Below are 72,089 nucleotides of genomic sequence, written 5' to 3'. Positions count from 1 at the left end.
GTTAAAAATCACACAACACCAGGTTATAGTCCAACAGGTTTAATTGGAAGCACACTAGCTTTTGGAGCGTCGCTCCTTCATCAGGTGATAGTGTCGCTCCGAAAGCTCGTGTGCTTCCAATTAAACCTGTTGGACTATAACCTGGTGTTGTGTGATTTTTAACTTTGTACACCCCAGTCCAACACCGGCATCTCTAAATCATGACAAAGGTATGTAGGAAGAGATGTCTAAAATGAGTGGAAAAAAGAATAAGGAGAGGTCATTGGCTGAACAGTGGCAGATATTTAAGCAGATATTTCATAACACTCAACAGAAATTTATTTTTAGTCAAACGAAGGATTCAATGAGAAGGATGAATCATCCACGGTTAATAAAGGCTGTCAAGGAGAGTAACTAATCAAAAGCTAAGACATAGTAAGTTGTGCTAAACTAATTTAGGCCAGAGGATTGGGAGTGTTTTATGAACCAACAGCAAATGACTAAAATGCTAATAAAGAGAAAAAATTAATTATGAAAATAAATTAGCAAGAAATATAAAGGCAAATAACAAATGCATCCACAGCCATGTGCAAAGAGAGTCAAACTAAGTGGGGGACCGGTGGAGAATGCAACTGGGGAGCTGGGAATATGGAAATGGAAGATAATTTAAACCAATATTTTGCATCAGTCTTCACAGTGGAAGACATAGTAAACATCTAAAAGGTGATAAACAAGGTGATGATGGAGGAAAGGTTGTGTAACAGTTTCTATGTTGTGGGACAAACTGTTTGACAAATTAGCAGAACTAAAGGTAGACAGGTTGCCAGGACTTGACAAAAGGCATCAAAAGGTTTTAGAGAAAGTGAGTGCAAAGATAGTGGAGACATTAATCAAATATTGCAAACTCACTGGATTCAGGGAGAGTTCCGGTGGGTTGGAAAACTGCTACTGTGATACTCCTCTATTAATAAGACAGCAGTATCAGGATATTGAGAAAAGCTTAGTGCAATAAAATAATGTCAGTATAGTTTTGTGAAAGGGAAATCATTTTTGACAAAATTGCTACAATTCTTTGAGTAAAAGTTGATAAAGAAGAACTGATAAATGTGGTGTATTTGAATTTCCAGGAAGCATCCAATAAGGCGCCACAAAAATGATTACTGCACAAGGTAAGAGCTCATGGTATAGGGGATAATGTATTAGCATAGTTGAGAATTTATTAGCACAAAAAATAATTAATGGGTCTTTTTCAGATTGGAAAGATAAAGCTAGTGGGGTACCATGAGGACCAGTCCTAAGTGCCTCAATTATTTAATACCTATGTTAATGATGTGGAGGATAGGGCAAGTGTGGGTAGGGCAAATTTGCTAAAAGTACAAAAATAGTTGGGAGAGCATGTTGTGATGAGGTTATAAGGAATTTACAAAGGATATGGGTAGCTTGTGTGAGTGTGCAAAACATGGCAGATGGAATTTAACATACAAAAATGTGAGGTTGTATACTTTGGTAGGATGAACCAAAAGACAGATTATTACTTAAATAAAGAGAGACTCCAAAAATGTGCAGCACATTGGGTTCTGGGTGTTCCTGTACATGAAACACTATGTAGTTAGCATACAGATGCAACAACCAATTAAGAAGTCAAATTGACATTTCACCTTCATTGCTAGGGACCACCCCTTTGCTCTTCACCCTGGGTTCTTATTACAGAGGGTAGTGAGTTTTTAAATTCTTCTAAGAGAATGATCTCTCTCAGGACTTCATGTGTGGTTTCAACTTCTAATGCTCATGTGCACCAGTCAAAATAACTTGTCTTAATCCTTCCAAACTCAATGAAAGCTTGCCCAGGATGTTTCCTTAAATCCTGAAATCTTTGCCTACATCCTCAAGTACTAACCTTGCACCAAATATAGGTCTTGTTAAAGTGTCCTAATTCCCTAGAAACCTCCTCTGACAGTGAAACCTAAATTTTATGTGCTTTACCTGTCAACTTGCTTTGCATTGGCAATATCCAGAGTTCTTTTGGTTAATTCATTTCTTTCAAAGAACGTGAAAGCTGCAACCACATCCATTTCCTCAGATGTTTGTGGGTTCTATATAAAAATTCCTTACTGGACATTCAGTAATGGATTAATATTCTACTCATTGGAGGCATTGTCAGCATTCAATGTCTTTTTTTAATTGCAGTATTTTAAGATTACATTCATGTTCATTCTCATTCAATTCTCTTTCCCTTTGTAATTCTAATTCTAGTTTCCTAAACTCTTTTACTCCCTCTTCCCTTTGGAATTCCACTTACAGTTTTTTTAAAAACTGAGTTGCTTTAATTTTCCCTCATACTAAAACTGTTTCAAATGCAATTCCATATTACCTAACTACCCAGAGTACGTAGCTTGTCACCTATTTGTACTAAACTCAAATACTGTGCTTGTCCTTTGTTTATGTCTGCCTTCTTAGCTTTAACAGGCAACAAATATCTGATTGGCTCCTGAGTAGCTGATGGAAATGTGTTGCTGGAAAAGCGCAGCAGGTCAGGCAGCATCTAGGGAACAGGAGAATCGACGTTTCGGGCATTAGCCCTTCTTCAGGAATGAAGAAGGGCTAATGCCCGAAACGTCGATTCTCCTGTTCCCTAGATGCTGCCTGACCTGCTGCGCTTTTCCAGCAACACATTTCCATCTCTGATCTTCAGCATCTGCAGACCTCACTTTCTCCTGAGTAGCTGAACAGTTTGTGGGTGTGAGCAGTACTGCCAGAAGTTTTGGACTGCTGAAAGGGGCAGATATTATGTCTTTCTCTCGAGTAAAATACCTGAAGAAAGCCAGTTTATTCACTCACCAGCTGCTGTAAACTCTTGTTTGAACCAATGAAAAAAACCACTTGCCTCCTGCGAAGAACTGAAAAGAAGCTGAAGAACGAAGAACAGCAAGTCCTGGCAAGCAAAAAGATCACCTCAGTCAACCTTGTGGACTGGGGCCATTGAATTGCTTCCCCATGTTTTTTCTCTTCATAACACTAGCATTCTTTTGTGTGCCTGCATGTGTATCTTGGGGATTGAAGTGGTTTGGAAGGGCTTTGAATTTTAACTAGTTGAGTTATATATTGCTGGTTCCAAATTGTCTACTTGTGGTTTAAATTTGTAGTTCTTGTTAAGTGCAGAAACCTGGTCTTTGTTTTCTGTCGTCTGTACTTATCTGACAGGGAAATTGGGGGCATTTCTCATTTCTGTGACAACTCCAGAAATATCTGAGTTTGATTTCCAGCACTGCATCAGTGAGGTATAATAGCTGTTACCATTCCACTACACTTAGGACCAATCTCAATGGAACATTACCTGCACTTCAGATATCAATTTGAGATGCTGAGAGGTAGTCATTCTGATTTTTAAACTCTCAGTTACAAGGAAATAGCACTGTCTCCAGATACATTAACATCATGCATGATGCATCCCCTCCTATTGAGCTATGCATCTTCCATAAGTACATTGGATATGTATTTTGCATGTTTTCCCAATCCAAAACAAGTCAATATCCCACAGCAGAATAAAAATGGAAATGAAGCTGATACCATTGGTTTGGACACTTAATAGGCATCCTGACAGCCATCTGAATATGGACATTATATTCAAATTTTAGGGCTGTTTTATGAAATTAATGACCATGTGTGCCATAAATACCATGTCCTAAACCTGCCCAGCAATTAGTGCTGGGACAGACTTCACAAGCAGTATCTAGTCAGATCTTCAAGTCTATTAAAGTAAGTTTCTATTTAATCATGTTTGTTTCCAAGGTACCTCTTAGTCAAATTTCTGGCAGCTTTGGCAAGTATTTCTCTGAGATATTTTAATGGAGTGAATTTATGGAAAACAAGAACTTCTTTATTCCATTTGTTTGTTCTCAAGTGCTGAACATTGAGATGTTCACAGCTTAGTGATGAGCCCCCACCAAGTCAGAAAGAGTAGCAGCAAGGAAGACATCAAAGATGCTTGCTGCTGGAGAAGGGTGCAGGAAGTACCATACAGTGGTTTGGAAGTCAACATCATACTTGAAGAATCAATATCAACATTAACTCAGTTACTTTTTCCGTAGTTACTGTCAGACCAAGTGAGTTTTCTCCAGGACTTCCTGTTTTATTTCAGATCTGAAATATCTTGCATTTATCATACCTGAACTTCTTATAGCAGGAATTGCAGCCCAATATCAGGTTATGTACTGCATGTGTTATTATGACCCTTCACCTCTTTAAACTACTCGTAGCGTCAATAGCTGATTGTCAACCTCCAAGGCGATGGTAATCAAGAAGAGCACAAGAATGTGCCTACCCTGCTGAGTTCATGCGTTTGCTATATCAGCCATATAAGTTAGTGCTATTCTTGCCTGAGTCACAAGGTTTTGGATTTAATCCCCGCTCCAAGTTCATAAACACAAAGCTGACACCCTAGTCCTATTCTAAATGAGTGCTGCCCTCTCAGAGTGATGTGGATGAGATATTAAAAGAGATCTCTTCTGCCCATTCATGTGGGTGTATAACATTTCATGGCACTATTTAGAAAATAGAGCCAGCGAGTTACCTCAGTTGGAATCAGTCAGCTGGATAATGTTTATTCCTCAATGAATATTTCAAAAGCAGATTTATCATCACTTTAGTATTTGAACGCTTGCTATGTGCAAGTTGCCTACCATGTGTCCTACATTTTAACAGTAATACAATTCAAAAAGTATTTCATTGCCTGAAAAGTGCCTTGATATCTAGTGTTTGTGAAAGGTGCTGTTTAAATGCATGTCCTTTCACTCACCATCAGCAACCAGAACTATTTTTAAACAAGAAGAGCTTTGATTCACTAACAAATTCATTAGTGACATACATGTGTGCTTTGTCCAGATTCCCATCCATAATTATGAATACTTCCATGTTGTCCAAGTGTTTAGTACACTTAGCATTCCAATCAGATCACTGGGGGAACAAAGCGTGTCCCCTCCCAACTGCGTTGTGACTTCTTCCAGGAATCTAGGAAATGCTGAGCTCACATATAAAAAAAATGCAGCTGTAGCTATTCTGACTAATGTCACAGTCAAAATTTATGTGCCTTATTATTTTACAAAAATAGTATTTTGCAAGAAAGGTATGTGTGCTTTCTTAAGATCAGGATGGATGCCTCAGATTATCCTGTTCCTCAGGATAAGATGTTTTCTAATCAACCTGTTCAGAGATACTACTGTACACCGCTGGAGCAAATAGGGCATGAATCCAAGCCTCCTGGTCCAGAATATGGACACTACCCCTGCACCTGCAGGGCACTGACAGCAGACATGACTTGAACGTGGACCCTCTAACCTAATGCTCTAACGAGCCATCCATGCTCCCAATTCCATAGGGTCAATATTCTCTTCAGTCTGTTCAAGGATTCCTCACCTTTGGAACAGATAGGACTTGAACCAGGCTTCCATTGTGCTATGAGGGTCTTAGGTCCAAACATCTTCAGCTGCTTCATCATTAATATTCTTTAATCATAAGGTCAGCATTAGGGATGTTCACTGATGATTGCACAACGTTCAGTACCTCTTACATCTCATTGCTGCTCAGATACTGAAACAGTCTGTGTTCAAATGCAGAGTCGAGAGTGTGTGCTGGAAAAGCACAGCAGATCAGGCAGCATCCGAAGAGTAGGAAAATTGACATTACGGGAATAAGCCCTTCATCAGGAATGAGGCTTATGGGCTAGGGGACTCAGAGATAAACGGGAGGGGGTGGGGTTGGGGGGAAGGTAGCTGAGAATGCATTAGGTAGATGAAGGTGGAGAGAAGGCGATTGGTTGGAGAGGAGGGTGGAGTAGATGGATGGGAAAGGTGATGGATAGGTCAGGAGGTCAGTGCTGAGTTGGAGGCTTGGGACTGGAATAATGTGCAAGGAGAAGAAATGAGGAAACTGGTGAAAGCCACATTTATCCCGTGTAGTTGCAGGGTCCGAAGGCGGAATATGAGGAGTTCTTCCTCCAGGCATCCAGCGGTAACGGTTCGACGGTGGAGGAGGCCCAGGATTTGGATGTCCTTGTCAGATTGGGAGGGGGTGTTGAAGTGTTCAGCTACAGGGCGGTGGATCGGTTGGTGCAGGTGTCCCAGAATGTCCTCTGAAACAATCCTCAAGTTGGCGTACTGTCTCCTCGATGCAGAGGAGACCACATCGGGTGCAATGGATATAGTAGATGACCTTGATGGAGGTACAGGTAAATTTCTGTTGGATGTGAAAGGATCCTTGGGGCCTTGGACGGAGATGGGGGGGGAGGGGGGTAGGGGTGGTGTGTGCACAGGTTTTGCACTTCCTGAGGTGCAAGGGAAGGTGCCGGGAGTCGGGTGGGGGCCATGAATCTGACAAGGGAGTCACGGAGGGAATGATCTCTCTGGAGCGCTAATGGGGTGGGGAGGGAAAACTATATCTGGTGGTGGGAACCGTTTGCAGGTGGCAGAAATGGCGGAGGGTAGTGCGATGTATGTGGAGATTGGTAGGGTGGAAGGTGAGGACCAGTTGTTGTGTTGGGAGGGGTGGAGTTCAAGGGCAGAGGTGCAGGAAGTGGAGGAGATGCTCTGTAGGGCATTATCGACCACGTGGGAAGGGAAATTATGATCTTGGAAAAAGGAGGTCATCTGGGATTTTCTAAGGTGGAATTGGTCACCCTAAGAGCAGATGCAGCAGAGGTGGAAGAATTGAGAATAAGGGATGGCATTTTTACAGGAGGTAGGGTGGGAAGAGGTGTAGTCTCGGTAGCAATGGTGGGTTTGTAGTAGATGTCCGTGGTTAGTCAGTCACTGGATATGGAGTTGGAGAGGTCCAGGAAGGGGAGGGAGGTGTCTGAGATGGTCCAGGTGAACTTGAGGCTGGGGTGAAAGGTGTTAATGAATTTGATGAACTGTTCACCCTCCCCGAGGGAGCACGAGGTAGCGCCGATACAGTCATCAATGTCACAGAGGAACAGGTGGGAGGTGGTGCCAGTGTAGCTGTGGAAGATGGACTGTTCCACATATCTGACAAACAGGCAGGCATAGTTGGGTCCCATGCGGGTGCCCATTGCAACCCCTTTGGTTTGGAGGAAGTGGGAGAATTGGAAGGAGAAGTTGTTAAGGGTGAGGACCAGTTCAGCCAGGTGGATGAGTGTGTCAGTGAAAGGATATTGGTTGGGATGGTGTTAGAGGAAGAAACGGAGGGCTTGGAGGCCTTTGTCATGGCGGATGGATGTGTACAGGGACTGGATGTCCATGGTGAAGATGAGGCACTGGGGGCTGGGGAAATTAAATTCTTGGTGGAGGTGAAGGGTGTGGGTGGTGTCCCAAATGTAGGTGGAGAGTTCCTGGACTAAGGGGGAACATGATGGTGTCAAGATATATAGCGATAAGTTCAGTCGGACAGGAGCAGGCTGAGACAATTGGTTGACCAGGGAAGTCAAGTTTGTGAATTTTGGGTAGGAGATAGAATCGGGCAGTGCAGAGTTAACAGACAATGAGGTTGGAGGCTGTGATTGGGAGATTCCCAGAGGTGATGAGGTTGTGAATGACCTGGGAGATGATGGGAAGTGAGGTCGTGGTCGAAGGGGGCAGTAGAAGGAGGTGTCTGCGAGTTGGCACCTGGCTTCAGCGGTGTAGAGTTCAGTGTGCCAAACTACCACAGCGTTCCCCCTCCCCCCAGTCTGCAGGTTTGATAGTGAGGTTGGGATTGCAACGGAAGGCGTGGAAGGCTGTGCGATGAGGGTGGGAGGTTGGAAAGGATGGGAGGGGTGGACAGGTTGAGGCAAACTATGCCACAACAGCTGTTAGGAATGAAGAGATTGAGGGCAGGTAACAGGCCAGTACGGGGTGTCCAGGTGGATGGGGTGTGTTGGAGGTGAGAGAAAGGGTCCTCGTATAGGTGGGCGGAGTCTTGATTGAAAAAGTTGCTCTGGAGACAGAGGCAGCGGAAGAATATTCAAGGTTGCAACGCGTGTCGAACACATTAATCTGGCAAAATAGAGGGATGAAGATGAGGCCTTTGCTGAGGACTGAACATTCATCCTCAGTGAGGAGGTAAGTCTGGGGGAATAGTCACGGCACAGCAGGGCTGGGATCTATGTCCCGGGGTGTTCAAATACAATAATATGTAGGCAACACTCAGGCTTGGGCTGATAACTGGTAAGTAGCATTGTGCCATGCAAGTGCCAAACAATAACTATCTACAAAAAGAGAAAATCTCAAAATCTCCTCATGACATTCAATGGCATCAGTACCACTGAATCGTTTACTATCAACATTTGAGGTTATTGCTGTGAGCAGTGAAAGGGGATTAAGAAGGCAGCTGTAAAGGGGTCAGATAAATAATCTGAGCAGGGGTGAGCCCATCCACCCTTCCCCATCACTGCTGTTTTTTTTATCCCCAAATCCTTCTTTCCCCTCCCACTTACCCTCACTTCCTCAGAACTGCAATGCTCATTTCCTCACCCATTGCTCCCACTCCCTCCCAACTATTCTCACTCCATCCCCTACCCTCACTCACCCCATTCCTTGCCCTTCTTTCCTACACCCCAATCCATCACTTGCTTACACCCCTCCTTCCCATCTCTCAGACCTCACTCCCACTCCCTACTCTCAATTCTCCACTGATTCCCTCCTTCACTTCCTGCCTTCACTTCCTCCTCATTCCCTCACTTACTCCCTGCCCTCAGTGCCAATTTGGATAAAAAAAGTAGAACTGACTGACATGTGGGCACATAAACCTTTTAATGCAAAAGGCTTTTTGATGTTTTTAAGTTGCATTTTCTTCTAATAACAGTTTTGAGCATGTTTTAGTACCACTTAACTGGTAGACAGTTGATGTTTTGTTTTAAAGAGAGGAAAAGGTAGGTAACTGTGCTTCAGCACAGATTTATAGCCTTTAATGTTGCTATTACATAATGTAAAAGTTGTGTTGCATTACATTACATGCAATTTCAACATTTTTCATTTTTAGATAAGGCACTCCTAGAAATGTATGCATCTTGAAAGAACTTATACTATATTCAAAAATAAATTAGTTCTGACTTCCTAAATGTTAATGCCCTATCTATTGATCTGTATGGCTGAAAGTGTCCCTTTGTCAGAAATCAAGTTGGTCTTCAATTAGATTTCTAAATATCTACCTAAAACTTTTGGAATCTTCTTTTATAGATGGCCACTGCTGTTACTATGTCAAAAAGTGTGGTGCTGGAAAAGCACAGCCAGTCAGGCAGCATCCGAAGAGCAGGAGAATCAATGTTTCAGGCATAAGGCTAGTCCTCACTTTCTCCCATTGCTATTACTATGGCATGTTTGATTCCAGACACCTGTTTTATGAGATATAGCAATGTTTATATTATCCTTCATAACATAAGAAACTGGTTGCGTATATCATTGAATTGAAAAATCCAACAGACATTTCTTATGGTTCAGCCTACATTCAGTACAACCTACATTCTTCAAATACTTAAGTGCCTGGGCTAACGTTAAACTAGTAGACTACAAAGAACAGCATGCTTCCAGTAGTGTCATGCAAATGATCTGAGGCACAGTGGAGAATGAGATCTGTATGTCCTTTGGTGACAGCGATGATATTGGAGGATGTCTCGTAAAGATTTACTAACATACTGGCTGTAAGACGTAACAGCCTGATTTAACTGTTTATGCTAACTGGACTGCATTGCAAGTCAAATGTATTTTTTTTAAAATTTCTAAATTACATTATGCTTTGGTGGATAACCCTTAGATTGCCTGAGAAATTTAATAATTTGATGTTATAACAATCTGGATGAACTAGGATAATTATGTGCAACATCTCAAAAAAAAAATGGACGGTAACTTTTAGAAATAAACTAGTGGCGGCCTCAGCCACATAAACCCTGAACACGGAAGGGATTTGAAATTATAGTGGTCACAGGAAAGCACATATTCCAACAAAGTGGATGATCCGTTCTTTTTAAAATAATGCTGTGTTGATTGACGGTCATTGATTTAGAGAAAATCTGTGCAATGCATCACAACATAATGTGAAAACAACACAGGAATATTTTGGATCTATTCATTTGAAAGTAACAAAGATTATTTAATAAACAGAACATATCAGAATAACTATAATTTTGATAAATAACGCGTTTCTTAACAGCTTGTTTCTACAGCAATTTCATTGGTAGCATAAACCTACAAAATACTATATAATTCATGGAGCTCGGATGTTTTAGCTCATTAACTAGGTGTAAATTGAAAAATATATTTTTGTGTCAATGCTCACCATTGGATGTAATTAAAACATACTGTGGTTGCTTTCATTCCATGCTTGAAGGAGCATTTTAATTTTCTTTTTATATTGAGTTCTGAAAACAATACCTCAGCATATTCTAAAACTCAATGCTGTAACCTGCTCCTGTTTCAACCGCAATTCTTCACTCACTTGCCCATGACCATTAACAGATAGATCACTGAAATCTATCACAACGTTGCTCAAACTTTGAGTTTTAAGTTGATGAAAATCACATCAATTATTTTTTTCCAAATAATTGGTAATTAAATATCAATGAACCTCCCAGGATTTTAAACAGGATGTGCAAGTTTAACATTGTATTAAAGCTCACCAGCATTCATTTTGGAAAGTTAATTAGACAGTTTACTGCTTACGATTGAAATGATGTTTTTGCAACGAAAGAAACTTTGCAGCACTATATTAGAGAACATTCACACCAACAAAAACTACTTTAGTATATCAGAATGAATGCATGAATAAATAAGGACTGCAAATTGCACATTTCACTTGTGAGGAAGACTTTTCTCTTGTATTTTAGTAGTGCAGTATAGAGCTTGTAACAGTTCCTCCAAGAGTAATGCACGTAGTTCCACCAACCTGCTCTTTCAGTATATCCATGAAATTCCTTTTAGGTGTGGCTTTAGTTTCCTCTTGTAAGCATTTATTATATTTGTCACTAAAAGTTGGAACAGTTAAGATTTTCTAACACTTGTTAGTCTAAGTTCGAAAATACATCTCAAAAATGAATCAATTAGTTTCAACAATCAAAACCTAGGTTTTTCTTTTAAAATGTTATTGGGAAATTGGTCTAAATGTTTTTTTTTCTAAAGAATGGGGTGAATTTTATTTATAACTTTGTGTATTGTCTCAATTGCTGTGAAGGAATTTGTCACAGCCATTAAAATATGAACAGCATTTTTAGAGCAGATTATGCACATGGGTTAGCTCGAAGTCATCTCTGTGAAAGGAAAGCTCTTAACATACTTTTTCAGCATTATAAGTACAGAACATCAACCAGGCTGGGAAAAAACCTCAAGGAGGCTTTAATACAGCATAATCACTTGAACTCAACACGACAGCATGCCCTACCGAATGTTCTCTTGTTAAATGTGTTTCTACTGACTTAACAGGAATTGCAATTTATTATTGCGTGTAAAAAAGATTTTAACAAGCTATTTTGCTTATCATGTTAAATTTGCCCTCTGGTTTCAGCCTTCAAACTAATTTTGTTATCCTGCTTAAATGCTTCACAATGATAAAGGCTCTTATTAAATCTCCTTGTAGCCTTCCTTGCTCTAAAGGAAACAAACAACTTCTCCAATCTATTCAAATATCTTTTATCTCAGAAACTATTTTAGTAAATTTTCTTCTATACCCTCTCCAAAACCTTTACGTCCTTTCTAGTTTGTAGTGCCCCAAATTAGATATAATGTTTCTTCACTTATTTCTTTCATGCACGTGAGAACCTTGTACAAGCCCCCATCAAGTGGTGCTGGATGCCTTAAACGCATGAAGATAGATAAGTCCCCGGGAACTGATTAAGTGTATCCTAGAACTCCATGGGGAACTAGGTAAGTGATTAATGGGCCCCTTGTTGAGCTATTGTATCAGTGATAGCCATGAATTAGGTGCCAAAAGACTGGAGTATGGCTAATGTGGTGCCGTTATTTAAGGAAGGTGGTAAGAGAACTATAGACTCGTGAGCCTGGCCTCAGTAGTGGGCAGGTTGTTGGACGAAATCCTGAGGGACAGGATTTACATGTATTTGGAGAGGCTAGGACAGATTAGGGATACTTGGCTTTGCAAAAGTTGTGTTTCACCAACTTGAAGTAATGAAGATGATTGATTAGGGCAGAGTGGTGGATATGATGTATATCGACTTCAGTTAAGGCATTCAACAAGGTTCCTCATCTGTAGTTGGGAAAATGCTGGAGGTTATCATTAAAGAAGAAATAGTGAAACATCTGGAAGGAAAGGGTTTCATCAGGCAGACACAGCATGGATTCAGGAAGGGAAGGTCGTATTTGACAAACTTACTGGAGTTCTTGAGGATGCAACAAGCGTTCTGGATGAAGCTGAAGAGATGGATGTTGTATACTTGGATTTCCAGAAGGTCTTTGATAAGATGCCACATAAAAGACTCATCCACAAATTAAGAATGCGTGAAGTTGTGGGGTATATACTAGCATGGATAGAGGACTGATTAAACAATAGAAAACAGAGTTGAAATAAATGGGTGTTTCTCTGGTTGGAGATCAGTGATGAGCGGTGTGCCGCAGGGGTCATTGTACAGCCCGCAACTGTTCATGATATATATAAATGATTTGGAAGAGGAGACCAAGTGTAATATATCCAAGTTTGCTGATGACAGTAACTTGAGTGGAAAGGCAAACTGTGCAGAGGATGTGATGGGTCTGCAGAGAGATTTAGGTAGGTTAAGTTAGTGGGCAAGGGTCTGGAAGAGAGTACAAGGTTGGAAATTGTGAGGTTATCCACTTTGGAAGTAAAAATTATTTAAGGTCAGAGAATTATTTAAGTAGTATAAGATTGCAGCATGCTGTTTTGCAGAGGGACTGAGGAGTGCTTGTAACATGAATCACTAAAAGGTGATTTGCAGGTGCAACAGGTAATCAGGAAGGCAAGCAGAATATTGGTTTTCATTGCTAGAGAGATTCCATTTAAGAGCAGGGAGGTTCTATTGCAAAGTACAAGGTGTCGGTGAGGCCACACCTGGAGTATTGTGTGCAGTTCTGGTCTCCTTACTTGAGGAAGGATATACTGCCTGAGGCAGTCCCGAGGAGGTTCATCAGAGGAGGTTGATTCTGGACAGGAGGGGGTTACCCTATGAGAAGGGGTTGAGCCGCCTGGAACTGTACTTGCTAGAATTTAGAAGAATGAGAGGGGATCTTATAGAAACATATAAAATTATGAAAGGGATAGATAAGATAGGAGGAGGCAAATTCTTTCTGCTGGTAGGTGAGACAATGACTAGGGGACATTGCCTCAAAATGAGGGGAGTAGATTTAGGTCAGAGATGAGGAGGAACTGCTTTTCCCAGGCACTAGTAAATCTATGGAATTCTCTGCCCAAGAAAGCAGTAGAGGCAGCTTCATTAAATATATTCAAGGCACAGTTGGATGGGTTTTTGCATGTAGGGGAATTAGGTATTATGGGAATAATACAGGTATAATCCATGTCAGATGCCATATCACTTGCCCTTCACTCCTTCCTAGAACATCTTGACACCAAGAACAGCTACATAAGAATCCTACTCATTGACTGCAGTTCAGCCTTTAACACTATTATCCCCTCGAGACTGATTACTAAATTTAGTGATCTCGGACTAAGCCCCAATCTCTGCAACTGGATTCTCAGTTTCCTGACCAACAGGCCACAATCAGTGAAGATTGGGGACAATATTTCATCCTCACTAACATTCAACACTGGAGCCCCTGTGTACTCAGCCCCCTATTGTACCTACTGTATACCCATGGCTGCATCGACAAATACTAGACTAACAAGTTCGCTGATGACACCACCATAGTCAGTCGAATCTCAGATGGCGACAAAACAGACTATAGTTGGGAGGTGGAAGACCTGGAAAAATGGTGCACTGAGAACAATCTAGCTCTCAATGCTGTCAAAACCAAGGAATACATTATTGACTTTTGGTGGGATGTTACTCATACCCCCCTACACATTAACAGCACAGAGGTGGAATGAGTGCAGAATGTCAAGCTTCGGTGAGTGGTCATCCACAACAAGCTTTCTTGGACTCTTCACGTGGATGCACTGGTTATATAGGCCCAACGTCTCTTCTTCCTCAGGCAGCTGAGGGAATTTGGCATGATGGCGAATACCCTTGCCAACTTTTATAGGTACGCCATCAAGAGCATTCTGTCTGGATGTATCACTACTTGGTATGGAATATCATTAAGGATCGGAGACGGTTACAGAGAGTGGTGAACTTGGCCCGGTCAATCACAAAGGCCAACCTCCCATCTATAGAATCCATCTACAGATGGTACGGATAGGGTGAATAGCCAAGGTCTTTTCCCAGGGTGTGGGAGTCCAAAAGTAGATGGCATAAATTTCTTGCAAGAGGGGAAGGATTCAAAAGGAACCAAAGTGACATTTTAATGCAGAAGGTGGTGCATGTATGGAATGAGCTGATACAGGAAGTACTGGAGGCTGGTACAATTACAATATTTAAAATGTATCTGTATGGGTATATGAATAAGAAGGGTTTACAGGGATATGGGCCAAATGCTGGCAAGTGGGACTGGCTAAACTTAGGATATCTGGTCAGCATGGAAGCTGGACTGAAAGTTTCCTTGCTGTACAGTTCTATGATTTTAAGTATGCCCTCAGTAAACTTGCATGTTTTACTCAGCTCAAGGAAATTCTGTACACATTTCATATGCCACCTTTGAATATAGTACTAATAGCAGTACAAGATCTTGAATCAATAAACTACCAAATTCTTATAACTAAGTACACCAATTTTTGTGAGAAGTCCATAGTCCTGCTTCTAGGGCGACACAGTGGTTAGCACTGCTGCCTCACAGCGCCAAGGTTCCAGGTTCGATTCCAGTCTTGGGTGACTGTCTGTGTGGAGTTTGCACATTCTCCCTGTGTCTGCGTGGGCTTCCTCCCACAGTCCAAAGATGTGCAGGTCAGGTGAATTAGCCATGCTGAATTGCCCATAGTGTTAGGTACATTAGTCAGAGGGAAATGCATCTGGGCAGGTTACTCTGCGGAGGGTCAGTGGACTTGTTGTGCCGAAGGGCCTGTTTCCACACTGTAGGGAATCTAATCTAATCTTCTACATCGCCAGGAAGCCTTGACAAGATTTAAGAGCCATTAGATTCCCACTTTGTCCCCCCACTGTCTTACCACTGAACACTATTGGCCAATCAAATAACTGGCTGCTCTTCAGCACCAATGAAAGTAATGATCTGTGCTGTAACATTAGTAGCCCTCCTTTAGGACACCAAAGGAAGTGGGCAGCTTTGCTAATGCCAATCATGCAAGCCCTGGAAATGATGGTGTGAGGCTGTGACCTGTTGTCTAGAGTGAAGTGGGAATAAGCAGGGATGGGATAGCAATGTTCAAAGCTTTGGTTGGATACAGAATGACTGATCAGGACCCTCCACCCTTTCAAGAAACTTACAAAGAACAATACAGCACATTCACAGGCCCTTCAGCCCTCCAAGCCTGCGCAACCACATTTTGCCTTTTCAGATGAAAACGATCTTCATTCCCACAATCTATATCCCTCTATTCCCTTCCTATTTATGTATTTATCCAGACGCTTCTTGAATGCTGCTATTGTGTCTCTTTCCACCACTTCCTCTGGCAACACCAGGAACTCACCACCCTCGCCTTGCAATCTCTTTTAAACATCCCCCTCACACCTTGAGCCTATGTCTCCTACTAATTGACCTTTCCACACTGCGGAAAACACCTCATAGTTTCCACTCTATCCATGTCATTCACAATCTTCTAAACTTCTGTTAGGTCACCCCTCAACTCTTGTTTTGCAGTGAAAACAAACTCAGCCTATCCAATCTTTTTTTGCAGATAAAATCCCATAGCAGGCAACATCTGTTTCACCTTTTCTCCAAAACATCCACATCCTTCTGGTAGTGTGGTGACCAGACTATATGCCATAGTCCAAGTGTGGCCTAACTAAAGTTCTATAATGCTGCAGCATAACTTGTCTATCCTTATACTCAATGCCCCTTTCAATGAAGGCAAGCACGCTATAAGCCTTTTTTTTAATCTTATCTATCTGCGCTGCTATCTTCAGTGATCTATGGACCTACACATACAGATCCCTCTGCATATCCAATACTCCAAAGGGTTCTGGCATTCGCTGTATAATTTTCACTTGTACTTGACCTTCCAAATGCATTACCTCACATTTGTCCGGCTTTCCACGGTCTATCTGACGGCTTCACCAGGTGACACGGGCACCCTCTGCCACAGTCAGTGCAATGGCCAATATAATAACCACACAAGTTTCATCAGCAATTCACTGTGCAAACATGTGGTCTGTTACTCAAGTCTTTGGTTAGGGATCATTGTACTTGTAAAACAACCTACTGTTAGAACTTCGGATCTTCTCTAAGTACATTCAGCTTTAATTTCTATGTGTTGGTGTTCATTAATGAAGATTGTTTCAGAAATAATTGAGGACAAAACGCATTTCTTTATGTCCGAAACTATGCAGATGAATAAGTTTTAAACACTACTGTGGAATAAGAACACCAGTTCTAAAGGATAAACACTCCATTCCATATCTTGTGTTTTTGATACCTTGTGACCATTAACACTCCATATCAAAAAATAATGCCTATCATATATTTTAGAATCTTTACTTTTCCAATGAAATGTTTAATACTCTCTGATTTATATAGTGAAAAGGTATATTCTTTAAAAAATAAACAGTCCTGGCCTAGAGATCAGCCTCTGACATTCCTTAATATTTCTCACTTTTGGCCAGTGAATACTTTGAAAAACATCAATAATTGTATATAGTACATTTTGGGTAGATAAAGCACACCTTTTTCAATGTTCAAGTATAAACACTAGCAAAGACTACTTCGGCAAAACTGCCTATTACAATGTAAATTTTATGCCAACGGGCATCTGCATATGTGCTGATTTATGTAACTCCCAGCCACATGACGTCACAGACAGTTATGAATTAAGAAATTCTTGGTCAACTGTTAAAAATTAACAGTGCCAAATATGTTAACAAGCAGATTTTATAAGCAAAGGCAAGATCTATATTTTTTCTAACATGAAGCAATACAGGATAACTGAAAACAAGCCTAATTATTTAAAGAATAGTTACATGGAACCAGAACTATAGTCATTTAATAATGTTGCAGTAAGAGGAGAGGAAACAAAAAATACACACCAATCATATTTGTATAAAATCATATCTGTGTCCTTATAAGAGGGACCATTTTATTATCTGGCAATATAGTTTTCAAAGAAACCTTCCAGTACAACTTGTTTATTGCCACTACTGAATTGCCAAATTGTTGACCAGCATACACGATGGCATCCAGTTGCAAATTCAGTAATTTTGTTGCTCACATGTTCAAGTTACGTCAGGAATTCCCATGGAACTATACTTCCCTATTAAAAGGCAACAACAGAAAATATTTCACTTGTAATGCTGTGTTCTTTCTTCAGACATAGTTAACACAAGTTTGATACAGTAATGCACAATGCGCTCACAAACAAGAGTAAACTGTAAATCATTGGAGAAAAAAGGTAAAAGACTTAATAAGTTTAATCACAGTGAAATGCGATAAAGATTCATCGTAACATTAGGAGAAATGCTTTTGTTTTGCACGATATATTTAGCTTCCATATAAATAGAATAAAGTTAAATAAAGCTGTAAGGTTATCAGGTTTATTTACGTTACACAAAAATTGAACAAACATTCTTAATTACAATCAGTAGGTGATGGTCAAATACCATCAATGGTAGAAGATGAAAAAAATGCCACAAACAAAATCATTCAACTACTTTTAAATACAAAAGAAAAAATATAGCCATTAAAATGTATTAATCAGCGCCTTTGCAATCTGGAAATAATCTATATAAAGTGCAATATTAGACCTAATTATGTAAAATGGTCGTAATATTTAACACCATGTCACGCTTGCTATATTTTTATGCATAATTAAATTAACATTAAATTTTATTTTGTGCAATATTGGATTACAGATTAATTCTGCTAAAAACCGTTTTCATTGAAAGATAGGTTAAACAGCAGCCAGTACCATCTCTATTATAGATAAGAGCAGGAGTCAACATACACTATTATTCATAAACATGGCATTTAATAAGATTATTGTGGAAGGACACTTGTCTTTGGAGTTGATGTAAAGATCATGTGAATTACCACTGTTCAAAGGCTTAGCTCATCCGTCAAGTTTCACCGCTCTTACAGTCATGATGTAAAGCTTGTTGCTTCTCCAGAAGCTGAAGAACAAGAAAGAAAGTTACTAAATTGTATGAACTAATTATACATAACTTCTTTAGAAAAAGGTTAATCAAAATTCATTTTACCTGTGCGATTACGGTACCTAGTTCTGGCTTCAGCTCTCTCCTCTGCATCAAAGTACCATACCGTGATCGCATATCTGGAACACAAAAATATTAGCTTTGCTGAAAGAGGTACATTTTTTCAAAGCTTTTCATCTTGCACTCATTAGGACAATTTTCAAGAAATGCCAAAGCAAAAACAACATTTATACAATATGAGAGGAAATTGTTATTTGGTTGGCAAATGAACGCTGACTGGCAGGGGCATTGCCAAGGAGAATGCAAAGTTAATTCCAGTTGTATTTGGCAAATGTAGGTCAATTGTAGTTTCACATCTACTTCTGGACACTGCATTTTGAATTTTGCAAGCATATGCTGGTTAGATACAGTTGCTAACTTGCTTGTTGTGAACAGCTTTACTTGATATGAATTGCCAGTCTTTGGGATGTAGAGCCTACACATATTGCATCACATGGACAATGAAATTCATATATTGTGTTACCCATTTATGAAAGTGCTTTTGGCTCGATGGCGAATAACACTAACGTTGCCTCTACATAGTAGCAGTGTGAAACAGCTAGCCTCACCTGCTCAAAGCTTAATTTACTCTCCAAAGGTAACCTATCTCAAATGTAGATTAGGTCAATTTCAGGACCAAACGTGACAGCTTTCAGCAGGAACCAAAATCACAAATTTCTCTTCAAATATCTTGGGTACTTTCATTCGATTCTTTTTATGCCCACAATAATTTATAAAATTATTTTGAAGTCTAAAAGTCCAACTTGATATAAGTAATGAATCAACAGGTAATTTGCTACTTAATACCTGCTGGGCTTTCTGTCTTGCCAGTCTTTTAATTAAAAACCAAGTTTGCAATTACCCAATGCTATTGTTTACCAATTGTTAAGTAGTGAAGCAAATCATAACAAAACTTCAAAACAATAAACATGTTAAAATTTGCATATTGGCAAACCTTGTCTCCAATGCGTATATGGTGGGATGGAGGGGACATCAGCTGTGAATTTTATTTTATTTTCCTGTTTTAATCCTGTTATTTCATTGTCAGTGGACAAACATCATTAAATGATACAAATGTATTCATTTCTCGCCGGTAACAGTTTCCCATTAGTTCCTGAGGTCAAAGACATTTGTTGGGGGTGGGGTCTTTATATATCAGGCTTCTTTAGAGTTTGACAAAGGTTATAGCCATTTTCAGGTTATGTTTACAGTGCTATGTTTGCACATGTATGCCACAGAACTCTAGCAAACGTCTCAAGGTGTGAAAGTTGCTTGAAATGATTTTTCATTTACAGGGTAGTTTGTATTTTATAGGACTACAAAGGCAGCCAGATGCCTTTATAAAGAGAATGCCTGGATTTGGATTATTCATTGCCTGCAACATTGTCTGCATTTATGAGTTGTTGGTAGAAGTTCTATGTACTGAGCTACTTGCTTGGAGCTAGAAGGGGTGCTGTCCTGAGAGTGGGTTGAAAAGCAGTTGGGACAATTAAATTAGTTGTAATTCTGCAGGTGCCATTCCTGATGCCAATTTGCCCACACCACTACAATTTTAATGGCGTGGGAGGTGTTGAGCAGTCTGCCTGCTTTTGGGCCAAATGACATCCTCAATTGGCCAATTACCTGCAGACCTCTTCTCAGTTCACCATAATACTTCCAATGAAAGACCTAATCTGATTCCAAGTGAAAAGTTTGGAAGCTCTCCTCGAGCTGCTAGAGGCGAAAGTTCCCAGAGATCCTTCGAGCACAATCCTTCTCAGCTTGTCCATCCGCACACCCTCAACCTCATTAAACTTTGCCAGTCTGCGCCACCCTCAACAGCCAATGCCACCACTCACTTCTGATTCTAGTAAAAAATCCCCATTGGGGACTGAATGCAATCCAAGCAGAAGCCGCCCATTGTTGCTGCTACTTGAACTAGAGAGCTGCCAGCTATTTGATTGGTCTATGTCCCTCAGGTGTAGTACTCATCCTAAGCCAATTATTGATACAAAGAAAAGTTGAAGCCATTGCTGTCAATGTATAGAATTCTACTATACCAGGATATTCCAGGATAAGGGGCTCTCAGCATTCTATACAAATTCCTTCCTCAACCAGTGAGGTTTCTTGCTTTGTGCAAAGTAGCCATTGCATTTGCTTAACTTAAATGTTTCTGTTATCTAGTACTTTGGGATATGATAAAGTTGTTATATAAATATGAATCATCCCTTCAATTGCTGAACATCTGCAACTAAACCTCAGATTTTTCAGCGTCAGCTGGAACACCTAACCATCTAACTCCTTCCCCTTGACATTCAATGGCATTACCACTGCTGAATCCCTCGTTATCAACATCATGGAATTTGCCATTAACCAGAAACTGAATTGGACTAGTCATAAAAACTGCAACTACAATAGGTCAGAGGCAAGGAATTCTGTGGCAAGTCACTCAAATCCTGTCTTTCTAATGTTTGCCCATAAGGGACAAGTTAAGACTCTGATGCAATACCCTTTAGAACCTGGTTGGACATAGCTCCAAGAAAACTCAAAAAGCCACAACACCATACAGGACAAAACATCATGCTTGAATGGCACACCATCTAATACCTGCAACATTCATCTCATTCACCACTAACACACTGGAAGCAGTGTGTACCTTCTAAAAAAAATACTGCAGCAACATACCCAACGTATCCATCAACAGCACCATTCAAACATGTGGCCTCTACCATCTAAATGGATAAGGGTAGAAAATACATAGGACACAACCACCTTCAATTTCCCTCCAAGCCTCACACCATCTTGCCTTGAACTGCACTGCTGTTCCTTCACTGCCATGGTCTTAAAATCCTTAAACTCTTGTCTTAATAGCATATATGCACATTTACTTTGCTTCAATACAGAACAGGAGAAAAGAGAAAAGGAAGCTAGCTTGCCAGAAATCCCAGGGAAATGAACAGTGGATCAGGACAGGGAATAAATAAAGTTAATGCAAGTAAAATGTTGGTATTGAGGAAATCCCCAAGACTTGATGATTTCCATTTAAGTGTGTTAAAGGAAGTAGGGGAACACATGATCGACTAAGATCTTTGAGAGCTCGCTTCGGATTGGAAAATTGCATGTCACTCTGCTTTTTAAGAAAAGCAAAAGTGGAAAACTAGGGAATTACAAACCAGTTGGCGTAACATGTGATGAGGAAATATGTAGAGTCTATAATAAAGGATGAGGTAACTGAATATTTTGAACATAGTGATAAACTAAGTGAATGAGTAAAACTGTGGCAATGGAGTTCAATGTAAACAATTACGAGGTTATCTATTTTGGACCAAGAAAATGACAGATTGGATTACTTTCTAGATGGTATTAAGTTAAATACAATGGATGCCCAAAGAGACGTTGATCTTTAAAATATCAGGAACAGGTGCAGAAAATAATCAACAAAGCTCAAGGAATGCTGGCCTTCATACCTAGAGGACAGGAGTAAAAGGATGCAGAGGTTCTGATGAAGAGTCACCGGACCTGAAACGTTAACTCTGACTTCTCTTCACAGATGCTGCCAGATCTGCTGAGATTTTCCAGCAACCTCTGTTTTTGTTGCAAAAGTTATGCAGCAGTTACACAAATGTCTAGGTTAGCCCTACTTAAGAATAATGTGAGTAGACCTAGGATGTATTGGCTTGGAAGGAGTACAAAGTAAATTTACAAGATCGATTCTTGGACTTCAGGGGTTAAATATAAGGACAGATTATGCAAATTAGGCTTTTTTTTCCAGAATTTAGAAGATTAAGGGGTGATCTGATTGAAGTCTTCAAGACATTATCAGGAAAAGACAGGGTAGATAAAGATAAACTAATTTCATTAGTTGGGGCTTCGACGACAAGGGGACATAGTCTGAAAATTTGTGCAAAACCATTCAGGAGAAATATTGGGAAGCACTTTTACACACAAAGGGTGGTTGATGTTTTGAACTCTCTTACATAAATGGCAGTGGATGCTGGATAAGTTGTTAATTTTAAATCCGAGACAGATAAATTTTTGTTAAACAAAGATTTTAAGGTGCAGCTAAATGGCATTAGGCCATAGATCAGTCATGATCTCACTGAAAGATGGAAAAAGCTCAAGGAGCTGAATGGTTATCTTCCTATGTTCCAAGGACTGCAGTGGCTCAACAATTGGTGCATTACCATTTTCTCAAGGCAATTTGAAAAAAGCAATAAATACTGACCTAGCTAGAGATGCCCACATCCCATCTTGAAATAAAAGAATACAAATACAGTGGGCGGCACGGTGGCACAGTGGTTAGCACTGCTGTCTCACAGCGCCTGAGACCTGGGTTCAATTCCTGCCTCAGGCGACTGACTGTGTGGAGTTTGCACGTTCTCCCCGTGTCTGCGTGGGTTTCCTCCGGGTGCTCCGGTTTCCTCCCACAGTCCAAAGATGTGCAGGGTCAGGTGAATTGGCCATACTAAATTGCCCGTAGTGTTAGGTAAGGGGTAAATGTAGGGGTATGGGTGGGTTTCGCTTCGGCGGGTCGGTGTGGACTTGTTGGGCCGAAGGGCCTGTTTCCACACTGTAATCTAATCTAATCTAATCTAATCTAATCTAAAAAAATCTTGATACGAGAGTCCTTTACTCATTAAAGTTACCAGTGGGATCACCTGTCTGATTTAGACTATGTCTAGATGGCATGGTAGCTTATCTAACTTTTTTGAGCAACATTACTATCAATCTCATAACTTAGAGTCACAGAGATGTACAGCACGAAAACAGACCCTTAGATCCAACTCATCCATGTTGACCAGATATCCTAATCTAGTCCCATTTGCCAGCACCTGGCCCATATCCCTCTAAATCCTTCCTATTCATATACCCATCCAGATGCCTCTTAAATGTTGCAAATGTACCAGCCTCCACCACTTCCTCTGGCAGCTCATTCCATACACACACCGCCTCTACGTGAAAAAGCTGCCCCTTAGGTCTCTTTTACATCTTTCTCCTCTCACCTTAAACCTATGCCCTCTAATTCTGGACTCCCTCACTCCAAGGAAAAGATCTTGTCTATTTATCTTATCCATGCCCCTCATAATTTTATAAACCTCTATAAAGTCACCTCACAGCCTCCGATGCTCCAGGGAAAACAGTCCCAGCCTATTCAGTCTCTTCCTATAACTCAAATCCTCCAACCCTGGCAACACCCTTGTAAATCTTTCTGAACCCTTTCAAGTTTCACAACATCCTTCCAATAAGAAGATGACCAGAATTGCATGCAATATTCCAAAAGTGGCCTAATCAATTTTCCTGTACAGCCGCAACATGTTCTCCCAACTCCTACATTCAATGTTCCGACCAATAAAGGAAAGCATAATAAATGCCTATTTCACGATCCTATCTACCTGCGACTCTACATCCAAGAAATATGAACCTGCACTCCAAGGTCTCTTTGTTCAGCATCACATCCCAGGTCCTGCTCTGATTTGCTTTTCCAAAATGCAGCACCTCGTATTTATCTAATTTAAACTCCATCTGCCACTCCTCAGCCCATTGGCCCATCTGATCAAGATCCCTTTTTACTCTGAGGTAACCCTCTTCGCTGTCTACTACACCTCCAATTTTGGTGTCCTCTGCAAACTTACCAACTATACCTCCTACATTCACATCCTAATCATTTATATAAATGACAAAAAGCAGTGGACCAAGCACCAATCCTTGTGTCACAGGCCTCCAGTCTGAAAAGCAACCCTCCACCACCACCTTCTGTCTTCTACCTTCGAGCCAGTTCTGTATCCAAATGACTAGTTTTCCATGTATTCCATGAGATCTAACCTTGCTAACCAGTCTCCCATGAGGAACATTGTTGAACACCTCACTGAAGTCAAGACAGATCACACCTACCATTCTGTCCTCATCAATCCTCTTTGCTATTTCTTCAAAATAATTCAATCAAGTTCATGAGACATGATTTCCCACACGGAGAATTTTGCTTTTTGTTAATTTTTCCTAGATGCACCCCAATATCCACAGATACATGAACTCAAACAATAAAAGCAGTAACTGCAGATCCACTGCTGTGTCAGTCAGGAGTGAATGTTTCTTTCTCTCCCCCTCACTGACCATGTAGTCGCTGCCTTTTGTCTGTATTCCTCCTTTTAAAAGTGCCGTTGTTTGATCTTTTTTCCCCAAACTTCCAAAACAAGCCAAAAGCTTATAAAACAGTAATTTCTGCTCCTCGAATTTGAGTAAATCATGTCCAACACCTAAAATAACTCAAAAAAGGAGCAGCTCTTACAGCCACAATTTTTTCCCATCCTCCATTTTGGATTCCCCATTTCTTTTGAGTCATATCATTATCTCAATGATATTTAGGATAAGTACATTTACTAGAATATGGAATCTTAAATTTTGTCAACATCAAGGGTTGGAAGTCTTTCGTAAACAGTAACACTGGCATATCAAAGTTCTTTCAAAATGTAAATCTTAATAATAACATTTGGCTTGGTTCATTTTGGCTTGAGTCCCAACTTTTGCATTATCTCGAGAGAGAAATTTGGCTTCCACAAGTCTGTATTTCCATGTCACTGGTGTTAATGACTGGAATGATGAATGGTCATCACATTTAACCAAGATCAAAAGAAGCATAAACTCCTTGACAAATATTTTTGGCACAACTGTGCAGGCAGGTTTTAAAAATCTAACTAATGGGAGGGTCATAATTTTTTTTTCTTTGCATTATTTTCTTTTATAATTTATCAAAATGTATAGTTTAGAAAATTTCATTCAGCGATTGGTTAAAGCTGACATTCAGGAATCTCTACATTGTTAGTTTATGGCAAAGCTGTAATAAATTTAAATGACAAAATGACTTCAAGTTTTACAACTAACACAAAAGTGGAACAGCCCAACATTTCACATTAGGAAGCTTGGTACGGTTTTTTTCCTCCATCTATTTGTTCACAGATGCAGGCACTGTCAATGGGCCATTTATTGCCATCCCTTAGTGTATTTGTGAAGGTGGTGATGTCTTATACTTATTTCTAAGAGACTCCAACAAGGACATACCTGACAGAATATGCTGGTTGTACTTCATGTGGATTTCTTCGATCAGACCAGAACAATAATAATCTATCAAACATTGGCTCAACATCAACTACATACGATTTTCCTTCTGGAAATATTCGGAGAATACCACCATCAACCTATAAAAAATAAGTTTTGACAGAATGGCTAGAAATATTAGCTCTGGAAAGACAATTCAGGTATGTTACTAAAGTTATAAGCTTTGCTGTAATAGTTTTCAACAGATGAAAGTTAACTAAAGTAACGACTAGCGCTTTTAAATAGAAAATACAACATTGTTAGTATTGAACACATTAAGGCAAGGATCAAAGCAAAAAATAAGGACACTGCAAAACTTCTTCTAACAGGAGTAACCAGCCATAGCAAGTGATGGCAGATCTCCAAATCAGACAGAGCCTGATTGTATAACCATTGCCAATATGGTTTCATTTTTAAAATAGCCTGATCTTTTCTTGACATCCAAATTAAATGGGGAGGCTTTCAGGAATAGTGTGGTGTTGGCAATGTGCCCATGTATTTGGCCAACACAATATTCGATAGCTCAAACCACTTGTAATTTCAGGATTGTAAATATTTGTTGGTGTGCTGCAGGTGCTAAATGAGCACATCACTTCAGCTTGTCAGTTCAATGAGGAAAGTCATCAGGATACAAAATGTAGCCTGTTAGCAAGACATATCTGGGATAGTGGGGTGAGTTCAATAAAAGATTCTGGGCAGCAGATAACAAGCAGCCAATTGGGGAATATTGTTGCAATACTGGTCTTCCTTGCTCACAAAAATTTAGGAAACAGAAAATTACAATTTTAGGGGAGGTCTCCAACAGCATTCAATACCTGGAGAAATAGAACTGGCAGTAAAGACACACAAAATGCTTTGTACATTTCAGCTTGAAAGGTACAGTCAGGATCTTACAAAAGGCAATTCTAAATTATATACTGAACACAATTTCCTGCCTTTTATGGGCAAGAATGTTGGCCGTCCATTTAAAAATCTGTTTGATCATTGACTGAAACTTGAAAATATTTGCAATGGCAAATTTACAAATGTCGATCATCAATTTAGCAAGTGAGAAATGGGCAGCCAACAATTGGAAGGCTCACAAAGTGTTATTTCATGAAACTGATGTGCCAACTGAACAAAATGGCATTGAGTTTCAACACATTTTGTCTTTCTTTCTTTTGTCATATACACATGATTATCACATCGACAATAGACAATCTGTTCCTGAACTTTCACCATCATTAGGTGTGGTGACCACTATGAAATTTGCAAGGACAAAGCATCAATAGCAATCTCCAACTTAATCTCTTTCCTAATTTCTACTGCACAATGAAAATCAAATTTCAACACAGTGTCAGAGCAAACAGATTTTAATCCAGATAGAACATAGAACATTACAGCGCAGTACAGGCCCTTCGGCCCTCGATGTTGCGCCGCCCTGTCATACTAATCTGAAGCCCATCCCACCTACACTATTCCATGTACGTCCATATGCCTGTCCAATGACGACTTAAATGCACTTAAACTTGGCGAATCTACTACCGTTGCAGACAAAGCATTCCATACCCTTACTACTCTGAGTAAAGAAACTACCTCTGACATCTGTCTTATACCTATCTCCCCTCACTTTAAAGTTGTGTCCCCTTGTGTTTGCCATTCCCATACTTGGAAAAAGGCTCTCCCTGTCCACCCTATCTAACCCTCTGATTATCTTGTATGTCTCTATTAAGTCACCTCTCAACCTTCTTCTCTCTAACGAGAACAGCCTCAAGGCCCTCAGCCTTTCTTCGTAAGACATTCCTTCCATACCAGGCAACATCCTAGTAAATCTCCTCTGCACCCTTCCCAAAGCTTCCACATCCTTCTTATAATGCGGTGACCAGAACTGTACACAATACTCCAAGTGTGGCCGTACCGAACTCAATCCCTCTACTAATAAAGACCAAAACACTGTATGCCTTCTTAACAACCCTGTCAATCTGGGTGGCAACTTTCAGGGATCTGTGTACATGGACAACGAGATCTCTCTGCTCATCTGCACTCCCAAGAATCTTACCATTAGCCCAGTACTTTGCATTCCGATTACTCCGTCCAAAGTGTATCACCTCACACTTGTCCACATTAAACTCCATTTGCCACCTCTCGGCCCAGCTCTGCATCCTATCTATGTCTCTCTGCAACCTATTACATCCTTCGTCACTATCCACAACTCCACCAACCTTAGTGTCGTTCGCAAATTTACTAACCCACCCTTCTAAGCCCTCATCCAGGTCATTTATAAAAATGACGAACAGCAGTGGACCCAACACCGACCTTGCGATACGCTGCTAGTAACTGGACACCAAGATGAACATGTTCCATCAACTACAACCCTCTGTTTTCTTTCAGCAAGCCAATTACTGATCCAAACTGCTATGTCTCCCACAATCCCATTCCTCCGCATTTTGTATAATAGCCTACTATGGGGAATCAAACGCCTTGCTGAAATCCATATACACCACATCAACCGGTTTACTCTCATCTACCTGTTTGGTCACTTTGTCAAAAAAGTCAATAAGACTCATTAGGCATGACCTACCTTTCACAAAACCGTGCTGACTGTCCCTGATCAGATTATTCTTTTCTAGATGGCTATAAGTCCCATCTCTTATAACCTTTTACAACACTTTACCGACAACTGAAGTGAGACTCACTGGTCTGTAATTACCAGGGTTATCTCTACTACCCTTTTTGAACAAGGGAACTACATTTGCTATCCTCTAGTCCTCAGGCACTATTCCTGGAGACAATGATGATTTGAAGATCAATGCCAAAGGCTCGGCAATCTCTTCCCCTACTTCCTAGAGAATCATAGGATAGATCCCATCCGGCCCAGGGGACTTGTCTATTTCACACTCTGCAGTATTTCTAATATCTGTTCCTTGTGAACCTCAATCTCTTCTAGTCTAAATGCAAGTATCTCTGTATCTTCCTCGCCAACATTTTCATTTTCTATAGTGAACGCTGTCGAAAAATATTTATTTAGTGCTTCCCCTATCTCCTCTGACTCCACACACAACTTTCCACTATTATCCTTGATTGGCCCCAATTTAACTCTCATCATTCTTTTATTCCTGACATACCTTAGGGTTAACCCTGATCCTATGCGCCAACAACTTCTCATGTCTCCTCCTGGTTCTTCTGAGCTCTCTTTTTTGGTCTTTCCTGACTTCCTTGTAGTCCTCAAGCGCCCTAAATGAGTTTTCACGTTTTGTCCTAACATTAGCCTTCTTCTTCTTCTTGACCAGGGATTCCACTTCCTTAGTAAACCATGGCTCACGCGTTCTATATCTTCTTCCCTGTCTGGCAGGTACATACTTATCTAGGACACACAGGAGCTTTTCCTTGAATAAGGTCCACATTTTTAATGTGCTCATCCCCTGCTCATTACATGGATCATTGGTGGCCTGCATTCAAGCTGAAAACTATGTTACCATTATTACTTAATGCATGACGGAAATTAAAAGTACATGTATCTAATACTTCTAAATGTTCTTGAAAGTATAGTTGTTGATGTAGTTGTTTATATTACAACAAACAACCAACAGAATAGAAACATTTACATTTAAATAATAAAAACTCATTATTAAAGTCAATTTGTTTTAAGAAGTATTGTCTGAAATAATAAAAGCACAAATGTAACCTATATAACCATACTGCTAGAAAGCTGAGCTGAACAATAACTTGAGAAAGAAAGGAATATCTCATACCTTTGCATCCCAGTTTTTATTCAAGTAATAAATACATGTCACACAACGACCATCACCAGTTGGATTGTCAACGTGCCGGACATACCCTGTTCCATTCCCTGGGTAGCAGGCTACCATTGCCTGAAGAAGTAAAATAGAAAAGGTTTACTTGCAAGCAATTTTCCTTACTTATTAGATTTTGATTATCCAGCAACAATGCAGGTTATAATCATAGAATGGGTACAGTCCAGACAGTACACCATGGAAATCTTTTCCCTCATGGAAATGATACTTACTGTATGTAAAGCCTCTTCTTTTTAAAGACAACTCATTGTTCTGTTAGCTTTGTCTTTAAGTAGAGATAATGAAGAAAGGCATGCTTTTTTTCTTCAATCCAACCCATAATCCACTTGTGTCATGTGTGTTTTTAGTGACATTTCCTTGCCATTAGTAGCCTTCTGTAAGACTGGCACCAGAGCTGTGGTCTTGGTTATCTACCTTATATAACTGTGCTATTAGGTTTTGTTGCATGGCCATTTTTCTAAATATATTTTGAATCACTTCTGAAAAAAAAATTGAAGTTTTAAAGTGGAGGAAATATAAAAGGAGTGATTTTACAATTGCCGTTTTGTGGTCCTGGTATGTTAAAGATCTAGATACTTAAAAGGATCTCTGCTTGAATTCACCACAAGGTAGAAACTCTTCATTTGTATGGTAATGAAGAACATTTTCAGTAAACAATGAGGGAAACAGAGCAAAAAAATAAAGAGGGAAAGGAAATTGAAATCACACTCAAAGTTTGGTGTGGGAGGAATTGGTTTTGCTTCATGGGGCATGGATACCAGTGCTGAAGAAAGAGGGAGTTGTTCCATTGGAATTAGCTTAACATCAACTATGCAGGGACTAATATCTTGACAAATCTTGTAACTTGGGCTGGAGAGGGTTATAAATTAAATAATGGGAAAGGAGGAACCACACAAGAGGACAAATCTACAAATATCTCCAATTTTATGCTTCTGTTAAAACTGCTTACCATACCACCCATCTTGGCCTCATTAACAAAAATATGTAGCTTTTTATTCATATCATTTAAATGATTGATAAACATTGTGAAATAAGACACGATTAGAGAACAGTTATTGAGGGGTTTGGGTATGGGGTGGAGGGAAATTAGACACACTCCTCAGGCAAGCATACAAAACCAAAGAGTAAAGTGCTATGTTCAAATCTGTAGTTTCACAGCTTGTGTTGTGAGACAAATTCCAATTGTAAAGAGAAATTAGCCAGCCATGGCAATCAGGAGTGAAACTGAGATCAGAAACTAAAACTATTGGCTGAAATCATATAAAAGGACACAAAGTTAGCATAGCTCAGTAGGTGATCATAGTCCAATGGTGCAATATAAGGAAGTAGATGGAGGCTAGATCCAGAAATTAAGGATAAACTAAAATTAATAGCTACAACTGTTTCTGTTAGTTACACTGACAAGGTGAACAACAGTCACCTGCCCAAGATCATACTGCATGGCGAGCTGGTCACTGGTCGAACAGTGGAACAATAGGGCCTCTTGGTACTGTTTCAAGGACTCCTGAAGAAGCATATCACGTTGACTACTGCCAGCAGGAAACACAGACCATAGATCATGACAACTGGAGATGCTCCATCAGAAGTGCCATAGACATCTTTGAGACTCATTGAAGAGCCATGCTGTTAAGAGAATCGGTGTAGAAGACTAGGTGCATTTGGCCCCAGAGGTGATTGCATCTTCACTTCCATTTGCTGTGAGCGAATATGCCGATCACAGATAGGGCTGAGTAGGTACCAATGAGTTCAACATTCCTAAATTCTTTGCTCTTGGAGAAATGCCAAGAAGAGCCAACTGGGGGTAGGATTGCCTCAAACCCCACTGTCCCAATGGTCCCCACCCAGAAAGTCCTGAAAGAGATTTACCTTCTCGCCATTGGATCCCCTGAAGACAAGGTCTTCAGCAATGATGTCCAAGACCCAAAACTGCTTGCCTCTGAGTGGCAGACAATTTCTGGCACAACAGAATTTCAATATCAAGGCCTGCAATTTGCTGAGAGGCTTGCTGAGGAGCTCTTAAAAAGATTTTGGCCGTCAAAACCTTAACAAGATGGTTGGACCTCAATTCAGCAGGCTTCTTGGTTGTTGGGGATGGAGTGTCAGTCACCACTGATGGCACCCACCCCCTCACAGAGACTGCAAAGTGGAAAATCTTAGCCATAGCTTGTTTACTGCAAATATGAAGTTTCACTTGTCTGTGTTCATTGAAAATGAGAATTATTTAATGCCCTACTAATGGTACCAGAGAGAATTGATTACTGGGAAATGACATGTCATTGAACAACTGTCTTTGGTTGAAAGGCTCAGATGGTCATACCCTAATAATAATCACTACTGGTCCAATATGTTCAATGACTATAAACACGTTGTTTGATTATCAAAATGCAGAAAACTTTGTTTTAACTAGCACATTATGAACGGGCACTCTCGATGTATCGGCAAAAATTATATACTTGAAATACCGAATGTTTGCTCTATTATTGTGATCTACAGTGATGTCCAAATAGTCAATAAAAGGTGCGGATAAGAAGGCTCTCTGCTGTCATGTTTTCTTAAAGGCAAGAATACATTATTATTTGAGTGATTTATGCTGTAAATAAAATATAACCATGATTTGTGTACGCCCTGCATAATGTTTCTATTACTTAGCATATGTTTCTTACACTGATTATATCGACCTCTTGATCAGTCAGAATATTTGATCAATTGGTACACTTCTAGTCCAATAGATGCCTATTAATAAAATGTTTGCTCTAATAATATAGTTAAAGGACTGACGAAGGGTTACTGGACCCGAAATGTCAACTCTGATTTCTCTCCACAGATGCTGCCAGACCCAAGTTTTTTCCAGCAATCTCTGGTTCGGATTTCCAACCTCTGCAGTTCTTTAGATTTTTAGTTAAAGATCTTGCCCGCTTTGGAATAAAAGTTTTAGATTATCTAAAATGCTTCACGGAAATTCATCTAATCCATTCTCTTTTGAACTATCCAGATCAGATTTTTCCTTTCGTGTTTCCTTCTGAGGAAACACAAGCTGAGACATTTTCCAACATTGTGTTTATGATTTCCAAAAGTCAAGAAACTCCCTCAAGTTTTTAAGCCTTCAGGAGTCAGGGTCAGGTGGTAGTAATGTCACACCAGGAAGCAGGCATGTGGTGGCAAAACAGGCATGATGGCAAGCTAAATCTGAAGATCCTTCTCAGTGTGCTATGGCATTGCTCCAATCCTGCACGGGGTTGTTAGGATTCATATTCCTCACCCCTCATATTTCCCTGACCCTTCCATGTCCTTCATATATCTTTCATGTCCCATGCTTCCTCCAGCCAGATTTTTTTTTCCCTTTTCTTTTCATTGCCTCATTTCCCTTCCAGGCCTTATCCACTGCACACATGTCCACTCTATGGATTCTCCATTCCCACTCTCCTAGTATTATTTTGCAGAATCACTGAGCTATTTGCAAGGCTGACAAGTTTTGAACTGCTCCTGAAACTGATGCAATAAGCACAATTGCTTTGAAAAAGGGTTAATGATAAATAAATTTGATTCATTGATAAGCTGTGGTTGATTTGACAATTTTATGATATTATAAGATCAGAAGATATTTGTAATACAGCTTATCAATGCTTGTTTGCTTGTTTTAACAATTTTAGGAGCATTTCAAAAACTTGTCACAGTTATACAGTCTATTTCTACATGTACTAAATATTGGAAAAGAGAGTATAGAGGATGCATAGGAGTTATAGAGTGGGGAGAGATATGAGTAGATACGGGAGGCATTAGCAAGACTTTTTTTTAAAAAAGCATACTTGTCAAAAGGTTCCTGAATCTTCAGCAGGTTTCCCCAATTGCAAATTAAATTTACCTAATGGCATTCCCATCGGCTTCTATAATCTTTCACATGATGACAAAAATAGCCTTGGAGATGAAATTCAGACTTTGCCTAGTTCATATACAGAACAACTTTGATTATCTGAATGAGACGGGCAGGGAATATTTTGTTTGGATAACCGATTGGTCAGATAACTGATAACGTTTTTACAGGACCTTGAGATCTTGTTCGGATAATCCGAAGTTTGGATAATTGATGCTGGGATAATCGAGGTTGTTCAGTAATGACAACCCCAACATCACAGGATGGGTTTGTGGGGTTGCAACCCAATAGTTTTCAAATTAAGGTAAGATAGTACAGGTCATGAATAGAGCTAACTTGAAATTCTGATTCCACAGGTCACGTGTTACCCATTTCTGACTTAATTCCAGGCAGATGTCAGAGCCTTTATGTCAAAAATGCATGCAAGAATAATTTAAAATAATTTAGGAATCAGCACATAAATGTGATGGAATAAATACAACTAACAACAGAAATGCTGAATTTTACATTTTATACGAAGGCTTTGATCAAAGAATTAGAGAAGCCTATGCTTGAGCTCTGGAAATGCTGATGTTCTATATCCTAGAAAGATGTCAATCTTTTATAGGGATAGCAACTTTCCAACCCCAACAACGTCACTGGGAGTAGTGCCCATAGTTAGAAGTACAGAAGTCCCCAAATCAGCCACTACTGATACAGAAAATGGGTTCAAGTCACGCTGGGACCAATCAGGCTGATCCTAGAAATATGGAAATTAGTTGGGTTGATTTCAAGGGCAGGAGATCTTTCAACAAGAGATACACTTGCTGCTACTGGAGAAACTCTCTGTGAACCATAAGGTTCCAATCAGAAGGAACTAATCCTCTCCACCCTCCACATGCCTGCACCGAGGCTGCTAGATTGGACTCCTTAAATGTCACAGGGCTCAACCGCCACTGGTGAAATACCATTAATGGTCACTGAACATGTTCAATTCACGTAAAGGTAGGCAGACTGCATTCTACCTGACCTGCAACTGGGAAATGCCAGTGGTAGCAGGAAGGTGATGAGCAGAGCACCCTATTGCACTCACCAAATTGAACAGTCTCCCAGCTCCAATCTCCAATGGTTTAAAATTCTGACCACAGGTCCTAGTATGAATGATGTAATAAAAAGTTATATGCAATAAAAGTGTGTTTTAGTCAGAACTCAAAATGTTCGACATTCTAAGTGTAATTTGTGAAATGCCAGGTTTTATATTCGACTCAACTCATTGTAATGCACATTCTAGTATTAAGCACAAGTCTGGAATTGGTCATTCACCTGCAGTCTAGGCACAGTGTGTATCCCCCAGGATAAAAAATAAGGTGGATTCAACAAAGGTGGAGTGGATGTTTCTACTTTGCAGAAAAAAAACACTGTACAGTCACAGAAGGCGATTTCATCAGTATTGTGTTTCAGCGAGTGAAACAATATAACTGAATTGTTTGAAAATGGAGTCATGAAATGCAATCACAATTAACAGAAAAACTTTAATCTTAAAGTTCCCCTCATTGAATCCAGATAATTCAAATGTTATTAATGATTTAATGACTAGGGAACAAGAGGGCAAATGTCACCAGTAATAGCTGTAATTTTCTAATCTCAACTAAGATTACAAACCCCATCAATAATAGATTTTGCATATATTACATTCAGTAAAAAAGGTTTTAAAAGATTCTAATGTTATACAGCTTTTAATATTTTTACTTAATCTATGGTAAAATTTCTGGTGTCTATCATCAGTTTTTAACAGGAGAAATTTACATTCAAAATTGTATTTTAAAAGTCTTAGAAAGCAAGTAGAAAACTACAGCAAAATCAGTCATTATACTTATTTAATGCTGCCTTATTTAAGCTTTATGAAAGATATGTGAAAAAAAACTTGGCTGCAAGACTGATTTTTTTTTTGTTGGCACTGCACTATATGAATAGTCTGCTTCATATATGGTTCCACCTAGTACATGGATCAACTCCATATTTTACATTTTGATCAAAAATCCTGCATGTAATTAGCATCTGCATAAAAATTAGTAGAGTATTTTCTTCAAAACTCAAAATGTTCCAATCTTATCTTCTGTCAATGATAAAGAACAGTTTCCATTGGCAAGTAAGCTGAATGGAATGAGGTCAGTGTTAATGCTCTGTGTGATCTGCAAATACTTCATGCCTTAAGTGTACAGTGCAGTACGTGCTCACAATCATGAACTGAAAGCCACAGCAGTTGCAAAACTATTGATTTCATTCCAATAACTTATACTTCAGTTTGGCTTTGCAAAAACAGGCAGCACAGCTGAGGGACTAAATCCATAAAGTACAGACTTTACTGAGCTTGTTTGGTGGCATAAATAAAATAGATCACAGCATATAAATTGACCCAAGACTTTTTGCCCCATAAACAATGTTTTCACATCTACTCATCATCAGTCAAACCCCTACTCTAATTTTTCAGCCGCAACATACTAAATTCATATTAGTAGTCGTCTCAATTTTCACACCCACATAGAACTGACCCCGTGTGACAAACATCAAAGCTGGTGACCACCCACACTGTTGGTTCATTTTTGCTAATCAACATATAAGTTAACCCCTGCTTTTGGAGGGATTTTTGAGATTTAAAAAGTCAATTTATACAGACTGATATCGATGCTATTCAAGAAAAAATTGAACCACCGAACAAGAAAAGAAATATGCCAACAACAACAGCACCTGCATCATATTCGGATAATACTGTCAGAATGTCAAACACTATGCAATGCATATTTACACTCTATGTAGTCACTGTAATATGATTACCTACACATTACTGGACTAGTACTCTTGAGGCTGAGGCTACTAATCAAAATTCAAATTCAAATCTTACTAAGGCAGTTTTGAGAATTTGAATTTAAAAAGTAATCTGGAAAGAAAACAGAAACAGCGGTTGAGGTGAATTGTTGTGATAGCCCAACTGGTTTACTAATTACCTTATCCATTCTGACTGAAGTGTGACTTCCTTTTCCCCCACCAATGTGATTCATAACTGCCCTCTGAAATGGCATGACAAGCAACTCAAGCATTTGTAACAAGCATTTGTTAATAGGAGTGAGTTTTAATAGCTGCACTTGCCAGTGACTTCCATATTCCAAGCATGAACTAAAACAAAGAAATATAAAAGAAGAATTCAATTGCATTCTATCAAAGTCACCACATTGGAATTTAAAATAAACAAAGACCACTACCACAGATCAATTTTAGCACCAAAACTAAGATCGAAGATTGATTTGATGGAACAGCAAATCCATTTAAATAAGTTTAAAATTGTGCTTTAAGTTACTTTGAACTTCGTGACTAAACTTGCAAATAAAATGTTAATTTTATTATGCCACTGGTTCTGCAGCATTTTTAAACAATCAATGCTAATTATCTCTATTAAATGGCTGATGCCAGTCCATTTTTTTGATGTTGGTAGGTTTAGCAATTTATATAATCAACATCAGCCAAGATTGCTTGTTTGCACAAAATTTGTGGGCCTAGACAGGTATGTATGCCACATTCCATTTTATGGAAGAGGTACACCGTACTGATTAAGGCCTCTCCATTGGTATTCAGGGCACAAGCAAATAGGGCCCCTAATTCTTTACAAGATCTCCTTCTAAGGATTTGGTTGGGCTTAACTGCCACTATTCACTTTTCATCAACCTGCCAAAATCATCACCCCTCAGCCTCTCTTCTATTATCACTTTTTAAAACCTTAAATGTATTCAAGGCATGACTCGATATAACACTTGGGGCGAATGGGATCAAAGGTTCGGAGGAGAAAGTAAGATTAGGCTGTTGAGTTGGAGAATCGGCCATGATCGAGATGAATGGCGGAGCAGGCTCAAAGGGCTGAATAGCCTCCTCCTGCTCCTATCTCCTATGCTTCTAAGTTTTTCTATTACAGCTGCTTATTTTCAGCAAGTTCAAGACCATATCTAAAGCACAATTAAAACAATGCAAACCAATTGTTGTAACTATTCAATTTACCATTGATTTGGAAAATTAGTTAGTCCAGGAATGCTGAAATGCAAAAGTGATTTCACTCTCATGGTTACTTACGCATATATTGTTGTATTTTACAGTGGTTCAAAAGCTCAACAGCACTTAACTTATATCATTACACCTTTTTTTTTAAACTGAAATGCCAGAGAAGATGCTGTACATTTTTGGATTTGCACTTCCTTTTTGAAAGAGAGGGGAAGAACACATGCTGCCAATATCTTAATAAACTAAATACATACTTTTTTTTCCATTCACAGCAGCTAATGTGACTGATCTCTCACAGCTTCTGGCTCCCAGCTATCATTTATTTCTGAATAGGGAAATAGAATGGAAAAGTAAACCTTTATGATTTTAAAACAAATCACAGGAGTAGTCCAGATTTGTGCTGAGTCGGCTAGTCTCAACTCGATAAGGAAGTAATGTGTAGACTCTCTGCACTTCAGTTTGCTAAGACAGCAAGACCAAAGGGACACATTCAAGAATACTGAGAGAAATGAGCGTGGAAATTGCAGAGGCAGTGGCCATAATTTTCCAGTCTTCCTTAGACTCGGGGTGGTGCAAGAGGAACACAGGAACAGGAATAGGCCATTCAGTCCATCAAGTCTGCTCTGTGTTTAATCTGATCATAGCTGATTAAAAACTTTAATGCCTTTTACCCCAAAGCCGGAGCTTCCACAGTGCTCTGAGGCAGAAAATTGAGAGTAAAGAATTGCAAAAATAAGCCCAGCAACCGGTGGCCAGAAAGTTCAACCTTGGTACTGAAGAAGTTTCTAGAAAGATCATTTGGAACAAAATGAATAGGCAAAAGGGACAAATTCAATTAAATAAGGAAAGCTTGCTTATATTTGTAAATGAGGTGCAGGAACAGATGTCCTAGGTATTCATAACAGGTCAGATTGATGGAATGGTTAATAAATAGAGGGGCATTACGAGAAGCAAGAAAGTGATGTTAAAACTTGTATGAAACACTGGTTTCATCTCAACTGATGCACTGTGTCCAGTTGTGATCCCCACACTTTAGAAAAAAATGTGAATGCAATAAACAATGTGCAGAAAAGGAAATCACAGGAATGACTCCAAGGTTGAATAATATCAGTTACACAGAAAAGATGAAGAAATGGAACTGCTTTCCACAGAAAACAGAAGGTTAAGAGACAGTTGACAGAGGTACTCAAATCATGAGAAGTCTGGACATAGTGTTTTGGGAAAACTACTTCTATTGGTGGATAGATTGAGAAGAGGACAAAAGATTTAAAGTATTTGGCAAAATAAGCAATACTGATATGAAGAACATCTTCTTCATACTGCAACTGGTTAGAGTCTGGAATGCACAACTTGAGGCTGTGGTGGAAGTTCAACTGAGACATTAAAAAGAGGATTGGATCATTATCTAAAAAGAAACCAGTGAATACATAACTTGATCCTTCGTAGAGCGAGTAGAGACTCTACAGACCAAATTACCTTCTTCTTGCTGTAACCATACTCTGATTTTTTGAACTAGGGTAGTATCAATTGCTTCTACAGCCTAGGTTAAGAAGTGGTACATCAACCAAGGATCCCACATGCAGTAACCGTGGCACATTGATCAGTGGTTAGCACTGCTGCCTCACAGCACCAAGGTCCCAGGTTCGATTCCAGTCTTGGCTGACTGTCTGTGTGGAGTTTGCACGTTCTCCCTGTGTCGTGGGTTTCCTCCGGGAGCTCCGGTTTCCTCCCACAATCCAAAGATGTGTAGGTCAGGTGAATTGGCCATGCTAAATTGCTTTGAAAATGTGTTGCTGGAAAAACGCAGCAGGTCAGGCAGCATCCTGAAGAAGGGCTCATGCCTGAAACATCGACTCTCCTGCTCCTTGGATGCTGCCTGACCTGCTGCGCTTTTCCAGCAACACATTTTCAGCTCTGATCTCCAGCATCTGCAGTCCTCACTTTCTCCTCCCAAGCTAAATTGCCCACTAGTGTTAGTATTAGGAGGGAAATGGGTCTGGGTGGGTTACTCTTCGGAGGGTCGGTGTGGACTGGTTGGGCCGAAGGGCCTGTTTCCACACTGTAAGTAATCTAATCTATTCGAAGATGCATGTGGATGTCAAGTTAGAATAAAATTGAGTTTTATTGTACTGCCTTCATTAATTGAATAGCCTACCAATATTTAATGTCAAATTTCATTGATGACTGACTTGAGTGAGGTACTAGAACATACCTCCTGTGAACCTGCATCTCAGAAATGAGATTGTACCTCAGGAAGAAGTCAACACCTTTAAATAGGATATTAAAACAAAAGTATAGACATTAGCAACAAAAGACCAAGAAAAACTAAAATTGGGTGACAGACATAGATATTGTAAATTGGAGTTTAACCACTACGTCCTCTCACAAAACATGAGATTCATAAACCAAGATAAATCAAGAGTGAAATCTATAAACAAGCACAGCAGCTTTCTACCACAAACCTCACTCGACCAGAGAAACCAAACTTCCTAGATGTAATAAACATCACCAACTCAAGAATGAGATGCAATCAGCACGAGATAAAGGGATCTTTTTGTGCCTATGAATAGCTGAGAGTTTCTTAGTTATAGATCTGATAAAATTCCAACAACTAGTAAACGGAACAAAGAATAAAGATATTTAAAAGCATTGTCAATTTAGTTATAATGCTGGAAAATAATTATTAATAGATGTAACTTGTCATATATTTTGTAACATAATCATAAACTGAAATGTTTGGGAGCAGGATAGCTGCTTCCGGTGAGGTCTGGCTCTTAGCCAACTGCTTGTTGATTTAACGACAGTGCTACGTGCAGAACGTGAACACAGTGATAGTCAAACTCCAGTGAAGTAACTTAATGTACAAGTGAACACCTCAATCAAAGCAGAACTTGATAGTACAAAGTTGCAAATAAATAAAGTACCTATTCTGGGACAAGTAAACAGTAATTTTAAAGCCTCAGCAGTGAAAGCAGGAAAATCAATCAGACTTTTTAAATTGCCTTTGTAAACCAAAGTATATAAACTACCATAATAGCACGTGTTTCATATTCAGTTTTCAGAGGGCTATAAAAATCTGACATTTCTTAAGAATCATCAAAACTGAACATTAATAAATTAGTTAATTCTAATTAATTAATTAGAAAGAAACTGGCACGATGAAACCAGCAAGTTCTCAGCTTATATTCCTGAGAGTGCTGAGCTATGCCAGAGGTTCTTGATCCCTGCACCAATTCTCTGCTTCCATCAATTCAGTGAAATTTTTTGTAGGTACAAGTTGTATCACTGAATGGAGCATGTCTAAACTAGACATCTATTAACAACTCAAGTCCAGTATCTTGATGGTGCTCATCTGGTTTTTACTAGGTGACAACAGTTTTGAAAATGTAATAGGAATTTAAAAATGGTGTTTTGTTGCACACACTCTATAACAGTTATTATGGTCATCAAAATTTGTCTTCTGATAAAAGCAGAACAAATATATATCGCAAGTTATTCACATATCCAAATATTGACTAGTTGCAAGAGTTCAAATGAATGCAGTGCACTGAAATGTATGTTAACAATTTAATTTAGATGTCTTGGTTTAATAATGGCATAGCAATTATATTTAACTGGGATTGACTTTGAAGTTATGTAGAAGAAAGATGAAAAACAGATAGAGGCATGTTTTTTGCAATGATTTCATTCCTCTTCATGAAATCACGCTAATGTATGAAAACAGTGGTTTTACAAGAACAAAGTGCTTAATCTTACAGTCCTGGGCATACAAATGCTGATTGTTTGTATATCATTGCCCAGAAATCCATGGTTGTTTCTGTTAGATTATGAAAACTGAGCTTGAGTCTATCAGAACAATCATAAACTCAGCTGGTTTTTTTTGTGGTTTTGCAAAGGGAGAACTTCTGCTCTACCTTAAAAAGCCAGCAGTGCTTGAAGCAGTGGGTGGAAGAAGTTATTCCCACTCCAGTCCCTTAGTCAGAATGGATTGTGAATTGGAGCAGTCAGGCCTAGCCTTAAAAGAATGTACCTAGACCAAAGCAGCAAAAACACCTAAGGATCCAGACAAGTTCAAGTTCTGGAGCCCCGGAGATGAAGGGCCTAGGAGACTTATTTCAAGCATTATGTCAATTTTTATGCTGGAGGTGACATGTAAAAAAATCAGCATTTTTCATAGGCCAATTTATTGTTTGCACTTGTGTATACTTAGTAAGCTGTATTGTAGATGTGCACTCACCAAAGTCTCACTCTACCCCAATCTAACAAGTAATCAGTGTTTCTCAAGTAATTTCCCTCTATGATGCCATACGGAGGCTGAAAGTTATTTACAACCCCTCAATGAGAACTGAGACATTAAACTAAAGGAGGGGTTCCATGAGAGAAGGGGCCTGTTGGAGCAGGAGCACTGCTGCTTTCAACTTAGTCAGTGCCCCATTGTTCTTCAAGCTCAGGATCAACCTGGGGTTCCAAACCTCATTTTGGAATGAGCTGCGCTAAACCCTCCATTCTTTCTATGGTCAGCATGACAGTGTATTTGCACGTGGTACCCATGAATGTGTCTTTTACCGAATTAAAATAAGACCTAAGTGCAAGAGATAACTCTGAATGGGAGCTTGTCCGTTGGAGGAAAGATAAGCTTCAAATAAACATCTTTAATAAACTTTTGTTTATAATCACAACAATCCATTGTACTGGCCATCTAGTAAAACCACTGTGAAACGTACAAGCAAAGTTTTTTATACAAACAAACTTGATTGAGTTTTTTGAAGAAGTAACAAAGAAGACTGATGAGGGCACAGCAGTAGATGTGATCTATATGGGCTTCAGTAAGGCGTTCGACAAGGTTCCCCATGGGAGACTGATTAGCAAGGTTAGATCTCATGGAATACAGGGAGAACTAGCCATTTGGATACAGAACTGGCTCAAAGGTAGAGGATAGAGGGTGGTGGTGGAGGGTTGTTTTTCAGACTGGAGGCCTGTGACCAGTGGAGTGCCACAAGAATCGGTGCTGGGCCCTCTACTTTTTGTCATTTACATAAATGATTTGGATGCGAGCATAACAGGTACAATTAGTAAGTTTGCAGATGACACCAAAATTGGAGGAGTAGTGGACAGCGAAGAGGGTTACCTCAGATTACAACAGGATCTGGACCAAATGGGCCAATGGGCTGAGAAGTGGCAGATGGAGTTTAATTCAGATAAATGTGAGGTGCTGCATTTTGGGAAAGCAAATCTTAGCAGGACTTATACACTTAATGGTAAGGTCCTAGTGAGTGTTGCTGAACAAACAGACCTTGGAGTGCAGGTTCATAACACCTTGAAAGTGGAGTTGCAGGTAGACAGGATAGGGAAGAAGGCGTTTGGTATGCTTTCCTTTATTGGTCAGAGTATTGAGTACAGGAGTTGGGAGGTCATGTTGCGGCTGTACAGGACATTGGTTAGGCCACTGTTGGAATACTGCATGCAATTCTGGTCTCCTTCCTATCGGAAAGATGTTGTGAAACTTGAAACGGTTCAGAAAAGATTTACAAGGATGTTGCCAGGGTTGGAGGATCTGAGCTACAGGGAGAGGCTAAATAGGCTGGGGCTGTTTTCCATGGAGCGTCGGAGGCTGAGGGGTGACTTTATAGAGGTTTACAAAATTATGAGGGGCATGGATAGGATAAATAGACAAAGTCTTTTCCCTGGGGTCGGGGAGTCCAGAACTAGAGGGCATAGGTTTAGGGTGATAGGGGAAAGATATAAAAGAGACCTAAGGGGCAACTTTTTCATGCAGAGGGTAGTACGTGTATGGAATGAGCTGCCAGAGGATGTGGTGGAGGCTGGTACAATTGCAACATTTAAGAGGCATTTGGATGGGTATATGAATAGGAAGGGTTTGGAGGGATATGGACCGGGTGCTGGCAGGTGGGACTAGATTGTGTTGGGATATCTAGTCGGCATGGACGGGTTGGACCGAAGGGTCTGTTTCCATGCTGTACATCTCTATGACTCTAAATATAGAAGCATTCCTACAGGAAACTCAGAAGAATCAGAGTGAGGAGAAAGGAACTATTTGTAGTGAATATTGAATTGCCCTTATTGGCAACTTCCAATGACAAAGATTATAGTTTTCCACCTCATTAAGTATGGTCTTCGAACTTCTCCTTGCAGTGTGCCTGTAATAATTATATTAGGCAAGATCCAAGAGCTCAGCCACACAGTATTGAAATATACACCACAAAGGATATGAAATCAAATCAGAAACACTGGAAATACTCAATACGTCTGCAGTGGTGATATACGAGGAGCAACATTTTTCAGTGGCACTACTGTGATGTTACTACTGACCCGAAGGTCAAACAGATCTACTACTTTCATACTCCATCTCTAAAGGAGTTGTACAGGCATTGAGGTCCAGATTGGACAGTATACGAACAGCAAATTTTATGTAAGATGCTTTCAGCACTATATGCAACATACTGGAAAATTATTTAAAAGTAATGCAGACGATCATACACTGACTGGTAGTTCAAGCAACATCTGTAGGATAAGTCTTCTGACAAATCTTTTATTTGGTGTGGAGATCTCTTTCATATGAACATCATCAGTGGTATTGACTGTTATGTGTCATCCAATTGTGTAGCAGGCTAAGATGTTGTCTTTACTGGTTCAAGTAAAGTTCACCAAATAAGCTCAGGTGGATTGTATGGTTTAATTTCAGCTGCTGTATTTTGGTTTTTGTCGAACATCTTGCTGATAACGTCTGAGGATACCTTTCCGAGCAGTCAGGGATAGAAAACATTTCCTATAACCCTGTGAAGTCAGTGTTTTCTTCCATGCTGATAGTGTAAAATAAGTCTAACTCCAGTAAGTGATTTGTGCTGGTTGTAACTTCTCAAGTTCAGCAATTAATCTTGGGTAACCTATAACAGTTTCCATGGATTCTGTTTTCATAAATCTGACATTGGTAGCTTTCTCATTAAGTGGTTGAACCACATGAACTAACTACAGAATGGTGAGGGCAAAACCCACTTCTTTATTCAGGGGTAAGCTTTCTTGATTCTGGATATACACATTCTCAAATGTTATTCTTTATGTTGTAGTGACACTCAGAACATTGCTTTAATTTTGGAATTGATGAAATTAATGAAATCATTAATGAAATTGTCTGCAGTTTCTTCTGGAAGATTAGCTTTTCTGGTGGATCATGCCCATTCTAGAATTCCATTTGTTCTTAATTTTCAACACTTTGTAATGTCTATCTTTCTTAATCTTCTGATAATTCATAATTTCATCAGCTGTATAACCTAGTGGTGCATTAACTTGTTCCACTTCTGATTTGACATTGAGTTTTGAAGCAATTTTGTATTTTAATCATTTTCTCCATTTGGTCCACTCTCGTACTCTTTAGGACTACCTCAGATCTTGAATTTATTAGGAAGTCTTGACTTTTTCCACTACTTCATCATGTGTTGATGAAACGTATGCCTGGGAAAGCATTTTAAATCTGAATAATTTCAACACTGTTTTATATTTTACGTTCTATAAACTTGTCTTCTATTCAGGAATACAATTTTATTTTAAAATACTATAAAATTTGCTACTGTTTTCTGTACCTTTTTTTATATTTGCCTATTTTTGATAAATATGCATCACTGTTGAATTAAATCAAATTCTTCCAAAACAGCTGGTTGTTCTGTAGTGATTTACTGCTTTGAGCTTCAAAATGTTCTTTTTCAGAAAGCCAGTATTTTTAAAATTGCTCATAATTTGGGGCTGGGAGGGGAAGGTAGTTGGGAATGCAATAAGTAGATGAAGGTGGGGCAGAAGGCAGTAGGTCAGAGAGGAGAGTGGAGCAGATAGATGGGAAAGACAATGGACAGGGTCAAGAGGGCGGTGCCGAGTTGGAGGCTTAGGACTGGGATAAAATGGGATGGGGAAATTAGGAAATTGGTGGAATTGACATTAATCCCATGTGGTTTCAAGGTCCCAAGGCAGAAAATGAGGCGTTCTTCCTCCAGGCGTCGGGTGGTGAGAGTTTGGCGATGGAGGAGGCCCAGCACCTACACGTCCTTGGTGGAGTGGGAGGTCTACAAATGTTGTTCCTTTTCTTCAGGTGATTCTGAGTAGTTTTCACTCTTAGTCTTTTTTGGACTTTACACAACAGAGTCCATCACTGCAAGCATGTGGTATGTGACAGGTAAATGGAGTTCACAGAGCTGCTTATCATGTCATAACATATGATATCTGGGTACTAGACTGTGATTGGGGCACAGTGCCGCCACCAGTCCTCCTTTCAATGATAGTCTCAGGAGCAGTTTGGTAGTTCACAGACATTGGCATTCGACATGTACCAGCCTCTGTGATCTCTCATGGCACACCTTTGCACTTCAATGATGTACCTTGAGTTATCCCAGCAATTGTCACTGTAATGATGTAGCAAGGGCACTTTGCATTCAGGGACATGCACCTAGCTGTGGACAGAACCAGGCTACATCTCCAGCATTTTGCTTGCTGTCATAGACTCTTTCACTCAGAGCCTACCTGGGCGTGTGTAGCTTCCCTGCCTTGTATTGCCTTGCCGTTTTGTGCATTGCTGCCTCAGTCAGAAATACCATGTTTCAAGAGAGCAGTAACATGGTGACATGCCAGTTAGCTCAGACAAAGTCGGGAAGTTTGCAACAATTGCCAGCTGACCTCAGTCTAGTCAAGAAGGATAGTCTTCACTTCGGGGATCCTGGCACATTAAGTCAAGGGCATCCTTATATATCACTCCAAATCCTACTCTAGATGGTCACAGTCATGATCCACTACTAATAATGGGTGAGGAGCCAAATGATGGGCAACACATCACCTATTTTGACTTTTACTGCCCTACTTTGAGCTGTTTAACTCCTGGAATGACAGAAGGGCAAATATTATGGAAGATGGAAGTGGGTGGCATAATTATTATTGTTGGTGCAGGTGGGGAGTTTTCCTAAGTGAGGAGTTTGGCACACAAAGGGTGACAGCACGGTTAATGGTGTCAAACATTGAGGTGGGTGAGGGCAAGTGGGGATGATGTTGTAAGCATTAGTGGGAGTGATAGAGCATAAGCCTAGGTGGGAGGTGAGTCCAGTAGCAAAGATAGAGTGAAGGTGAGCAATCGGAGAGAAGCTGATAGAATAGAGAAGCACATTGACCTTCTTCCTCAAGTGCTGGGCATTCCTCCAATTGGCTGCGACTGCTAACTTCAGTGGCAACTTCACACCAGGCTAGCATGGTCTGGTGTCATGTTCTCCACAGCTGATCGTTTGAGACGAATAAGTCCCACCAATGCATCAAAGCCAAGAGGAGCTGCAGGGCCATGCCAATAAAGCAGGATAGTAATTTCACCCTTTCTATCATTTTTGGTGCAGATGTCAGGAACCATGCAAAGTACCTCCAGACTGACAAATTGTCCAACTGGACTCTATAAATATGCCAACAGTGGCAGGGATGACAATCAATTTAGAGTGACTGGTGAGTAGCGAGTTGCTCCGGAATAGTGTGCTGCAAGACATGATGGAAATTGGACATGATACTTGCCATAAGGGTTAAAAACCTCACTTAATATCAAGTTTAACAAAATAGGGCAAGGAAATCCATTCAGCCTCATGGCCAGAATCACTCCACCAAACTTGATGCAACTCGCACTTAGCCAAAAAAAAAAGATTCAGCGATATGTATATTTACGTATCTTTAAAATGATCGTTACATAACAAAATATCTATGAACAGTTTAAAGGGAAAAAAGCTCAAGTTAAATGTTATAACTGGTTAAAGGTGGAAAAATCCAGTTAAACAGATTTTAAAAATTCATACTCAGTAGAACTAGTCTTGTAAGTGAAATACAATGGGCTGAATTTTCCCAACTTGGCAAGAGGGATTTATGGCAGCCAGTCTTCCATGGCCCACATCGACTTTTCTCATGCAAACAGCCACTCTTCGTCTTATTAGTGATGTGGTTAGCCTCTTTGGTGCCTGTTTCACAGACTTGTGTGATAGGAGAAGCTAAGGTGTCATATTAAAAACAATTAGCTTCACTGCACTTCTTTGCTGCAAAACACGAACTTCCCTTCATACTGTGGCTGTGCATCATTATCCCCAAGGAAATGGCCAGGAAAGGAAGGTTAGTGCCTCATTTCAATGGCTGAGATATAAAGGTGCTGAGTGCGTGCAGAAGTTGGATGGTGGAGAGGAGAGCAGTGCTGGTAAAGAAGGCCATAGCACCAGAGAGACAGCCTGGACTCAGACAGAGGCAGGGTAAATGCAGTGTCCTGGTTCAGGAAAAAGGTTTTGATCTTCTTTGCTCTGTGAAATTAAATACCATCTTTGCTACCTCATACTGACATGGCCACCACTCACTAACTCTATCACTGCAAATGCTTCTCACCAAAGGTGGGTGGCACGGTGGCACAGTGGTTAGCACTGCTGCCTCACAGCGCCAGAGACCCGGGTTCAATTCCCGCCTCAGGCGACTGACTGTGTGGAGTTTGCACGTTCTCCCTGTGTCTGCGTGGGTTTCCCGGGTGCTCCAGTTTCCTCCCACAGTCCAAAAATGTGCAGGTCAGGTGAATTGGCCATGTTAAATTGCCCGTAGTGTTAGGTAAGGGGTAAATGTAGGGGTATGGGTGGGTTGCGCTTCGGCGGGGCGGTGTGGACTTGTTGGGCCGAAGGGCCCGTTTCCACACTGTAAATAATCTAATCTAATCTAAAGGTCATAGACTACAACTCTCATTATTTCAAGTATCATGTTCACTCAGTGGTTCGCAGCCAACTCACCCTCCCAAATTACTAACCCCCTCTACTCTCTGCTTCCTATTCAGTCAGTGAAGGCAACTCACAACCTCTCCTCCTCCTGCATCCTACAGTCATAGAGATATACAGCACAGAAACAGACCCTTTGGTCCAACTCATCCATGCTGACCAGCTATTCTATATAAATCTAGTCCCATTTGCCAGCATTTAGCCCATATCCCTCTAAACCCTTCTTATTCATATACCCATACAGATGCCTTTTAAATGTTGTAATCGGACCAGCCTCCACCACCTCCTCTGGCAGCTCATTCCATACACACACCACCCTCTGCGTGAAAAAGATGCCTCTCAAGTACCTTTTAAATCTATCTCCTCTCACCTTCAACCTATGTCATTTAGTTTTGGACTCTCCGACTCTAGGAAAAAGGCCTTGGCCATTCAACCTATCCAAGCCCTTCATGATTTTGTTAACCTCTATAGGGGTCACACCTCAGTCTCCAAAGCTCCAAGGAAAGTAGTCCCAGTCTATTCAGCCTCTCCCAATAGCTCAAACCCTTCAATCCCAGCAACATCCTTGTAAATCTTTTCTGAACCCCCTTCAGGTTTCACAAGATCCTTTCTTATAGCAGGAAGACCAGAATTGAATGCAGTATTTTAAAAGTGGCCTAACCAACATCCTGTACAGCTGCAACATGACATCTTAACTCCTATACTCAATGCACTGACCAATAAAGGCAAGCGTTACCAAACGCCTACTTCACTGCCCTGTCTACCTGCGATTCCACTTTCAAGGAACTATTAACCTGCCCCCATGGTCTTTGTTTGGCAACTCTCCCCAGAACCCATACAGGTCCTGCCTGCTCTGCCTTTGCAGAATGCAACACATCACATTTATCTAAATTAAACTTGAGGTTCCACGGTCCATCTGATCAAGGTCCCCTTGTACTCTTGGGTTACCTTTTCACTGTTCAACCTTGGTGTCATCCACAAACTTACTAACCATACCTCCTATATTCACATCCCAATCACTTATAAAAAATTATTCTTGCAGCACACGCTCCTGTCCAATTTTGGCACTGGCCATACAGGCCAGCAGAGTACTCAAAAGACCATAAGGCATTAGAGGGGAAGCAGCTCATTCAGCCCATTTGTTCCGTCATTCAATAAGATCAGGATTGATCTGAATCCACAACTCTGCTTCCTTGACTTTTCCCATAACCCTTCATTCCCTTACTGATTAAAAATCTATGTCGACCTTGAATACAGCCCTTTGTGGTAAAGAGTTCCACAAATTAACTACCCACTGAAAGAAGGAATTCCCCCTTATATCTCTCTTAATGCATGACCCCTTATTCTGAAATCATGTCCTCTGTTCCTAAACTCTCACATGAGGAGAACCAACTTGTCAAATCTGCTATGAATCTTCTGTTTCAAAAGGTCACCTTTCATTCTTCTAAATTCCAATAAATACAGATCCAACCTACTCAACTTCTCCTCATAAGACAGTCTCTCCATGTGTACTGTCTTTGCACTGCTTCCAAGGCAATTATTATAATCTTTCCTTAGTTAGGGGATCCAAAACTGTTCACAGTAATCCAGTGTGGTCTGACGACTGCCTCATACAGTTTTAGCAATACTTCCTTTTTTTATACTCTACTCTATGCTGTAACTTTCTGTAGTCTTTCTCAATCTCTCAATCTAAATAATATTCAGCTTCTTTATTTTTCTGACCAAAGTGCATAGCCTCCTATTTTCTTATATTATGTCCATCTGTCAAATTTTTGCCTACTCACTTGACTATTTCGATCTACAGATTCTGTATCATGCTCATTACTTGCCTTCTCACCTACTTTTCTGCCACTTGTAAATTTGGCATTCACTTTCAAGTCATTAATATATTGTAATAATTGTGACCCCAGTACTGATCCTTATGACACTCCAGCTGTTCGAGGTTGCTATACTAAATGTGCCCCTTTATCCCAACTATGTCTTTTATTAATTAGCCAATACTCTATTCATGCTAATGTACTACCGACACGATGGACTCTTCTTAAGTAGTCTAACGCATAGTATCTTGCCAAATGCCTTCTGAAAATCCAAGTATAAATCCATATATTTTACTGCGTCTTCTTTATCTAACCTGCTGGATACCTCCTCAAAGAATTTTCAAGGTTGAAGGGATTATTTTTCCTTTGTAAAATACACATTTCCATATACTCTGCTATTACATCCTTTCTAACTAACTCTAACATTTTTTTCCCAATAACAAATGTAAAACTAACTATAGTTACTTTTTATCCACGCAGGGTAAACAAGCATATAACACCCCTACTCCTAGTTCCTTTCCTCTGCCATTCTTATGTCCAGGGATCTACCTTTCCTGTGGAAGGTATTGCTCCTCATTGCAAACTGATGCCATCCTTGCATTCAGGTGGCACCCCAATTGTTTGGAAGCCTTGACCTTCCTCACATGCCACCCATTTGTCAAAATCATGGTCATCCCTGTATTGCCTGAGTACTTAGTGACCCCTCTTCCTGTGACTTGTGAAAACAAAATGCCCAAGTTTCGTATTTGAAACCTTCTCCCTTTTATAGGCCCAACTAATTTGTTGGGGCCGGTTATATCAGACTCCCCACTGTATCTACTTCTATACAGCATACCTGATCTAACTCTGACCCAACACGTAGACTATACAATCCCATCAAAATCTCATAATGTTCTTCAAAAAGCCCTTTATCAATCTCAACTCCAGTTATCAATGTTGGGCAGGTTCTTGTGGTTGCCCTCCCTATGCAATGGTGAAATGCATGGTCCCAACCTGATTATTTAGCAGCTTCCAAATACGTTATGGTCACTTAGGCCTAGTAGCATAAACATGGCACTATGTCTCTGGAACTGAATAATCAGAATATAATAAATCCCCTCCATTATCTGTCTGCCTTTTGACTTCTCTGGCCTCCTTCAACTAAGTTCTCTTTGACCAACTTTTGCATCAGCTCTAATATCTCCTTGCATAGTTCTATTTCAATTTTATCTTGCCACATGTTGCTATCTTAATAAAGGTGCTTTAGAACAATTAAGATTTTGCTATTACATGGTTTTTGCTTGTTATTCTATTTAAAAGTCCATTCCACACTAAGATTCTGCAACTAGTTTAGATGTTTGTTCCTTTGATCCAAACTGACAATTTTGCCTTAATTAGTTTTCTGGGGTCACTTTCCACAGCCTACTGTGGAAATACCTCAATAACAATATTTCTCACATCTTTCATACCTGAAAATACTTTGCTCATATTTCTGTTAATTTTGATTCCTAACACTTAGAAAAAATAATGTGGTACAAATTGCCCTTATAGTATATAATACTAACATATCTTTTATAACTTCTAGTAAAAACACCAAGTGGGGAATCTAGCTCATGTTGGCCATCACTTTTTTTACAGCTTCTGTCCTTAGCTTAGTGATGTATTTAGGAATCTAATCAAAAATCACAACACCAGGTTATAGTCCAACAGGTTTATTTGGAAGCACTAACTTTCGGAATGCTGCTCAGGTGGTTGTAGAGTATAAGGTTGTAGGACACAGAATTTATAGCAAAAGTTTACAGTGTGATGTAACTGAAATTATATATTGAAAAAGACCTGGATTGTTTGTTAAGTCTCTCATCTTTTAGAATGGGCATGTTGGTCTCAGGTCCTGCATATGTAAATTCCAGAATTTTCTTAAAGTTACATTCTCAAGTGAACTTCAACAATAGGTGCCATATTGGCCCAGATAATGCACTGAAGGTGTGAGGTTGTCTGTGCCCCAATGATCAGACTGATTCTAATCTAAAAAAGGAATTTACAGAATCTGACGCGGATTTATGTAAGTAACTTTGAGAAAGTTCTGGAATTTACATATGAAACATGCCCATTCCAAAAGATGAGACTTGACAAATAATCCAGGTCTTTTTCAATATATAATTTCAGTTACAGCACACTGTAAACTTTTGCTATAAGTTCTGAATCCTACAATCTTATACTCCACAACCACCTGGTGAAGGATCAGCACTCTGAAAGCTAGCACTTCCAAATAAATCTGTTGTGATTTTTAACTTTGTACACTCTAGTCCAACACCAGCACCTCCAAATTATGTATGAATCAGTGTGATTGAGGTACTACCTCCTCAAAATGAATCAAATTAAGAAAAAAATCATTCTCATGCTCTGTCCTTACCTCATTCACAAGATCATGAAACCTGTTTCTACATTCAGATGTTAAAAAGTTTCTGCTCAAATATAACACTTATGAAACGGGCGGGGGGAGGGGGGGGGGGGTGCAATACTGCTTCTCTACACAAAATCTCTTTTAAACTTAAGATATTACACTGGACACTGCAGTTGATGACAGCTTCTCAAATCAGTTTTTCTGTAAGTACTTCAAACATTTGTAACAACCCATTTTAACCTCACTGGTTAATTAACTCAGTCAAACTCATACAAACCGGATAATCCGAATGTATCCAGAGAACTTACCTGGGATCTATCTTTTATATTGTAATTCTCGAGTTTTCCTTCACAAAGAATAATAAGCTTATCTAGTAACGAAAGAAGGAAGTCTATCGCATAACATCTGTCCTTGACTCCTCTCACCCAAGCGATCTGATCACCCCGTAGATGTCTCTTGCAGTAACCAGCTCTTTGACCGGCCAATTGCCCATCTCGTAACGTTCCTACAGAATGCAAGTTACGAACTTCTTCATAAACACAATCTCCGACTGCACTTCCCAAAAAATTATCAATGTAATAATAACCGTGTTCATTTAAACGAGGTACGACGCTCTCCCTCACTAGCTTCTCAAGATTTAAAACCATCTTGTGAAATCGTAAATCGAATCCTATCAGAGGATCCAGAATGGTACTTTTCCAATCACTGCAAGTTTTGAGTAACCCCGAATCAGTGAGCTTGCAAGATTTCTTGCTCTCACTAATATCGCGGCTTCCGCCTCTGGTTCAGAATCTTAGTAATATTTTCTGTATCTCAGATGACTTAAGATCGCAGAAATACCGGGACCTCAATTCTAAATCTGTCTTTCCAGCACCAACTATATTAAACTTAGCCTGTATACTGCATGTTGAGCTTCAGGCAATGACGTGCTCTTAGTCACTGGAAGCGACGTGCAGAATGTGGGAGTGGGAGGAGCAAACCGCCATTGAGGAATTTCAGCACAGCATGTAGACAAAGTTTCATGGGGTGACCCTACCAGGCAATAGCCCTTTGGTATGAACCGGAACGCAGAAAGATGAACCGTGAAAAGAAATGGTGACATATTCACTCGATTTCGTTATAGTTGGGAAACCCTGACTGTTAGTAAAATGAATGAATGATGAAGCGAACACAAATAAAGTTCGCTTCTTTCTTGGGTATTTCCAAGTAGGAGCAACATTAACTGATCACTAAATATCTTCTAAAGTAGTACAGTCTGGTCTCCCTCCTATAGGAATGATGTTGTGAAACTTGAAAGGGTTCAGAAAAGATTTACAAGGGTGTTGTCAAGGTTGGAGGATTTGAGCTGTATGGACAAGTTGAATAGGCTGGAGCTGTTTTCCTTGGAGCACAGGAGGCTGAGGGTGACCTTACAGAGGTTTATAAAATCATGAGGGGCATGGATAGGGTAAGTAGGCAAGGTCTTTTCCCTGAAGTGGGGGAGGCCAAAACTAGAGGGCATAGGTTTAGGGTGAGAGGGGAAAGATATAAAAGGGACCTAAGGGGCACCTTTTTCATGCAGAAGATGGTACATGTATGGAATGAGCTGCCAGAGGAAGTGGTGGAGGCTTGTACAATTACAACATTTAAAAGGCATCTGGATGGGTATATGAATAGGAAGAGCTTCGAAGGATTTGGACCAAGTGCTGGCAAATGGGTCTAGATTAATTTATGATATCTGGTCGACATAGATGAGTTGGACCAAAGCGTTTGTTTCCATGCTGTACATCACTACGACTCTGTAATCATTAAATGTGTTTCAAGGATATTATATCTATCAAAGAAATAACAGTTTTGATTAAATAATTTGGAGATTTAAGATCTGCAAATGCTGGAAGTCAGCATCGATAAAACACTGAGCTGAAAAAACACAGCAGGTCAGACAAAACAGAGGAGCAGGAAAGTGGATGTTTCCAGACCCTTCATCAGGACATGGGAGGGGAAGGAAACTCAGAAATAAATAGAGAGAAACAAGGGTGGGAGGGGGGTGGTCGGTAGAAGGTAGTGGAATGATGATAGGTGGATGCAGGTAAGGTGTTACTGAGATTGGTCAGTGGCAAAGAATGTGGTGCTGGAAAAGCACAGCCGGTCAGGCAGCATCAAGGAGCAGGAGAATCGATGTTTCAAGCATAAGCTTTTCATTACTTTCTCCCCCCCAATTAGTCAGTAGAAAGAGTGGAGCAGAATAGTGAGAAGGAGGATGAACAGGTATCTCAGGTCAAGGAGGCGAGGAGAGAGGGAGGGCTGGACATGGGATGAGGCTGGGGGTGGGGAGATTTTGAAGTTGATGAACTCTATGTGAGTTCATTGGGCTGTAAGCTCCCAAGGCAGAACGTGAGGTGTTGTTCCTCCAATTTATGTGTGGCCTCATTTTGACAGTGGAACAGGCCCAGGATGGCCAGGTCACTAAGGGTTTGGGAGGGGGGAGTTGAAATGGCTGGCAACTGGAAGGTGGTGTTGATTGAAGCATACAGAACACAGAAGCTCCACGAACCAGTTCCCGAGTCTGAGCTTGGTCTGTCCGATGTAGAGGAGACCACATCGGGAGCAACGGATGCAATAGATCAGGTTAGAAGAATTGCAGGTGAATGCAATTTGATTTTAAACAAACTTGAGGGTGCATTTGCACCAATTTTCCAATCACAGTACAGCACTCTGAATCCAGCGTCAAGGTACTAGAATAAAGCAAAGTGAGATTTTCATGAATGAAATCTCTCAGTCTCACTTTCTGGACTAATTTTTGGTTGTCACGAAACAAGTATAATAATGAAGTAACAGCAACTTTTATTTAAGCGACACTTTAAGATGATGTCCCAAAGAGCTACACAGATGTACTGTCAAATAAAGAAATTAGATCTAGCCAAAAGAGACTGACTGAAAATTTGATCACACATCAGTTTTAACGAGGGTCTTCACAGACATTGTCCACCACCTTAAATATTCACTTCCTCCAGCATCAACAAGCAAACCTTGACTGAAATTTGTAGTACCAATGTGCAACTCACGATTTTGTTTGTCAGCACTGACCAAACGTATGACCAAGAAGGACAAGTGCACTTGGTGCATGGGAATACAACCATCTAAGATCCCCTTCAGACCACACACTATCCCAATTTAGAACTACATCACCATTCCTTCAAAGGCACAGGTCAAAATCTAGAAAATGCCTCCCGAACAAAACTGAAACAGTACTTAAACACAGACTATTGTGGTTGAAGATGGTGCAACACTACCACCTTCTCCAGTAATTAGAAATAGATAATAAATGCTGCTTTGCCAGTGATGTCAACTTCCTGTGAATTAACAAAATGAGATGGAAAGGCAGAGACATTTCGGAAGGCAAAACTTGAGGTGTAACTGCATTAAAAATAATGATCTTGTGGCTACAGTAGATTACCACATGAAAATAAATATAAGTTTTATAAAAGGAGAGAACAACAATCTGAAAGCAATTGATTATTTTATGAATAGTGAATACAATTATATTGAATGCTTAAAGTAAAATAAAAAGGGAAATTCCCCCTAACAATTAATGTATATGTAGTTCTGCTTTAGGTGAAAACCCATTTTTTCCAAACCTACTAAATTTGCCATCTGTTCTTTTTACCAAAGTGTTGTTTCAGCATGTCAATTTTCTCCTTAACCTCTCACCCTTTCCACCTTGCTATACCACTACATAACGCTCCTTAAAGTACCTTGTGTATAATTTTCTGGGATTTTAGCCTTTTTCCGTCATGAAGGTAGAGATAGTAGCACAGAGCTACTACTGTCACTGGACTAGAAATCTCGAGGTCCAGCCTAACACTTTGGGAACATGGCTTCAAATTCCACCACAGCAACTGCATCTCAATTAATGCAGAAAACCCACCTGGTTAACTAATGGCCTTTAGGGAAGGAAATCTGCCATCCTTGTCAGCTCCACTTGGTCACCACCTGAAGACCTTCTACCTGCCCTAGAACACTTCATTGCAAACTGCCAACATGACATCAGCCTCCTCAATTTCTCCATCCCCCTCACCCACTCCAACCTCACCCCCTCTGAACATGCAGCACTCCACAATAACCCTGGTTCACCATCAAATCCACTGATAAAGGCGGAGTGGTGGTATTCTGGAGGACGGACTTTTATATCACAGAGGCCAAATGCCAACTCTCCGACACCACATCTTACCTCCCCCTTGCCTATGACACCACCGCGACCCATCATGCCCAAATCCGAGACACCGTCAGTGCAACCATTGCCTCCGGTGATGTCCCTCTAGTGCCTCCAAACTCATAGACCCCCAGCCCCGTACTGCCCGGTTCTACCTGCTCCCTAAGGTCCACAAGCCCAGCTATCCTGGCCGACCCATCGTCTTGGCATGCTCCTGCCCCACTGAACTCATCTTGTCCTACCTCGAATCCATCCTCTCCCCCTTAGTTCAGACACTTACCACCTACATCCGCGATACTAACCATGCCCTCCATATCTTCAACAACTTCCAATTTCCCTGCCCACAGCGCTTTCCCTTAACTATGGACGTGCAGTCCTTATACATGTCCATACCCCACAAGGACAGCCTCCAGGCCCTCCAGTTCTTCTTCTCCAATAGATCCATCCAGTCCTCCTCCTCTGCCTCACCAAACTGGACCTCACCCTCAAAGACTTTTCCTGCAACTCCTCCCATTTCCTCCAAATCAAGGGGGTGGCCATGGGAGCCCGGATAGACCCCAGCTATGCCTGCCTCTTTGTTGGCCATATCGAACAGTCCTTCTTCAGCACCTTCAGGCACCATATTCCAACTCTTCCGCCGTTACATAGATGACTGTATCGGTGCAGCGTCCTGCAATCAGGCTGAACTGAAGCAGTCCATTGACTTCTCCCACAACTTCCACCCTGCCCTCAAATTCACTTCTTGGATATGTCCCTCCCCTTTCTTGACATCACCATTTCCATCTCCGGCAACAGTCTCCAGACAGACGTCAACTACACATCTACAGACTCCCATAACTACCTGGACTACAGCTCCTTCCATCCAGTATCTGCAAAAACCCCATCCCATTCTCCCAATTCCTTTGCCTCATCTACTCAGATGAGGAGACATTCCACTCGTGAGCATCCAAATGTCCACCTATTTTGAGCAACGCGATTTTCCTCCGTCATCTAGACAGCACGCTGCCACACCACCTTCATTCCCTATTCCACCGCTCTAAACCCCCCCCCTCCCAACGCAATAAGGATAGAGTCCTCCTTGCCTTAACCTATAGTCTCCGCATCCAACGCATCATCCTAAAGCACTTCTGTCAACTCCAAATAGATCCCACCACCAAGAACATCTTCCCTTCCCAACCTTCTCAGCCTTCCGCAAGGACTGTTCCCTCTGACAGTTCTTGGTTCACGTCATCTCCACCACCAAACTCCCAGCTACCTACCCCTGCAACCAGATAAAATGCAAAACCTGCCAGTACACCACCCTACTCACCTCCATCCATGGCCCCAAACAGTCTTTCCAGGTGAGACAGAGGTTCACCTGCCTCTCTTCCAACCTAGTTTATTGCATCAGGGGCTCTCGATGTAGTCTTCTCTACACTGGGGAGACTGAACGTAAACTCAGGAAATGACTCACCGGGCATCGCAGCCAGGTCCGCAGAGGCCAACCACACCTCCCAGTCAGCGCCATTATTTTTCCCCCAACCATTCCCTTGGCCTCTTCCATTGCCAAAACAAACCACAGTGCCTATTGGAGGAACAATACCTTATCTTCTGCGTGGGCACCCTACAGCCTGGAGGACTCAAGATTTAGTTCTCCAATTTCAAATAACCTCCCTTTCCATCCCCTGACTCCCTTCCCAGACTCTCCCCATCACTGACACTGGCACCATGCCACCAGCCGGATCCATTTCTCCCACTGACTAACCAGGACATACCCTCTACCTGTCTTCACCTATCCCCAGTTCACCACTCTGTCCCCACCTCCCCCTTTATCTGCAGCTTCCTCCACACCCACCGCCAGTCCTGAAGAAGGGTTACACCTGAAACATTGACATCAACACCTACTGACCTGCCAGGCTTGCTGTGTTCTTCCAGTATCCTGTCTGTCTACTTCGGATTCCAGCATTTGCAGTTTTTTTTGTCTCTATCCTTATCAGGTATGGCCCACATGATCCCAGACCCACAACAATGAGTTGGCTCTCTACTGCTGTCTGAAAGTGCCGAGCAAGTCAGTCAGTTCAAGGGCAATTAAGAATCGTCAATACTTGCCAATGATGTCCACATTCCATGAAACAAAAAAAATCCTAAATCTGAACAATTTGAGCAAAGTTAGTCTCCTGTACAAATAATTAAGATCATTTTGAAACTGGTCATATGTGATGACTTGGGTAGAAAAAGAGAAAATTCACAATAAGTTGATGAGATGTATGGAGAACAATGCATGACATGAATAAAATATTTTCAAAACAAATAAAATGGCTGGGTGCAGAGGTGCGAAGCATCTGTATATTTCTCTACTACCATTAGCATTCCCTTTATCTTTGCTCTGGGCACCATTACCTCTGTTCTACTTGGTATGCTTCCCTTTTGACAACAACATAAAAATTACTGTTTTCCAGCCCCCTTCAATTCTGAAGAAGAGATAAACAGTTAAGGTTGAGTCCAATATCTCTCCACAGATCCTGCCAGACCTGCTAAATTTTTCCCAAAATCCCTATTTTTATTTCTTAATCTCTCCTTTCTTACCTTCCTTTATGGTTATAATGCTCCTTAGAACTTCAGAACAGACTTTTGGTCACCTGTTCTAAAATATCTTTATATAATCCAATATTAAATTTTGTCTACAACGTTCCTGTGAAGTGCCTTTGGTCAATCTACCACTTTAACACCTATCGAAATGCAAGCTGTTGTTGTAAGCTCTCTTTTCCAGTTCATGATTGCAATTTTCACATTTTACCCTAGTATTCTTCTTCCTTTCCCAGTTTATGATAGTTCTTTCCCCTTCCTTTTCCCCTCAATTCATGCTGACAGTTCATATCCATCTTCCTCAGTTCCCACTGAAACTTTTCACTCTATCCCTTTGATCCTCACTAGACTTTTTGCCCTTACTTGGTTTAAATTGGTATTCTCCCACCTGTTCCTTCTACTCTCTTGCCTCTTCAGGGATAACATACTGCTGTGAATGGAAATTTGTGATAGTTTTAAAAGATTCGGTTTTCAATGTTGCAATGCTGTTGTAAGACTTTCAACTCATTGCAGTATTTCATATTTGCAGCAGCAGGCCAGAGTGCAGGTACAGATCCCTAAGTAACCCAGACTTTGTCGGCCTCTATGCCAATGGTGGCTGCCACAATAGTTACCACTTCAGATTTAGCACTCTAAATACTGAAGGGCCAAAATCATTCAGCCCTTCAAGCCTGCTCCAACACTCGTATGATCACGGCTGATCATCCAATTCAATTGTCTGTTCTACTTATTTCCGATACCCTTTGATCTCTTTAGTCCAAGTAATACTTGGCAATAGCCAACAACCTTATTGCAGGTGGAGGTATTGGCACACTTAGCTGGATGGTACTGTGTGACTTGACAATTCTTGTGTTATAATTTTTAATTAACACACCAGATTCTAATTTAGGAAATGCCTCTTGTTATCTATGTATTTAATGAATAATTTAAATTTGATCTAATAGAAGTATACCAAAAAAATTCTAATGTAATTTACTGATGCAACCAAAATAGCAAAATACATGTTCATGTATTGTAGGATACATTGTAGAAACATAAACATAATTTTATGTTATTGAAACAGAAAAAATGCTGATATTGAAAAACATTTTCAATCATTACTTTAGATTTTAGTTACTGACCTTGTGCCTTCCTCTGATTCTGTAGTGCCCAAGTTTCCCATCAGCATGCAATATAAGTTTATCCATTCTTTGCATCAGAAGCCCTATAGATGCACAGCCAGGCTCAGTACCCTGTACCCACATTATTTTGTCTCCACGAATAGTTTTATTGGAAGTGCCAGATGGTGCAGTAACTTCTTTATCTGAAGCGGTACTCTGCCCTGCCAGTGTTCCATCCTCAAAACTACCACTCTGATAGAGAGTTACAACTTCTTGCAAAATTTTGTCGCCAATTTTGTTGCCTAAAAAGTTATCGACAAAACATAACCCGTACTGATTCATGCAAGGTGCTATGTGATCTAACACCAGCTTTGACAGGTTCATTCTCTTACTACTTGTAGTTTTGGTACAAAGGTGTTTATTCAAGGTATCAGGTGCTTTCCATGAGTCGCATTTTACTTGACACTGATCCTCTTTGTTATTAGAAACTCCCTTCGAACACTTTGGTGGTTCATCCTCACTACTTGCATCCTGTTTCCTCACTTTCTCGTCACTTGCTAAACTACCCGAACTTTTGACGGAAGATGTGTTCAGTGAATCAAAAGAATGTCCGCGTGGTGTTGCTATTTGGGGTTGTACAACTGGAGGATTGTGGACCGTGCTGGCATGAGGAGGCTTCATGATGTACGTGTGGTGCGACATGTCCGCTTGTTTATTTACTTGTTGGGAACACGGGCGTTTGCGCAGTGGCTCCGCACTGTCCCAGCCTGCCAGCGGCGCGCTCGCACGGTTGTCACGATCCCAGCGCAGTTCCAGGAAGTGCCAACTGTCACCGGCTTCCACGCGCCGTACTGCACTATCGTTCGCCGCGCATCCCACCGCCAGCCCGCTCGTGCCCTCAGATTCGACGGGCGGTCGTTGCAGCTCGCTCGCGCGCTCGCGCTCCACAGCCATCCGGTGCGGGCCGCCTGCACCGTCACCCTGCCCGAGCTCCGCGGCGACTTGCCCCGACCTGCGCCTTGTGCCCAATGCGCCGTGAGCCCCGGTGCCATCGTCTTCGGCTTCGTTATCCATGCCACTCACTTCTGGAGCACGAGAACAAGCCTCCGGCAACGAAACTCGCTTTCTGCCGCCCGCTCGGTTACCGACACGCGTGCCATTCCCCCTGTCTCGCCGGTGGAGCGAGGAAACCGAGTCGCCAAAGTCGAGCCAATTCGCATCGGTCTTTAAACAGTCCCGATCTCGCGCTTGCTTCCCTTCCTCGAACCTGGTGCGCGTGCTCGAAACGGGCTCTCCCTCGGCGCAGTCGATGTTCCGCGAGACCCTGTCATTTTCTAATCTTTCCTGCACGTGGCTCCTGTCCTGGCGCTGCTTTGCAGCGTCCCTAACCCAACTCCGCATTTCCAACGATTCACACGCACTGATTGTAACTTTTGACAAATCGTCAGTCACAGATTATGCTGCATTAACAAAACCCCAATGTACCTGAGGCAACCTTCAAGTGCACGCGCTTTCGGAGCTTTTTCCATGCCTAGGACGTTTCCCAAAGGGCATCTACCTCCTCCGCCCACCCAATATATAAAACGAGTCCATAAAGTTAGAAAATGTACTGGGGAATGAATGTTTGATATGCACGCATGAGAAGGTGCATCACTACTCTCGATTTATACCAAGCTGTTCTTATTTATACTCCTACCCATGTGACTAATGTATTTTGGGAATTGAGTGATAGCATGCATTATCAGGAAGACAAGCAAACTGAAAACTGATCAAAGTGAATGTTTGTAGTAAGGAGGTTAATGTTTTATTTGTGCTTATGTGTGGGATAGTACTCCTGCACAAATTTAAGTATTGTTGTGAAAGTAATAGAATCATGTTACATTTATAGCACATTCTGACCTTAATGGAGGGGATTGGTTATCTCAGGGGTGTGACGGGGAAAGTCAATTGCTGATGACCTAATGACCATACGGAAGGGTGCCTTAAAACACACAAAAAAACATACACGATTAAAAAGGAGACTCCTAAACTTAATTTCCCACAAGCTGGTCCGAGAAATAAAGGGCAAATGATATCTCTTAAGGGATGTCCAACAAATCGTGAAAATAAGGGGTTAGCTGTTAAAATACACAAGTTAGTCACTTGTCTGCAAACTTTCTGAAAGAACAACTCATCTAAAGCCATTCCCTATAGTTGCCTTAAAACTTTTTTGCTACTCATAATTAATCAGTTCTCTTTTGAGGGCTTTAATTGAATCCATCTCCAGTACACGTCCAGGCAAAACATTCCAGATCCTGACCATGTGCAATGTAAAAAGCTTTATCTCTCACCATTGTTTTTTTTTGCCAATCACTTCAAATCAGTGACCCCTGGTTCTCAATCCTTCTGGAAGTGAGCACGCCCTTCTCCCTATCTACTCTGTCCAGATCCCTCATTATTTTGCACACTTCTGTTAAATCTCTTCCTAATGTTCCCTTCTTCAAGGACAATAATCTCAGCTTCAACAATTTATCCGTAATGCTGAAATTTATCATCCATGCAACTATTCTCATTAATCTTTGCTGCATCCCCTTTTATGCTTTTACACCCTTCTTGAAGTGTGGTGTCCATAATTGGGAAATGAAACTCCAATGAGCTAAGCTTTATACTGGTTCATCATAACTTCAGAGCTTTTGTACTCTGTCTTTATTCGTAAATCAGTTAACCACTCTCAACCAACTCCGCTTCTTCAATGATAATGCCCCAGTACACCCTAAATCCTACCTCTTTTAGAATAGGACTCTTTGTTTTATAATATCAACCAATGTTATTCCCACCAAAAGGAATCACTTAGCTTTTCTGTGCATCACCTTTCAACTTTTATTTGTCTCACTGTCTCTCTGCTGTTGAAATTTATCACTAATCAAAATTTAGATTTCTTCCAAGTTTTGTGTCAATTCAAAATCAACAATATAAAGATAAATTACTGAATCTTATCAATTTTAAAATATGTCAAATAGAACATTTAACTATGTAAAGATGTATGTATATTTTTAACTAGCAAGGGGGTCAAAAGTTAACAAGAGTAGGCAAGAATATAGTGTTGAGACCACAACTGATCAATCATGATCTTATTGAATGGCAAAGCAGGCTCAAGGACAAATGACCTATTCCTGCTCCTAATTTATAAGCTGGGGCTAGGGTACATAGTAATAGCGAAGAAGAACTGGACGGTAAGGGGAGGCCAGCAACAGTTATCCTGGTTGGAGAGATTGTTGCCATGAAGTTTGGGATTGGAGTGGTGCAAGAGTGTTCAGGATAGTATATTGCAGAATGAGGCAACATTGGAAGAAATGGGATAAGGATGGTATAAGAAAGACGTTGTGCAAAGGATGGAATGGCATGGGTTGGGATAGCAGAGAAGAGTTGGATGACTTAATGTAAGTTATAAAGTGTGGCAAAATGGCAGGGGCAATTATTCAATAAATTCTATTGTGCCATATTTTTTGAGGCGAGGCCATCATAGTTAAATTGTCACTCCTACTTTTTTAGATTGAAGAAGAATTCTGTATTTTGGACATTTTGATCGTGGATCCTACAGAAATGCAGGACATAGCTTAAATCCAACTGTATTCTCATAGGGCAGGGTAGTTGGGCAAAGGCAAGCCACACACCCCTTTTCACAACACTGACTGTCATTTTCTGTGCTTTAAGTCTTCAGCATCCCAGACAGCTCTTTGACATCTCCTGGTAAAAGGACAAGTTTGAAGGTAAGTGTAAGGCTAAGGGTGACAGGTGAGAAGGATGCCAGGTAAGGAAAGTGCCAAGCCAGGTGTTAGGCAAGTACATAGGATGCCAGGTTGTTAGGGTTCCAGACTGTCAAGTGTGTAGGATAACAGGTTGGGGAAAGGGGGAAGTCATCTATCAGGACTGTTGGAAAAAGTTGGGGTGTCAGATAGATATTGGGAAAAAAGGTGTCAAGTCTTGGTTAGGTGGAGAAGCATCAGGACTGGTGGTGGTAGCAGCTGGAAATGCTGGTTTTGATCCCTGAGGGCAAAGGAGGTCCAGGGGAAGAGCAGTTGTTGAGCAGCAGGGGAGGGGAGAAGAGTATGTCAGGCCATGGAGGGAATTGTATAGTTGAGTCCGAGAGGGATAGGGAGTAATTGGGTCACAAAGGATGGAGGATGTGTCAAGTCCAGTGGAGAGGACAGCTCCTGCGTCCCAAGTGAGAGGTGGCTGTTGAGTCTAGCTGCAGAGTGAATAGGAGGGGAAAATGTATTGGGTCTTAAGGTGTGTGGGGATTTCAGGTCCTGGCAGGAGGAGAGCGTTGGCATCCAAGATGAGGGGTGTTTTCAGCTCCTGGAGTCAGAAGGATTTGTTTTGGGCCTTTGGGTGAGGGAAATGTTGAGACCTGAAGAGAGAGGACATTGTCAGGTCTAGAATAAAGTGGAGATTATGTCTGGTCCTGTGGTTAGGGCCAGTGTCAGGTCTCAGACTAAGAGATGGTGTCACATCTGACACTGGGAAGGTGTTGGGTCCCATCTTGGAAGAGGGAAATTAGGTCCGAGGGAGGAGGAGTGTCATGTTCCAGGGAAGAGTGGTTTTAGAACCTGGAGATTAAAGGAGTTATGTCGGGTCCTGATATGACAGGTTGTTTGATCTGTACTACCAAGCAACTATTAATCCCTCTAGAGCATTCTGGTGCACTCATCCTTTACTCCCAAGACCTCCACGTATCCCCACTTCACTTTCCTATGCAATCACAGAAAGTTTAACAATTCCTTATTTACTTCCTCTCTTCTTTCTCCAACGCCCCAGACCTATCTTCTAGGTGAAACAGCAAATTACCTTCACTCAATGTAGTCTATGTATTCATTGCTCACAATGCGTTCACCTCTGCATTGGGGAGATGAAACGCAGGCTGGGCAACTGCTTTTCAGAGCACCTATGTTTTGTCCATAAACATGACCATGAGCTTCCTGTTGCTTGTTGCTATAAAACATCACCTTCTTCCCTTGCCAACGTCTCTGCCTTGAGCTTGCTGCAGTGCTACAACAAAGCTCAATGCAAACTGAAAGAACAGCACCTCATTTTCTGCTTGGGGACTCTTCAGCCTTCAGGGCTCAATATCAAGTTAATAATTTTGGAGCCTGAGTACCTTGTCCCATATCCCCAACCCCCACACACCAGCCTTGACATCACATGATGGTCCCAATTAACAGCTATTTATTCCCTCAAACTAACTTTTACCTATTCCTTTGTTCAATTGTTTTATTCCATCTCCATCTATCATTTACTCCTCCCCTTTCCCCAACACCCCATCTTAAGTTTATAGACCAACCTTTTTCTACCTACGATCAGTTCTGAGGAAGGGTCACTAGACCCAAAATGTTAAATTTGTTTTCTCCCCACAGATACTACCAGGCCTGTTAAGTTTTCCCAGCAATTTCTGTTTTTGGTTCTGATTTCCAGCAGCCACAGTCCTTTGGCTTTTACAACTATTAATCTATTCTCTCCAGATTTTCTACTCAGTCTAATTCCAAATGGCGTGACACTGCACATACTTAGAATCAAGGAAAGAATAGTTATACTAATTTGACCATGGAATAAGATTGGGACTAAGGAAACTGTTTTCTTTAAAGCTGAAATTATAACAGGCAGATATAAAAAAAATGTGTTCCTTGAATAGTATTGAACCCTGCCTGTTCAACTCAGGAGAAAATTGTTCTGAAATAGTCTGTCATATTTTATGACCATAAACAAGTCTCAGGTTAGACTCTAGGAAAATTTTGGAATTATATTCCCAGGCCTGATTATACACATGGACAGCTTTATGTAGTTTTTTCCAAAGTGAGTAGCTTTGACTCGGTAAGAGATAATTACCTGGCAAGGAGAGACATAGAACATAGAATATTACAGCGCAGTACAGGCCCTTCGGCCTTTGATGTTGCGCTGACCTGTGGAACCAATCTGAAGGAGAAAGTGAGGTCTGCAGATGCTGGAGATCAGAGCTGAAAATGTGATGCTGGAAAAGCGCAGCAGGTCAGGCAGCATCCAGGGAACAGGAGAATCGACGTTTTGGGCATTCCTGAAGAAGGGCTTATGCCCGAAACGTCGATTCTCCTGTTCCCTGGATGCTGCCTGACCTGCTGCGCTTTTCCAGCAACACATTTTCAGCTCAGAACCAATCTGAAGCCCATCTAACCTACACTATTCCATTCTCGACCATATGCCTATCCAATGACCATTTAAGTGCCCTTTACGTTGGTGAGCCTACTATTGTTGCAGGCAGCGCGTTCCACGTCCTTAATACTCTCTGAGTAAAGAAACTAGGTCTGACATCTGTCCTATATCTATCACCGCCTAAGTTAAAGCGATGTCCCCTCGTGCTAGCCATCACCATCCGAGGCTGTCACTGTCCAACCTATCTAACTCTCTGATTATCTTTTATGTCTCAATTACGTCACCTCTCAACCTTCTTCTCTCTAACGAAAACAGCCTCAAGTCCCTCAGCCTTTCCTCGGAAGACCTTCCCTCCATGCCAGGAAACATCCCAGTAAATCTTCTCTGAACCCTTTCCAAAGCTTCTGCATTCTTCCTACAATGCGGTGACCAGTACTGTACGCAATACTCCAAATGAGTTTTGTACAGTTACAGCATGACCTCATGATTCCGAAACGCAATCCCTCTACCAGTAAAAGTTAACACACCCTATGCCTTCTTAATAACCCTATCAATCTGGGTGGCAACTTGTAAGGATCTATGTACCTGGACACCGATATCTTTCTGCTCATCGACACTACCAAGAATCTTACCATTAGCACAGTACTCTGCATTCCTGTAACTCCTTCCAAAATGAATCATCTCACACTTTTCCGGATTGAGCTCCATTTGCCACCTCTCAGTCCAGCTCTGCAGTTTATCTATGTCTCTCTTCAACCTATAACATCCTTCGTCACTATCCACAACTCTACCAACCTTAGTATCACCCACAAATTTACTAACCAATCCTTCTATGCCCTCATCCAGGTCATTTATAAAAATGACAAACAACAAATCCAGAAATGTGCAGGTTAGGTGAATTGGCCATGCTAAATTGCCCATAGTGTTAGGTGAAGGGGTAAATGTAGGGGAATGGGTCTGGGTGGGTTGCGCTTTGGTGGGTCAGTGTGAACTTGATGGGTTGAAGGGCCTGTTTCCACACTGTAAGTAATCTAATCTAAAAAAAAATGGACCCAAAACAGAACTGAACTCCAGGATGAATATTTCCCATCAACATTAGCTGTCTTCTTTCAGCTAGCCAATTTCTGATCCAAACTGCTAAATTACCCTCAATCCCATGCCTCCCTATTTTGTGCAATACCATGTGGAACCTTATCAAATGCCTTACTGAAATCCACATACACATCATTTGCTTTACCCTCTTCCACGTGTTTGGTCACCTTCTCATAGAACTCCATAAGGTTTGTCAGACACGACCTACCTTTCACAAAACTGTGTTTTCTATCCCATATCAACTTATTCCTTTCTAGATGATTATAAATCCTATCTCTAATAACCCTTTCCAACACTTTACTCACAACTAAAGTAAGGCTCACACGTCTATAATTACCAGGGTTGTCTCTACTCCCCTTCTTGAACAAGGGAACAACATTTGCTGTCCTCCAGTCTTCTGGCACTATTCCTGTAGACAATGATGACATAAAGACCAAAGCCAACGGCTCAGCAATCTCCTCCCAGGCTTCCCAGAGAATCCCAAGATAAATCCTATCCAGTCCAGGAGACATCTATTTTCACACTTTCCAGAATTGCTAACTCATCCTCCTTATGCACCTCAATCCCACCTCAATTTTCCTTGACCACATTGCCTTTATTTAGTATGAATACTGATGAAAAGTATTCATTTAGCACTTTCCCTATCTCCTCTGACTCCACACACAACTTCCCATTACTATGTTTGATTGGCCCTATTCTTACCTTAGTCATTCTTTTATTCCTGATGTACCGCTTTGTGGGCGGCACGGTGGCACAGTGGTTAGCACTGCTGCCTCACAGCGCCAGAGACCCGGGTTCAATTCCCGACTCAGGCGACTGACTGTGTGGAGTTTGCACGTTCTCCCCGTGTCTGCGTGGGTTTCCTCCGGGTGCTCCGGTTTCCTCCCACAGTCACAAAGATGTGCAGGTCAGGTGAATTGGCCATGCTAAATTGCCCATAGTGTTAGGTACAGGGGTAAATGTAGGGGAATGGGTGGGTTGCGCTTCGGCGGGTCGGTGTGGACTTGTTGGGCCGAAGGGCCTGTTTCCACACTGTAAGTAATCTAATCTAATCTAATCTAATCTAATCATCCAAGTAATCTAAGTAATCTAATCTAATCTAAAAAAACCTATAGAAAGCCTTAGGGTTTCCTTGATCCTATCTACTTCTCGTGTCCCCTGCAAACTATGATCATGAAGGCCATTCTCCCAGGATGGGTCTATCCCATGGTACTTTGGGTGTACTGACATTTGCGATGTCCCCAAATGCAGGATACTCAACTGCAAAATTTGTGGTAATGGAGGATTGTGTTCTATTTTGGTGAGAGATTATAATTTTGATTTATTATTATCACATGTTCTGAGAGATAAATCATACCTTACATATGTAAATCAGGGTATTATAACAATGCAAAGTATAGTGTTACAACTACAAAGAAGGTGCAAAGAAAGATAAACTCTAATATATGAGAAGTCCTTTTATAAGTCTGATAACAGTGGAGAAGAAACTGTTCTTAAATCTGTTGGTCTGTGTTTTCAAACTTTTGTATCTTTTGCACAATGGAAGAGGGTGGAAGACAGTATAAACAGAGTGGGAGGTATCTTTTATTATGTCGGCTGCTTTCCCGAGGCAGAGGGAAGTATAGAAGGAGGTAATGGAAGGAAGGCTGGTTTTTGTGTTGGACTGGGCTCAGTTCACAACTCTCTGTACTTTCTTGCAGTGTTGGGTACAGCAGTGAATATACCAAGCTGTGATGTATCCAGATAGGATGCATTCAATGGTGCATCTATAAAAGTTAGTTTAAGAGGCATTATGGACATGTCTACTGGTCCAGGGGTAGAAGCACTACCATTATGCCAGAAGAGAGCCCTCTATTTCTATGAGGAGTACTGCATTTCTCTTCAGACCATCATGGAACTAATTACTTCAATTGGCCTAAAAGGCAGGCAGACAACCCGACAACTACACTGCCACTGATAAAACTCCAGCAGAGGCACATAGACATGATAGGGGTAAAATTCCAACTGTTTTTGTTTCTCTCTCCACATACGTTGATAGACATGCTGAATATTTCTGTTTTTATGGTACAAAGGTATTGCCCAATAAATTGTTATAACGCAATTTTCTTCTGATAATTTCAACACAAGCCTATTGCAAAAATACATTTCTGCCCTCTCTTATGAACTGAAGTGTAACCTCATGTACATGTTATCTAGGACATAGCACGCAGGAGTGAACAGTGAGCATTTTTACTGTTGTTATGTGCATGAAAAACAGTGTGGGTTCTTCCATTAATTTCTGACTGCAAAGTCAGTGGAAAATAAGATGCTAAAAGAAACAAGCTGAACACTAATTTTAATAAGAATATAATTAGCAAGTGAGTGCTAATAGGATAACTGATTTCACAAGAGTGCTTTATATAATAAGTCAAAAAAATTTAGCACCTTTCTTCGATCAGTCCAAACCTTTATGAGGTATGGACTTCATGTCTTACCAGTTACTAGTTCATATATGTAGAACAGTAATAAGAAAATAGGCCCCCAATTACTCTAGATTTCGATATGTCTTCTTTTTAATCCAGCTGAGTATAAATACAGATTCTGGACAGAATCTTACAGCAGTCTGAACAATATGAGCAAAAGTGATATTTGACGAAAAATCGGTCATGAAGTCTAATGAAGCCTATTGTAACTTTGAGAGCCATTGTTTTGATATTTTTAACCAATCTCTTCAGGCACATTATCAAGAATCCCTACAGTATGGAAACAGGCCATTTGGCCCAAAGACCACATTGACCCTCCAACGGGTATCCCAATCAGACCATTCCTCTACCCTATTACTTCACATTTCTCCTGACTAATGCATCAAACCTAAACAATATTGGCAATTTAGCATGGCCAGTTTACCCGACCTGCACATCTTTTGACTGTGGGAGGAAACCCACGCAGACACGGGAACAATGTGCAAACTTCACACAGACAGTCGCCCGAGGCTGAAATCGAACCCTAGCACTGAGGCAACAGTGCTAACCACTGAGGCGCCATGTCATGACAGACCTCTAAAGCAGGTGGGACTTCAATCTAGGACTTACTGCCCATAGACTGCACCAAGCTGCATCTCTGGTATCTTTGCTCACTGTCATTGTGCTCACTTTTAACCTACCTCGTTGGTTACCGCATCTCTGCCATGCAGAGCATCAGGCTCATATAATTCTGACTTGCAGTCCAGTTTAGCAAAGACTCAAAGGCGGGAAGTTTGCCATTGTTGTTAGCAGAACTCAGTCAAGTTAAGGAAAATGGCCTTCACACCTGGGATCCCAGCACAGAAAGTGAAGGCCAACCTCCAGTACCAGTCCAGTGAATTGAACGCAATCAGTTAGCTACTCAGGAATCAAATTTCTCTCCACGTAAAGTGTGAGGAGCTGAATATTGGGCAGCCCACCACCTGTATTGACTCTTCCTGCCTTTTTGAATTTGTTTTCCTCATAGTATAAGAGATGCAGATATTACTGGAGGTGAAAGTGGGTAGCACTCTTGATGCAGGTGAGACGTGTCCCGAGTGAGGGAGTGGGCTGTGCAGAGGGCATATGTGATTAGTGGTGTCAGGGTTGGGGTAGGTTGGAATATGTTGCAGGCAAAACTGAGAGTGGTAGAGCATGTAACTGCCTGGTGGGAGGTACCTACTGTAGCAGAGACAGAGTGAGTGTGAGGTATCAGAGAGAATTGGTGGCACATACACTGGTATGTGGAGTAAGACCTTATTGATCTTCTTCCTAAAGTGCTGGAAATTCTTCCAAATGGCTGAGAACGCTGTAACCCAGTGGTAACCTTTAACCAGGCTGTCTTGGTCTGGTGCCATGGCCAACATTCTCTAATTTTCTTTCTGGCTAAATGGCTGTCTGATGTCTGTGCATGGCAATGACTTCTAGAACTGAAAGTGAACATTGTGAACAGTATACCGGTGCTAAACAGCATACACATAACCTAGCAGCAGCTGTGCTAGTACACGTAGCCACAAAGGTAACATTGGCTGTGGCCTCTATTGCTGGGTTGGCAGAGGAGGAAGTCCTACATTTGCACCAACCATAGGACCTCCAGGTGCCTGTCACAAAGTGGGGTGCTGATTTCCTCTTGTTTAGCATGCCCTGGGTAACTGTCAGGAACTGTGCAGGAAGCTCTAGATTTACTGCTAGTCTGGTCCATTTTGGGCATATAAAGATGGTGGGTGCACAAGGGATACTCATTAATTGCAGCATTGCCTGGCAATGCTCAGCTATTCTTGGGAATGGTGCATGGTAAGATGGGACTGGAATTGGATTTGGGGACACTATCAAGGTGCCATAATAATAAGGAGTGTTGAGTAAGGTAGGTGAGAACATTCACTGGGCCTCAAAGCAAAAATAAGCCTCCGAGAGTCTCAACACAAATCTCACTTAAGAACTTAAGATTTGGCTCAATCTTTTGAAAAATATTTCTCATAATCAGTCAAGATTAACTCACTCCAAAACACCCTGTGGCAGAGAAAGAGCCTTCAATGAAATTAGATTTGCAGAGGTAACAAAACTTGTAGTGATTGTAACGAGGTCAGCCAACTGGACCTCATAGGGTATGCGTTCCCTGATTGAGGCTATTAATCTGGGCAATCAGGGAGCCCAGGCTGACAGAGAAAAAAAGGGAGTGTCAAGAGATACTCACTCTGAGAGCTGACTCTGGTTATGTAGTACTGGAGTCAAGGATTGTCTGTGTGTAAACAAAGGGTGATCTGGTGACAGAATACCAGTCTCTGTGGAATTATTTCAGATCTGCCCCTCAAATACCAGCTTCACTGTCCTTTACTGCAAATTCTGTAATCAGATAACTTGTTATGAGAAGAAGGTGTAAAATTTGTCGACTATGTCAACAAAACCCGCATCCTTGAATTGAAAAAG

At 40.9% G+C, this 72,089-nt stretch overlaps 1 protein-coding gene across 3 annotated transcripts; it reads right to left on the bottom strand.

The window, feature by feature from the left end:
* Positions 1-17,116: 17,116 nt before the first annotated feature.
* egln3 (egl-9 family hypoxia-inducible factor 3) lies at positions 17,117-61,561 on the bottom strand. Of its 3 annotated transcripts, XM_043697883.2 has the most exons (6): positions 59,950-61,561; positions 29,143-29,262; positions 25,376-25,512; positions 18,347-18,420; positions 18,180-18,259; positions 17,117-17,403 (listed from the first exon to the last, which is right to left on the bottom strand). In XM_043697883.2, the coding sequence occupies exons 1-5, from the start codon at positions 61,327-61,329 to the stop codon at positions 18,228-18,230; spliced, it is 1,743 nt and encodes a 580-aa protein (XP_043553818.2). In that variant the 5' UTR covers positions 61,330-61,561; the 3' UTR covers positions 17,117-17,403; positions 18,180-18,227. The 3 variants fall into 3 exon arrangements, with proteins under 3 accessions (XP_043553818.2, XP_043553817.2, XP_043553819.1); XM_043697882.2 differs by lacking the exon at positions 17,117-17,403 and having other exon boundaries at positions 17,670-18,259; XM_043697884.2 differs by lacking the exons at positions 17,117-17,403; positions 59,950-61,561 and adding an exon at positions 52,380-52,969 and having other exon boundaries at positions 17,670-18,259.
* Positions 61,562-72,089: the final 10,528 nt, after the last annotated feature.

This window comes from Chiloscyllium plagiosum, unplaced genomic scaffold (assembly GCF_037043375.1).
Source record: "Chiloscyllium plagiosum isolate Xiang-an unplaced genomic scaffold, Cpla_swu_hap1 HiC_scaffold_8, whole genome shotgun sequence".
In the NCBI taxonomy this organism is placed as follows: domain Eukaryota; kingdom Metazoa; phylum Chordata; class Chondrichthyes; order Orectolobiformes; family Hemiscylliidae; genus Chiloscyllium; species Chiloscyllium plagiosum.
Note: the sequence above shows the minus strand (reverse complement) of the source record. Positions and strands in the feature narration are given on the sequence as shown.

What these genes read in the sequence shown, in the direction of transcription:
- egln3 (XM_043697883.2), bottom strand. Translation starts at nt 61,329, where the DNA reads ATGCGGAGTTGGGTTAGGGACGCTGCAAAGCAGCGCCAGGACAGGAGC. An exon ending in CAACCAGCATATTCTGTCAG is followed by an intron (nt 18,421 to 25,375) that starts GTATGTCCTTGT and finishes TTTGTGTTCCAG; the next exon opens with ATATGCGATCACGGTATGGT. An exon ending in TAGGTACCGTAATCGCACAG is followed by an intron (nt 18,260 to 18,346) that starts GTAAAATGAATT and finishes CTTGTTCTTCAG; the next exon opens with CTTCTGGAGAAGCAACAAGC.